We start from the raw sequence: 71513 nt of genomic DNA on the forward strand, positions 1-71513 counted from the left end.
TAGCAGATAATTTGAGTCAAAGTTTTGGAAAAGCATGTTTTGCAAAGTTCTTCCCTTGAATTCAACTGTAAAGATGCCACCGAAGCAAGAGATCCCAGACTTTAGGGTGGGGAAAACACCAGAAGCCTTAGGAAGGTAGAAGGTTTTTGTATTTCATTGTGGGGAAGAAAAATGGTACCTAAAGTAGAAGGGGGCCAGTTGTCACCATAGGAAATAGGTGAAGGAGGAGCTTTGTTTCCCCACCACCTCCCCTACACGTAATTACAATGTAAGGATGCAGCAATTAGAAATTACAGTGCTAGCTGGGGTGTGGTGGCTCACGCCTATAATCCCAGCACTTTGAGAGGCCAAGGCAGGAGGATTGCTTGAGTCCAGGAGTTAAAGACCAGCCTGGGCAACATAGTGAGACTCTGTCTCCACAAAATAATAAGCAAAATTAGCTGGGTGTGGTAGCACACACCAGAAGTCTCAGCTACTCCGGAGGCTGAGGTGGGAGGATTGCTTAAACCCAGAGTTCAAGGCTATAATGAGCCATGATGGCACCACTGCACTCCAGCCTGGGTGACAGAGTGAGACCCTGTCTCAAAAAAGAAAATAAAAGAAATAATGGTACCCTGAGCTCAGGTACTTGAAGTTTCCCTGACAGTGGGAGTCATCTGAAGTTAGTAGGAAGAAGGTTCCATAGGTAGTAGTTGAACTCCATTGACAACACCAGACTTCCTGTTACCCTAAAAAAACAAGTGGAGCAGGCACGGGCTATGGCCTGGGATTTTTGTCCTTCCCAACTAAATATTATCTACTAAGCGGCTGATAGCCCCCAGGAACATGAGCTCACTGAGAAAAAAAATAGACAATTGAGGCATGCAAACTAACAGTTAAAAAATAGATACGGTGGATATAACACATATAGTGGTTGAAATAAAATATTCAATGGGCCAGGCGCGGTGGCACACGCCTGTAATCCCAGCACTTTGGGAGGCCGAGGTGGGCGGATCATGAGGTCAGGAGATCCAGACTGTCTTGGCTAACACGGAGAAACCCCATCTCTACTAAAAATACAAAAAATTAGCCGGACGTGGTGGCGGGTGCCTGTACTCCCAGCTTCTCGGGAGGCTGAGGCAGGAGAATGGCGTGAACCCGGGAGGTGGAGCTTGCAGTGAGCCGAGATCACGCCACCACACTCCAGCCTGGGCGACAGAGTGAGACTCCGTCTCAAAAAAAAAAAAAAAAAAAAAATTCAATGAATGTGAGAAATTGCAGAATGAACACAAAGAATGAACTAGCAACATCCTTTCCCAGTAGAGAACAAAACAAGTTTCATTCAATTCTAAGTGGAAAGAAATAGTACATTTTAACCAAAGATTCTCTACTCCGTCAAATTTTTCATCAAGTATTAAAGGCAACAGACAGATGTTCTCAAGCAGGTAAGACAACAAAAAATACAGCATCAGTGAATACTTCTCAAACAACAAACAATAACCAATCTTTCTATGATCGCCAGCCAACTATAATGTATCAAAAATGAAGTTCTCAGATTTCTTGGCTCCTGCGAGTCACATAAACATAAAACTGAAAGTAGAGAACTCCAGGAATTGTAGTTAAGACTACAAATATTATCAATCGTGATAGAGTAAAATAAAATGTACACTGCTTCATTTTTTTAAGTTGGAAGGATGAAAGCAAGTATGTATGCTTATTTACCTATTTTTTAAGATTAAGGAGTGAATAAATGCTGTCAACAGGGAAAATGTGTAGTTTAAAAAATGAGTCCAGACACAACCATTGTACTTTTTTTCTTTTTCTTTTGAGACGGAGTCTCACTCTGTCGCCCAGGCTGGAGTGCAGTGGTGTGATCTCAGTTCACTGCAACCTCTGCTTCCCAGGTTTAAGTGATTCTCCTACCTCAGCCTCCCAAGTAGCTGGGACTATAGATGCGCACCACCATGCCCAGCTAAGTTTTGTATTTTTAGTAGAGACACAGTTTCACCGTGTTGGCCAAGATGGTCTCAATCTCTTGACTTCGTAATCCGCCCGCCTCGGCCTCCCAAAGTGCTGGGATTACAAGTGTGAGCCACCGTGCCTAGCCTGTACTCTCTTCTTAACTTTAGAGGTACCATTTAGGAAACCATACTCCCATGGCATTGGAGCGGCTCCGATGCCCGCCCGGAAGGGAGGGCTCTGGTCCCGGCCTCGCAGCAGCAGGATAGCCTGGAGGAGTGGAGCAGGGGGCAGCCGCGGAAAGGAAAATGTGTTTGGAGGTAAGGAAAGCATAAAGAGACATTTATAACTTCGATCATTTTTAAGTTGTCGTTACTTATAGTCAATGTTTCTAAGAAACATACACTGATAGACAGCAATCACCCACACCACAGAACATTGCTCTTTAATGCTGCCATTTGGGAAAGGAAAAGAGGGGAGGAGAGGAATGTATACTTTTTTGCTTATATGTGCAAACAATGTTTGGCAGTTTGGGGTCAGAGTCATATTCTGTATTTCTTACACATTCGATCCTTTTCAGGGCGTGTATAAATTTTTCATCACTGAAGAAAAAAACTAGCTTAATAAAAAGAAAATGACAGGTGAAAGGTAAAAACTGTTCATACATTTTGCTATGAAGAGAAGCAAAAAAAAAAAAAAAAAAAAGAATATGTTTGGATGCTGATGGGAACCATACTATAGAGGAGAGGTGCAGGTTGAGTTCCTTGGAAAGTGTACAGGAAGCATATAAACCAACGCATATAGCACCCGCACTTGTAGAAGGGGGGAGGAGGAAGCAGGCGTGGGCACGGGGAGAAGATCAGCTATGATGGAGCCCAACATCCTTTGCCCGACTCACAAGAAGCTCTAGATATTGAGCCCAAGAGTTAGAGACCAGCCTGGGCAACAGAATGAGACCCTATCTCTACAAAAAATAAAAAACAAAATTAGGCGTGGTGGTGTGCCTGTAGTCCCACGTACTCAGGAGGCTGAAATGAAAAGATTGCTAGAGTCCAGGAAGTTGAGGCCCTCCAAACAGCCCTTTGGAGATGTCCGAAGTTGGATTGAGAAGAGCAAGCCTTTAGCTTCTACATCAGTCACTGGCTAGGGGTCACCCGGGAAGCAGAATACGTACCCTTCAGCCTAGCTGCTCTCTGCAATGGTGGAGAGGCGGGCTGCAGGAGGCCATGTTGACAGCATGCCAGTGGCTAGGGCAGCAAGTCCTTCACTGATGCAGTGCTGGTGGCCCATCAGTGTCCACCACAGGGAGATGGCTCAGGGACAAGGAGATAGCAAAGGCTGAGAAGCAAAGCACTACTGAGGTTCACTGTCTGTTGGAATTAGCCTGCAACTTCCTCCGCTATGACAAGTGTGGAGTGCCAACTGGTGTGGAGGCTTGGTGGTGGAAGGGATAGATCATCCCCTGTCAGCATCTACATGCTCAAAGACACTTTGAGAAATGTCATCTCTTGCAGGACAGAAGGCTAAGAAATGTTTGTCTCAGAGACTGGGAAAGCGGGCCTCCTGGGGACACTTAGGAGAGTGGCAGAGCACCTTTATGTGCTTATAGGAGTGGGAAAATTAAAGCAGGACCAGTCATCTCTATCACGTTTCCCTCCATCAACTCCGTGGCTCAGGCCAGGAAAGTTGAAGGCAGAATTGTCCTGGAGGATTTCCAATGCTAGAAGCATCATGGAGGAAGAGAGGGGCTGGAGGTATTTGTAGGAGAAGAGGACAAATGGAGGACCACAGGTGGCTGGGGGTACTGAGGCTCAGAAGTATTCTACAGCTTGACTAGACTCGGAAAAGCAAGGCAGCTCTGGCGTATCTTATGCCGGTAAATAGAAGAGCATGTGACTTACAAAGGGGCTGGAGGAGAAGAGGACACCCAGGAACGGCATAGTGCCTTGGCTCTGGTGAGTGGGAGCTGTCCTTGATGTCCGAGGCCTGAAGCAGGAGGAGAACAATGGTAACAGAACCAGGTGATTGGCAGGCTGTGCGGAGAGGGCTTCCCGACAGGGGCCTGGACTTCCAGGTGAGGGAAGCAGCCAGCCCTTCAGGAGACAGCCTGCGGAATAGGGGCCTCTCCCTCAGTCTCCCCATCCTTCCATTCCCTGCCCCATTCTCTAGGAGACAAGGGAGGCTCCGGCCCAGACAAGGATGCCGCGTGGAAGAAGAATTTGAAATCAGCCCACACCTCTACTCCTCATGACACAAGTCATCAAACCAACCTGAGTGTCAAAATCTTATTGATAGGCCAAGAGCAGTCATCCTTCGCCTGTAGTTTGCAGAGGGCTCCTCATACATGGCAGCGCTTCCTGTGACAATGTCAGAGGGTCCAACGGGGACTGGAGAGTGCACCATTCCCAAGGCGCAGTGGGAGCTCGCTCTGGGAAGCATTTATTCCCTCTCCGCAGAGCCTTCCAGCCACTCTTGCAAGGAATTTCTCATCCCTGTCGTCGGCTTGGCCAGCGGCATCCGCGGGGCTGCGCCAGTGCCGGTCTCTGGCCAGGGGTTCCCGAGACATCCAGGAGCTCTGACGACGGCAGCCTCCCCACTAACCCCCAACAAAGGTACAGCGGGAGTCTAGGCCCAGATAAAGTTCCCTTCCCAGTCCACTGGGGAGACAACTGACCGCGGCTGCCCCTTGCTCCGCTCCCGGCTGTCCCGCAGCTGCGAGACCGGGGGCCAGAGCGCTCCCTTCCGGGCGGGCATCGGAGCCGCTGCGGCGCCGACCGCGCTTCACGCCCGGGCCGCCGAAAAAGGCGGAGCGAGCTGGCAGCTGCTAACCCCCGAGGCGCCGCCTCGCTGGCTAGGGGCGCGGGAGGAGGGTCCGGATTCCGGTGGCAGGAACGGGGGCTCTGGACCACCGGTTCAGGCGGCCCCAGGAAATGCCTGCTTTGCGGTCCCGCAGAGGGTGTGGGGGAGCTCGGCCCCGGAGGGCGGCTGTTGGGGAGGCGGAGCTGGCCGCAGGGCCGGAGCAGCTGCGGAGCCTCCCATCACGAGCCTAGAATCTGAGAAACTTCAGGCGGAAAATACTGCGGGGATCTTTTGGCTCAAGTCTCCCATTCTACAGATGTGAAATTTTAGAGTGACCCTATTGGGGTCGCACAGAGGGTTGTTGGCAGCAGTAGCTGGGGAAAGAGGGAGAGGAGAGAGCCCCTGTGGCGGCCCTGCCCTGTCCTAAAGGAGAGGGGCTGCCTCCCAGATGCCCTCAGAGGCCCTAGCTGCGCACCCCATTAGGTAATACCAAACAAATCCACCAAAATAAAACACAAACCATATAGGCGTGCTGAAATAGAATTCTCTCCTTTCTCCATTTCCAAATGCAAACATTTTGAATGAGTTTATCAGAGGTAAACCCTTTCCCTCGGTTTTAGTGGTGGCAGTTTGATGATGCCCAGGGTCCAAGCGTGGGGACCCCCGCACTGCTGAGCTAAAGGTTAAGGGCAGAAGCTCAAACTGGGTTCACGGTTAATTTGGCTACCAGTTCTGTCCAGGTTTGAGCCTTGGGTTCTGCATCTGCGGAATGGGAATATGGTTGGGAGAGGTAGCGCTTGCCAAGGGTGAACCAAGAGCGACGGCTGAGCGTGGGAATTTCACGGCGCAGCCTGCGACTCTCTAGAGCAATGGGAGGATCAGCTGGGTGGGCCAAAGGGCCAAAGCGTGAGTTCGCCGCCCAGGTCGTCCTCTGGCGCCGCTTCCCAGCCCGCCCGGGCGCTGTCCAGGCCCCAGACGACCCTCCAACGTTGTGCCGGGAAGGCCCCGCGGCACGGTGAGCACCGCGAACTCCCTTATCGTTCTCAATAGTGACAATTGAATGGACGCCAGGTGGGCCGGGCCCTAGACTCAGCTGTGGGAGCTCAGCTCCGCTCTGCAGTCAGAACAATTTCCGACGCCCACATCTTTACCTCTACTCCCTCCTTCCCTCAATCCACCCCCGGAAAAAAGAAATGTCAAATGTATTCAGCTGCCTCGATTTGTAATTGCTCACTTATTAGACTGTACTAATCCTCAGAACAGGGACCTTTTTTATTGGGATTATCAAAATCCTTAAAACACTGGAAGACTCACACCCAGGCAGGCCTGAAGTTAGCCACATGGGAGCTACAATTCGCCTAACACACACCTATACAACATGAATTTTCCACCTAAATAACATAAAATTTGAAGACACTCCCTACGGAGACACTATTTTCTCCTCACATTTCCAAGTAGAGTCGGGTTAGTGCTCAGAAATATATTTGTTCTCATGTTTTAGAAGTTTAAAATAAATGGATTAGATTAAAAAATTAAGAGCGAATAAGTCATTTCGAAGAACAAACACAACCTCCCAGTGAGAGAGGGAAAGAAAAGCTAGAAAGAAGTTATTGCTGAGAATATAAAAGCGGGAGGGAAATCCTCTGCCTCATTTATTTCTCCCTCAACAGTTTTGTAAGAAAACGTCTTGGGCTCAAAGTAGTTGCAAAGAAGTGTCCCGTAGCACAGCCAGGGCACACGGGTCCGGTGCTGGCGGCTGTGCTATCTGAATCCTCTCTGACCATCACCGCTGCTCAGGCACATTTTCAAACCAGAGGTGCTAACGTCAATCTGGATTTCTCAGTCTGCTTCCGAAGGTGGGGGACCGGGACCCAGGGTGGGGCTGCGTAAACTCGGGGACACTTGGGAACATTTACTCAGGAAGTGAGAGGAGCCGGCTGCTGGCGGCTGGTCCTGGACAGCGTGGTCGAGGGACCAGGACTCAGGTCGGTTCCGCTGCGCCAGCCTTCGCCGACAGTGATGTAAGTACAGTGCGGGCGGCGGTTCCCGGTGAGTCACTTCGTGAGTGACACTCAGTCCCGGGGGTCGCGCTGGGGTCAGAATCGGAAGGAAGGTTCTGTCCCCGGAACCGCTTGCAACCGGGAGTTGGAGGTCCTCTGGCCCCGCAGAGGCTGGGTTGCAGGCATCGAAAACTTCCTGAACACGACCAGTACGAACTTTATCTCGAGCTTCCGAACTCCAAACGCCTGGGCAAGAATTCAGCACAGCGTAGCACCGCTCACCCGCACTTCCCCCAGCTAGCGGTTGTTGTTTCTTGGAAGACGCGCTTATCCGCCACGTCCTGGGTGAGTGGGTCATTTTGCCAAAGAAAATGTGGTTGGGGGTGCCTTCGAGTAGACTTTCACTATTAAATAAGTGCACCTCAGTGATGGATTTGTTCCAAATTGATGTTTGACTTTTAAAAAAGCGGTGGCGAGTGACAACACGAAATAATCAGTGTCACAGGTTAGCAAATCAAACTGTCTCCTAAATTAAGGCAAATGTTGGCTTTATATCTATTCAGGGAAAAGGGGGAGATGGAAAATTTTCTCAAACCTAAAGTCTCCAACAAACTCATATCCAGATAAAACTGCCTACACGTGACTCCCACACACACGTTTCGACCAGGAAACTTTCATTTACCAGACTCTCTCTTCCTGTTAATTTCTCCTGTCTCTTTTCCCCTCCCCAACCTACTTTCGGCAGTTTGGAAGGCTGGAGATTTTTGTTAAGGACACTTTACACTGATCTCAGTTAACCGGCAGGCCAAGCTAACCAGGCAAAGAAGGAAAGACACACACACACACACACACACACACACACGACAGCGATTTCCAAACACTCTTTCTGCTTTAACTTCCTAATCCCGTGCCTGTTCAGGAAGGGCCTCCGAATAAGTCTCCGGCGTGGGTTGGGGAGGGGGGGTTCGAGTGCCTAGTGCATCTCCGGCCCTGCTCTCCCTCCTCCAACCGCCTCCCTACTCTGCAACACGTAAGCATCACGAAACCTCCTGCGAAACATCTGGATGGGGACTCGTGTCCCAACATCTGGGCAACTACCGCCAAGGCTGACTTCTAGGGAACGAGTGCGGAAATGCATGCGGGTGCGGGAACGCACCACTCAGTAGGGTAGGACCTCTCCCAGCGCTCGGTCACTGCAGTATTCTTCCCACCATCTGCTCCTGTCACCAGCCCCTAACTCCGCCCCTCTGGGCCCGCCCCTTGTTCCGCAGCCAATGGCAATCCCCGACCGCCCTACACCGCCCAGAAGCCTTTCCACACCCCCACGTCTTGGGAGAGGGTTGGCTGCTGAGAGCTCGGCGAAGTGCCTGTATTTGCATGGCGTTCGGGATTTTTGGTAGGTAGAGCAGCCCGTCACTCTGGAAGGCCGGGACCGCCCACTCCACCTCGGTCCCCAGCTCTCTTCCTGCGCAGTTCGCCTCCGCAGCCTCTGCGGGGAAGTGCCGGGGCTGCTCCAGGCTCAGTTCTTAGGACTGCAAGGAGGCAGCCCCGGCGTGCGGCGGGGCGCACCGTCTAGAGTGGCCAGGGCGCGGGAGTGCAACGTCCTCCAGGCCCCGAGCGCGTCGTCGCGCCCCAGGAGCAGACCCTCGGCCAGCAGTTACCGCCGTCCCGACTTTCCGTTGCAGTTGCAGCTCCTGCCGGGCAATATGTCAAGAGCCGCCGCCGCTACAGCTGCCGCCGCCACCTGGGGAAGAGCAGCAGCAGCAGCGGCGGCCGCGGGCACGCGGGGGCAATAAACCCAGCCACACAGGCGTCCAGCGGGCCGGGAAACCCTCTCTGCGCTCACTGCCTGGCGGGACCCACGCCATGTGCTGAGCCATGCCCCTGGTCGCGCCCGCGGGCAGCGCATGGGGCAGCGCCTGAGTGGCGGCAGATCTTGCCTCGATGTCCCCGGCCGGCTCCTACCGCAGCCGCCGCCGCCCCCGCCGCCGGTGAGGAGGAAGCTCGCGCTGCTCTTAGCCATGCTCTGCGTCTGGCTCTATATGTTCCTGTACTCTTGCGCCGGCTCCTGCGCCGCCGCGCCGGGGCTGCTGCTGCTGGGCTCCGGGTCTCGCGCCGCACACGCCCCGCCAGCCCTGGCCACAGCTCCGGACGGGACGCCCCCCAGGCTGCCGTTCCGGGCGCAGCCAGCCACCCCACTGGCTTCAGGCAAGGAGATGGCCGAGGGCGCTGCGAGCCCTGAGGAGCAGAGCCCCGAGGTGCCGGACTCCCCAAGCCCCATCTCCAGCTTCTTCAGTGGGTCTGGGAGCAAGCAGCTGCCGCAGGCCATCATCATCGGCGTGAAGAAGGGCGGCACGCGGGCGCTGCTGGAGTTTCTGCGCGTGCACCCCGACGTGCGCGCCGTGGGCGCGGAGCCCCATTTCTTCGATCGCAGCTACGACAAGGGCCTCGCTTGGTACCGGTGAGTTTCCCTGCCAGGGGCAGGGTCTCCATCGTCGATTCAGACCCTGAGCGAAGGGAGACATGGCGTATGATAGGGAAGTGGCAGTGTTACCGCTTCGGACCACCCGGGGCGGGGCAGGGAAACCACCGCAGATTGCGCCGCGCATCCTGTCGGGGTGAGGTGAGGGTTGCGCTCCGCTCGGTTCTCGTCAAAACACCAGAAAGTTCTCGCGGAGCACTGGCGGCTCAGTGGTCTATGGTGCCCTTGAATTAATCAGGCGACCTCGCCGCAAAGAAGAAGGGCAGCGTCTGAGACCGCGCTCAGCAAAGCGAGCCACCCTCCAACCATGGCGGTATCCGACTCGAATAGTATTTTATGACCCGTCTTAAATTTTTCCTCCCGGAGCCCGAGACGCTGGGAATGTTCTGCGCCCCTTTGGTTGGTCTCCGCCCTCAAAGAACTTCTAGAGCAGCTTCTGCTTCCCAGATGGGGAGAGGGGGTGGGGGCCGTGGCGTCCCGCCGAGGCTGCAGAGTCTCTTAACTTTTTGTTACAGTCCGCCTGGTTACCGGAACCCCAAGGGGGTCAGACCCGCCTCGCTCGCGAGCTGCCTGGGCTCGGGAGGGTGAGCTGGGCGGGTGGCCCGGCACCTCCGCCTGGCGGGCGGGCGGGCGGCGCGCAGAGCGTGGAGTTGTGCTGGTCCCTGTCGGGCAAAGGCGCGCACTGCAACCGGCTGGAGCGGCGCGCGGCTTTGAAGGCGTCCGGGCCCCCGGGCACCGCCGCCCGTTTCCGCCTCCCTGGCCTCGGTGCTGGGATAGCGAAAGCAAGGACGCGTGTCTCCGCGGGGCTTTTACACGTCCGGGGCAAAGAATATTCGGGGGCCCATTGATTGAGAAATGAGGGTTGCTTTGAGGTCGCGGTTTCCGGAAATTCTGTTCTCGACTCGGGTTGCGGGTCAGGTTCCAAAGGGACAGCGGCCCCCGGGTCATAATCACTACCTCTGCCCACTGCTTTCCGCAGCTGCTGGTCTTTGGGGTGAGCTGTTGGGATTCCCGAGCTTCAGGTAAGGTGCGAGTGGGCAGGAGGTCTAGATTTCGACCTCCGGTAACTGTCTTCAACCAGGGGCTCAGGTACCGACCCCCACCTTTTTGTTGGGGTCTCCACCCGCAACCCCAGCCAACACGACGTTCAGGCACCCCTCCAGGCCCAATTAGCTTCACAGAGGCTCGAGACTTGGGAAAACAAAAGAGGAGAAGAGAACTGAACCCCTCTCCCTGTGCCCACCCCACTCTCGGGACCTGGGTGGGATGGAGAATAAAAGAGGGCTGACTCCGCGGATTAAAACCGCTCCCTTCCCAGCCTCGTCCTACCCCTTCCCCTTTGTCCTTAATGTTTTTTATTATTGTCAGGAGTTGCCCAAGTCTCGAGGTTTAGCCAGCTGTGACAGTCACCCTTCCCACCGTTCCCAGGCTGTGACCCATTCTCGGGATACTGGTGGACAAGAATGGGGGGCTCTGGAGTCCGACGCCTGGATTCACGTCCCGGTTAGTCGCGTGAACCTCGATGCTCTCATCTGTGCAGTGGGAATAATGCAAGTTCTGGGCAGGGATGGGAAGAGTGAATGCGCTGGTACGGTAAGGTGCCTCGCAGGCACGTGAGGACCTCTCTAATTGTTAGCTATTGTCATCGATTGTATTGTTATTACTTCTACCACCACCACTCCCCCTCCTCCTGGGATGGTGATTCCTGGGCCCGGCGGCAGGCTATAACTAGCGCCCTTCCAGGTGGAACCCGCCAGAGCCCCGAGGCAGCCTAGGATTTTCTGAGATCAGACCCACTTGGGGCCGGGTTGGGAGAAACTGGCAGGAAAAGGACTGAACCCTTAATGTCAGGCGGTTTTGAAGCACCTGGGGCAAGCTATGGAAATCCCCACAGGAGGGCTCACGCAGTCTCGTAGGCGGCTGCCCTCCACCTGCCACGTTCTTTTTGATTGACGGAAAAACGCTGAATGAAGAACGAAGTCGCATGGAAACCCTCGCCGCGCGCCAGCAGCGGAGAGCGCAGCCCGGGAGGTTCGGGTGGGTACTTGCGCCCGGGGGGCTGCTCTGCGAGCGGCCACGCACGGCGGCTGGACCTAGGGGGTGCAAGGGCTTGGCTGGGCCGCCGGAGGCGGGAGGTTCTTCGTCCTCCCGAGCCATCTCTCAGAACTGACAAGCACGACTCCCGGGTCCAGGAGGCACAGGGCCCGGGGCGGTGACCCGGCGGACCGGGCGGCCGGAGGAGCCCACTGTAAATGCCGCAACTGGCCCCAAACACTGCGTTCCTGGACTGCACCAGCACCGTCTGGCGCGGCCGCAGGGTTGGTGGATATTTTCTGAGGGGGAAAAAATATTTCAAATGCTATCTGTTTACTTTAAAAATTTTAATTACCTAAGAATAATGAATGGATGTCTGGGCAAAGATATGGACGTCACAATTATTTTGAAGGCGGCCTTTTTAACTTTAAACAGACCACGCCGCCAGGAGGAGACTCCTGACCCAGAGCGCTTTACCTGAAATCTGGTGCGCAGAGTGCACCCTTCGCCCGCGTTGGAGTTCTCTCCTGTCTGCCAAGCTTTGCTCCTTGCCAGAGGTGTGCGCCATTGTACCTCCGCTCTGTCCCTGCAGTCAGGCAGCCAATTGGAGAAGAGTATAAATAGTAATTAACCAGAGAGAGTTGTAATTCAGAAACCTGGTTAAAACAAGTCCTCAAAAACTAGAGAATATGAGAGTGGGGAGACATTTTGAAGGCATTAAGAACAAAAAACGATGGGCACGAATGGTTGAGTCTGAGGATCAGCATCGTAATCTGTTAGAGAACGAGGTCGTGGCTGTGTCTGGGAGTCGTTAACGGGTTTAATCGGTTGATACACAGCCTGCTAGTGGCCTAACCAGTAGCCCAGGGCCTGGCAGATTTGCATGACATCTCGGAATTTGATTGCTCTTCCTTCCACTTGGCAAAAGGAGACACCATCAGCAGGATCAGGAGGGGTCACGGAGAGATGGAACCCACCGAGGTGGTGCCCAGAGCTGACCGTGCCACTGGCCAGAGAGTGGGAGCCTTTCTACCTCCTTGACGCCGCAAAAATCAAACGTGCTAGTACGGACTGTCCATCCACACTGGAACTGCAGTTGGTTTTAGTCTGCGATGATGACTCTTCTCGGTTGACTTTTCCAATTCGTTATGCAACCCTCTTGAATCAGGCCTCCCAAACTTAGCAGGCACCACAGAGAGGTTCATCAAGCAGGCTGGTGAAACTGGGTGTTATCTCCTGTTCCATGGGTACCCCATAGTGTTTGGGAAACATGGGGCTGTGTTTCAGGACAATTTCACATATGCCAAGGTGGAGAAAGCACCTGCCCTGTACATTTACACTTGGGATGTTAATTTAAACTTTGAATGGTCAAAAAAATAAATCTGTAACTTTGAAAATTTCACTTTGTGATTTTACTGAAGTGTTGGTAAATATTCTGAAATTTTAATGACCTCCGTTTGGGAATTAAGTTAGCGAAATATTGCGTAATTATCGTTTGTTATACAAAAATATGCCTTAGACTGTACAGCGGTAGAAACCCCCTCTACCACCTCTGCCTCCCTTTCCCAGTCTGGGTCATACAAAATAAGCTGACACTTTAATGCTCTGGCCAACATTAAACAAAGTATATTGTGTGTGTGTGTGTGTGTGTGTGTGTGTGTGTGTGTGTGGCATAATAATGGTGGTAGCTAACACTTACCGAATGTTTTCCCTACGTGCCAGGCACTGTTTCAAGTTTTACAGGATTAGCAAATTTAATCCTCATTACAGTTCTGTGAAGTAGGTACTTTTACAGATGAGGAAACACAGGCACAGAGAGGTTAAGCAATGTGCCCAAGATCTCACAGCTGGGAAGAACCAAAGCTAATGTACCAACTCAGGCAGTTCTGCTTCAGAGATCATTCTGGATCATTCTGGATCACGCTTCCTCGCTTAAGTGATCGAAGCGGGATATTTATCATATAGCATGGGTCCAAAACTGAGTTTGCCTTAGAAGAGTTTGACAGCTTTCTGACATGCCTTTATTGGTCTCAGTGCAGACTGCAGATTTTGTTATTCACTTGAAAACAATATCAGCCCCCAAACAGGCTAGTTACTACATCTAACATTGGTTAATAACTAGAGTGAGGATAATCACACCACTGTGTCAGTTTCATTTTTCTGCAAAGGACAGTTAGAATCAAGGGAGTCACTAAAATGACAAAAAATCCCTCAAGCATCCGGACAGAGAAAACATAGTGAGTGTCCCTCTTGAGATTTATCTTCTGTCATTTGCCCTTTTTAAGGCTGGGAGGTTGTGGGGTTAAATGACATGTTCCAGAACTTCGCGAAATTAATTTATTCTTAAAAAAGAGTGCCCTCAAATCAAGTCCATAATTAACTTGTACTGATTAATCAGCAGACAATTACAGCTAACACTTTCAGCAGATTTTTTTAGAATGAAAATAGAAAACTCTGTAACTTCAGAAATCTCTCTCCTGAAGGCTAATAGCTGAAAATAGCAATATTCCCTACATTTTCAATGTAACAAATGCTGAGAAAACAAAACTGCCCCCTATTTTTCTAGTCTACTTCAGAAAACCTGGTAGCAAAGAATGTTTCTGTCTTCACTGAGGGAAATTTAAGATAAGATCTGATTGGGGATAATCCATTTTGAAGTAATTGCACTCTCTCAGTCCCAGAGTTTAAACCAAGTATGGAACTCACTTCCAAGATGCTGGGTGAAGATTAAAAAAAAAAAAAAAAATCTACATTTGTATGCAACAATTTGAAATACAAACCATCATGTTACAAAGCTGTCAAGATTTATTAGCAAGACAGTGGAGCATGTGTTGAACTCTGTTTTTAATTAGGCACCTAAATTAGACCATAAAATGGTTGATTAATCTTCTACAAGTTGAAGGGAAAATATAACATAAATTAACCTAATCATAAGTGTTTTCCCAGATGCTCTGAGTTAATAAAATAGTCAAAATTTAATAGCAACCCATTTGTTTTAGATAAATATGATGCTAAAATATATGAATTAGATTACACTTATTATCTTCCAAATGATATGTTATTATTGAACAGGTCTCTAAAAATTAGGTTGCAGTACATGTCTTCAAAAATATTTATCAAAATAGAATACTACAAGTAGGAATTACATGTTGGCTAAACTAGATTATGTTTTTTAATGGAATCTGATAATTGAAAATTTATAATTTAGCACAGACTAGTATTTGTGAAAGATAGTTTTCCAGCTAAAGTTGTATTGCTTGAAACTTTAAAATGACCTGTCACAGCTTCTGAGTTTCTAGTTTGATGTTTTAGTCTGAAAAAAAAAAATTTTTTAATATTTTGAAAAGTCAATGTCACATAACCTCATCCCACGTATGTATGCTAATTTATCTTTTGGTTTATAATATGTTGTAGGAATAAGGTTTTCTGGTTATACGAAATGACTCCTTGAATCACTAAAATTATTTATAATTAAAAGCACACCAGGAATTTTTAAAAAGACAAACTCACCAGTCAGCTAGTTTTATGAATCAGGGAGGCGGCATTTATTTAAAGCTTCAGAACTGAAATACGTGACTTAGGCTGCTTGCCGACTGGTTTCTATGTCAGTAGTTTTTTGAATACTTGATGTTCTCACTCTATGAACATGGAAATTAAGTTGATTGACAGAAACACAAAATGCCTACTCTAAAGGCAGGGCATAATGAGCATTTCTTTTGCTGTGAATAGAGTTAGTTTCCAAATAGGGCGCTACCTCTCTCATTTAACAGTCGATGATTTCAGACAGTAAGAGAAATTTCAATCCTAGGCTGTTGGGACAGTCAGGAATTCCAGCAAAATGAGTCCCCCAAGTATGTGGCATATTTTAAAGGGTAATGAAAACAATATGCTGCCTACCTCGAATGAAAACATTTACCATGACCGAAAAGAAATGAGATACTGATATCTTTGAAAACTAATTGTAAGTAGAGCGTGAAACTTTTTATATATTTAAAACATTACCTTGTTGGAACTCTCGGGTTTCTCTCAAACTATGCCAAAATAAAACTAACATCAAATAAAACTGATGTTCGTGCATGCTGATTTTTATTTCTGGTTTTTTCTTGTCAAGAGATTTGGGGAAAAGTTTAGGATGTGAGAAGCAATTACCATCTTAATAAAATGATAATAAATAATTTTTATGGCAACCAAGAGGCTATGTGTTAAAATACTGCTAATGCTAATAAGACCCACCATTAATTTTATTTGTACATAGATAAAAGTGGTATAAATTTCCTTTATGAGTTTTTAAATACAAATTTCACACAATTCCTGTAACCTGAAAAATATCAAAAATATATTTTTACTGGCTCATTCAGAAAATGTACTTCACTGTGTCGTGGATGAAACATGTTTAAATAGCAAAGTTGTACTGCACAGGTTTTGCCTCCCAAAGATTGCTGTTTGTAAAAATTATGAGTGCGTATCTTTAGATTTAGAGCTGGTTGAAGAGTACTGTCCGAGCGGAGTTTATATTTTCCGGACAGCAAAAAAAAGTACACCCACCATACAGTGTTGGAATAAGATATTTTTGTTCTAAATATGGCAAATGTGAAAAAATAAGACTCTGGTTTAACATCAAGTTGATTGTGTTTCGGCCCAGACTCTCTCGCCAAGGGGTCACTGTTTTAAACACCATTGCCTAGAATGTGAACGATTCCATGTGTGTCCGTGAAGCACCTTACACGTAGGATTCAGAATCCCTGTTTTCTCCCAAGTTTTTTGCCCCACACTACTTAACACTGTCACCCTTGCTTAGAAACCCATAAAATGCTGAAAGATGGTTCTGGGCAACGTGAGGTTTGAGAAGCAAATGGAGAGTGAAAGAAACATTGGGAAGAGCAGTGAGAATCCCACTCGTGATTTAATGAATGGAGCTGGGGGGAGAGCCGTCCCCCTTTTTCAGGTCTGGGGACGGAAGTGTCCAGCAGGGCCCCAGCGGCCCACGACGTTGCCACGTGTCCGCTCCTTTCGGGAGCAAGGGGGGCGTTGGCTTGGACATTGCGTTGTGGAAGGGTGGCCGGGGGCGCTGCCACGGGCAGGGAAAATGGCTCCGAGTCGCCCGGCCTCGGGCATCAATCGGCGAGGCCCTGGTGTCGCGCGGGATCGCCGCCTCTGGCCCAGGGGCCGCTGAGCCGGAGACAGATGGCGGAGCTTCCCAGTGCGGGGGCAGGGCTGGCAGCCGAGACTGGGGCCGCCTCCCCCGCCCCTCTGCCGGCCGGGTCGTCTGCCGTGGCCACGTGACCAGCCCCGCCGTGCGGCCTCACCTGTTGGGCTGAGCCTGGCTGAGCTGCCTGCACCCGAGGTGGGCGGTGCCGGCGGGACCCGTCTTCGCGCTGATTGGGTGGAGGGGCTGCGGAGAGACCAATGGGGTTCCGCCTGAGAGGAGAACCCCGCCCAGAGAGGCGGGCTGAGCGGGTGCGCCCCGCCCCCGCCGGTGCTGGCCTGGCTGTTCCGCTGCTCAGCTTCTACTCCGCGCTGCTGATTTGGTCCTGAGCTGCCTTCGCTTTCCAAGTCGAGCCTATCAGCTGATCTATTGTACTCTATTCCTTTGGTTCGTCTCTCTTTGTCCTGTCTGCACCCTCCTGCACAAATTCTCCTGTTTTCTGGAGCGGAGATGTGTGTTCCCCGAATGTTCGGCTCCCGAGTCCTGCAGGGAGACCGCCTCGCCTTAGGCAGCCCTCGCTGGCAGGACGTGGGCCCTAGTGGATTCTTTACAGCCAGAGAGGACACTTCGGCTTTTTCCGACCTTATTTTGGATCTGGGAAGCGGGAGGGGTCGCTGGCAAGAAAGTGAATTTAGTTGAGTCAGTTTGCAAAGAGCACGCTTTTCGTTTCTCCCTTTCCCCGCCCCCTTTTCTCTTTGGGGGAAAGAAATGGATAATCCTTTTTCCACCCACTTCTATAATGGGTGCGATTCCGCAGATTCGGGAGATAACATAGAATACCTTGATTTCCATAATTTGGCCCATTAAGTGACTGGATGAAGAGAAAGTGAGAAGGACTGGGATGGAGAGGAGAGGAGAGGAGGAAAAGGCCAGTAAGTCTCAAGCCCCCTCCGATTCCTGAATCTCACCTGGACTCAGACCGAGTGGTCCGTCCTCTCCCCAGCACCTTCCCCGCTGCTCACTCATGTAAGGCTAGTCCTAACCCTAAGCCGTGTGCACAGGGCCCTGCAGCCGCTCCTACCCGGAGGAGGGGAAGGAAGGCTCTCCTGGACAGTCTCAGAGGGGAGAGGGGATCTCTCCTCGTGGGCACTGATAAGCCCACCCATTTCTAGTGCTGCCCAAGGTGGACTCAGCCCACAAACGCCCCAGCCCCAGCCTTTGCGGATAGGCTTCCTCCGTGGTGCCAAGAACTCTTGTGGATTTGAAAAAGGCAACCTTTTTCCTCGCGTTTCTAAAGGCCTATGAAAAGGGCACGTCGGGAAGTGCACATAAGACGTTGAACATTGTTGCATGAGATGTTGAAGAAATACAAAATTTCGTGATTACTTCCATTAAAAAAGTACAGTTTCCCTGGGGAGAGACACACACACACAGAGCACACAATTAGAGACCAGTAATTCTCTTCCAGATAGCTCCTGGTGCCGTTTCCTAGCTGAGCAGCCTCTCCCTGCCCGTCCTGGCCTTGTGCACAGGAAACTCTCCTGGCTGGGTCCAGCCCTTCCTCTTGATGTGCTGTCGGGCTGGTCCCTGGTGCCCTCTTCTCTGATTGTTCCCGTCTGCCTCCGGGCACTTAGCATATGCTAGTGCTGCCAGTTGACACAGATACACAAAGCAGTAAACATCCTGTTCCCACGGAAGATCCCCAAGTGTGTGGGTGGATGAGTGTGGGAAGTAATGGGGTAAAGAGAGAAAGGCAGTGATCATTACCTTATCATTGATTTAAAATACTTATTAATGGAGGAAGTCAAAGGTGACCATTTAAAATCCTTTTCTACAGTCAATGAATAATACATTCGTATAAATCGTGTTTACTTACTTTTTCACTCATCTAACAAGGATTTATTGAGCACTTTTAAAAAAAAAAAATATATATATATATATATATTTTTTTTTTTAAGACGGGGTCTTGTTCTGTCACCTAGGCTGGAGTGCAGTGGCACAACCTCTACCTCACCGGCTCAGGCGATTCTCCCACCTCAGTCTCTGGTGTAGCAGGGACTACAGGTGCACACCACCATGCCTGGCTAATTAAAAAAAAAAAAAAAAAATGTGTAGAGATGAAATCTCACTATGCTAGCCCAGGCTGGTCTCAAACTCCTAGACTCAAGCAGTTCGCCCTCCTCAACCTCTCAAAGTGCTGGAATTACAGGTGTGAGCCACCACGCCAGACCCAGACCATATTTTTAGAGCCGTTTTAGGTTCACAGCAAAATTTAATAAAGTACGCAGATTTCCCAAATACCCATCACTCCTACACACACACAGCCTCCCACTATCAACATCCTCTACCAGACTGGTACATTTGTTACAACTGATGAACCCGCATTTGACACATCATCCATCACTCAGGGTCCGTAGTTTACGTTAAGGCTCACTGTTGGTGTTGTACATTGCATAGGTTTGGACAAATGCGTAATGACCTGTATCCCACATTATAGTAGCATTCAGGGTAGTTTTACTGCCTCAAAAATCCCATCGGAGCACTTGCTCTTATCTAGTGCAAAGCAGCACTTAAAGCACTGAGGAAGTACAGGAGCCATGAACTTGTCCCTGAGAAGCCTGTTTTAGTCAGTGGACTGACATCTACGGGCTCAAGGAGATCTGCAGGCAATTTAAGCCTGATTTTTTATTTTTATTTTTGAAATCATTAGTCCTACTAAATTACTGGTAAATCTGAAAACCATTTGAGGAGGAAGCAGAAGCATGAGATAAGGTAGTACGAATTTTCAAATGTGATTTTTGCATTTTACTTTTCCAGTAGCTTTCCGAAGAGGGCTAAGGAGGTAAGAAGGGGCCAGAAAGTCAGCGACTGTGTGATTTAAAAAAAAGGAAAAAAAATATGTCTTAGCCTCAGTATGCAAAAACTTGCTGTGTGCAGGCGAGTGGGCCAGGCGCTTACTTAATCTTAACAGTGATGCTTCCTGTGTGATTTCCGTTATTTTCCAAGGGAGGAAACGGAAACTCACAGAGATTGCCTAAGGTCATACAGCTGTATCTGTAGGTGGCTCTACCTCTTGGACCTAAGGAAGAAGGGAATGACTCCCTGAGGGCCTTTCAAACTCCACAACTTGGAGGCTGTCTACCTGGCTGCAATTCAATGCCATGTTCCTTCTGGACCAGTTTAAGCCATCTCTTCTGTTGTTTCTTTCCTCCCAAAGATGTAGACTTTTCCACTTAAAAGCATTTGCAAGGTTCTGTTTTTTCATCCATTTTTCTGTCCCTATTCTCTTTTACTCCCCACACTGGTTCCTAGCCTGTCTCTGTTGCTATGATGCCCGTGTTGATGGTGGCAGTCTTCAACCACGCCATCCGTGTGTCAACCCAGCACTTTCCTGCCATCCCTGTAGCCCTTGCCCCAACATCTGTGCATTTGACTCCCCTTCTCTGACTGAGGCCTGCTCCCATCCCCTCCTCTACCAACTCATCCCTTCTCTCCCACCTGCCCTTTGCGCTGCCCCCCACAACCACGCCACTCAGATTCTCAGCTCTTGGGATCACACTGACATCCCCCCTCCAACATTTTACACTCTGGGGCCCATTGCTTCTGAGCTATATTGTCCAGCACCGTGAACGCCCCACCCGTGGAGACACTGGGTTTTGTACAGTCCCCAGCAGGTGTGCATGAAAATGTCTTTTTTTTTTTTTTTTTTCCAACACAGAGTCTTGCTCTTTCAACCAGGCTGGATTGCAGTGGCATGATCTCGGCTCACTGCAACCTCCGCCTCTTGGGTTCACGCAATTCTCCTGCCTCAGCTTCCTGAGTAGCTGGGATTTCAGGCGCCCACCACCACACCCAGCTAATTTTTTTTTTTTTTTTTTTCAGTAGAGATGGGGTTTCACCATGTTTGGCCAGCCTGGTCTCGAACTCGTGACCTTGTGATCCGCCCGCCTTGGCCTCTCAAAGTGCTGGGATAACAGGCGTGAGCCACTGCCCCTGGCCAAAAATGTCTTATATAAAGCTGATCCGGCCCATCCCAACTTCATGCGCTCCACGGAGAACTTGGCCCTTACTTACTCTGCAGCTGCTAGCTCTGCTAGTCACCACCCTTACCTGTGCCAAGACGGCTTGTGTGCATTGTTTCTCTGCAGGACATCCTCTTCCTTGAAGCACCAGTTAATTTAGCTCTCCCTACACAAAAGGAGAAACCTCAGAGAGATGGCAGCCCGCATATGAACACCACTCTCTTAACCACTTCTCGACATGGCTTTATTTTATACCTTCCCCAAGACTTCCCCCATTCATTTCTTTTCTTTTTTTTTTTTTTTTTTTTCTGAGATGGAGTTTCACTCTTGTTGCCCAGGCTGGAATGCAATGATGTGATCTCAGCTCACTGCAACCTCCATCTCCCAGGTTCAAGTGATTCTCCTGCCTCGGCCTCCCAAGTAGCTGGGATTACAGGCATACGCCACCACACCTGACTAACTTTGTATTTTTAGTAGAGGTGGGGTTTCACCATGTTGCCCAGGCTGGTCTCGAACTCCTGACCTCAGGTGATCCACCCGCCTTGGCCTCACAAAGTGCTGCAATTATAGGCATGAGCCACCGTGCCTGGCCCCCTCCATTATTTCTAAGGAAGTGCTGTGTTATCTCTTTTCAGTATTATTTGAAAGAAATCTCAGACATTACATTGTTTATAAATCTGTGGGGTTTGGGTTTCTTTTTTTGTTTTGTTTTGTTTTTTTAATACGGAGTTTTGCTCTTGTGGCCCAGGCTAGAGAGCAATGGCGCACTCTCGGCTCACTGCAACCTCTGCCTCCCGAGTTCAAGCGATTCTCCTGCCTCAGCCTCCCAAGTAGCTGGGATTACAGGCATGAGCCACCAGGCCCGGCTAATTTTGTATTATTAGTAGAGACGGGGTTTCTCCATGTTGGTCAGGCTGGTCTTGAACTCCCGACCTCAGGTGATGCACCCGCCTCGGCCTCCCAAAGTGCTGGGATTACAGGCGTGCGCCACCCTGCCAGGCCTGGGTTTCTTATTTAAATTTTTATTTACATACTTATCGAAAAGTATACAAATCAGAAGTGCACGACCTGATGACTTTTCACAAGGCAAACATACAAGTATGTTGTTGGTAACAAGCGCCAAGAAGTGGCAGTTCAAGAACCCCCAAAGCTACCTCTATATGCCCTTCTGGTCACTGTCCCCATCCCAAGAACAACCACTATCTCACCTTCTACCACCACCGGTTAGTTTTGCCTGTTGTTGAACCTAATATCAATGAAGCCTAACAGTGAATGTTCATGGGTTTTTGTGGGTTTTTTTGAGACAGGAGTCTTGCTCTGCCACCCAGGCTGGAGTGCAGTGGTGCGATCTCGGCTCACTGCAAGCTCCGCCTCCTGGGTTCACACCATTCTCCTGCCTCAGCCTCCAGAGTAGCTGGGGCTACAGGCGCCCGCCACCACCCCCAGCTAAGTTTTTGTATTTTTATAGAGATGAGGTTTCACCGTGTTAGCCAGGATGGTCTTGATCTTCTGACCTCGTGATCCGCCCTCCTCGGCCTCCCAAAGTGCTGGGATTACAGGCGTGAGCCACCGCGCCCGGCCATTCATGGAGTTTTAAAACATGCACATGTATTGCCTATGTTGACAGGCTGGGAGATTTCACATACAAATCCAGATTTCCTGCTGCTTTTGTAAAGGATGGGACAGTACCATGCCTGCCTTTCTCATGGCAACAAATGGCTGGACCTGGTGAGCCCCTGGGCTTTTAGATGGGGGATTCTTCTCTCCTTCCCACATTCCGCCCTCCCTGCCCCTTCCTGTCTCACACTTGGGCAGCTTCTCTCATTTGTTACCAGAGTGGGGAGCTGCAAACGGTTTTCCCACTTTTTTCAGGTATGTACATTTCAGGATTAAATGTCCTCAATCCAGTTCATCACGGGCATTCTTGTGAGAGTTGGGCAGGAGCTTTTATCTATTTGGCTTTTTCATTTTACACCTTCATAGGGATCACAGGAGAGGATGTGTGGAGGTCTGCTTAGCTGGCTGCCCATTAAAATCAGAATCACCGTGATGATGAAATCATTTTCAGTGACATGCTTCTCCTATTTTTTACTTTTTTAGTTCCCTAACTGACTTTTCTTTTATCGGGTTTCCCAGTTGGTGAGTCTTAAGGTCAGCCTTTTGCTGTGGATACATTGTGATGTGACCTAGTCAGGTCACTCAGTTATTCTGGTGTCAGCAGAATACCCGATGTGTACCATAGAAATTGGAACCAGCAGCGTTTCCTAAACCAGTTCTCAGCCAACTCTGCTGTAGGACCACGTTTTCCCCCAATCCACTGTGGCTCAATTTGTTGTCCTATGACATGCGACAAGCACACAGAGCATGCCATGTGCCTCCTGCCATACAATTAGCAACGCGCACACTGGCCAGTGAGTTCATTGATCATATGGCCTTGGATGCTGTCGCAATGTCAAATTACTTATAATAGGTTTAAATGCTTCCTCTCAGGTTTTGCATGTATCTCCTCCAGGACAATTTGTGGGTAGTCTTGCAGGTCACACTTTGAGATGCACTGTTCCACGCTTCTTTGAGTGAAGAGAAAGTTCTTCTGGGTGCCGTGGCTCATGCCTGTAATCCCAGCACTTTGGGAGGCCGAGGTAGGTGGATCACCTGAGGTCAGGAGTTCGAGACCAGCCTGACCAACATGGTGAAATCCCGTCTCTGCTAAAAATACAAAAAATTAGCCAGATGTGGTAGTGGGTGCCTGCAATCCGTAATCCCAGCTACTCGGGAGGCTGGGGCAGGAGAATCACTTGAACCTGGGAGGTGGAGGTGGCAGTGAGCTGAGATCGTACCATTGCATTCCAGCCTGGGCAACAAGAGCAAGATTCCATAACAAAACAAAACAAAAAAAGATTGATTAATAGTTAGAGTGTAGAAAAAAAAAAAGAGTTCCATGTTAGCATATTAAAGGCCCTGATAAATACTGCAGCTAAAAACAAAAAAAAATTATTTATAAATTAAAGTAAATAAATGTTTGTTTCACCTAGCACTTCCCCCACGAGTACAGAACCCTTCTTTCATTCATACCTACCAGCATCCTGAGACATTGTGTCCATCCAGGTGCCAATTTGGGCCATACTGGCCAAACAGGTCTCTGAAGTTTCTTGCAGTTCTAAGAGTCCGACCCTAATCCAGTGCTCCCGCTCTCTCTCCATCCACCTTTACCCCTTGCAGCAGGCTTCCTATTCCTATAGCTTGAGTTCTTCCTCTCCTGCACATCTCCCATTGTGATGTCATCTCAAACCTAATATGTTTGCACCCTCCCCGGGCCCCAGATGATTGCTACAAAAAGAATAAAGAGCGAGAAGTGGAGTTGCAGTGAATCAAGGACCCTGGATAAAAAGTGGCTGAGGCTGAGGCCGAGGCCAGGGGAACAGACTTGCTGATTAGGATTTCAAGTCAGGTCTTGCAGAAAGCTCCTTTGGTAGGCCTCCACTTGCTGTTAGTCCGTAAGCAGGCTAATTGCAGGTTCAGCTTTCCCCCAAGCAGCTTATGTCTGTTTTCAAAGGTAAGTGTTCTGTGTCGGTGGTGTTTATGGAGCAAGATGTTTGATGGTGTTGGAAAAGGTGAAGCCTTTTTTCAGCCTGCCTGGCACTGTGTAGCTCCTCTTGGGGTCTGGGTATGTTTTATGCTGGCTCCGAGACGATTGCTCACCCTGGGTGTAATGTTGAGGTCTTCGCTAAGTAACGTGAGTGCCACATGTAAACATTGGCGGCCTTGAGCTGCAATCGAAGCCAATAACTTTCTTTAAAAATGCCTTTTCCCCTTTTTGTGTGGCCAAGGGGAACACTGAAAAGCGTTCTGCAGTTCACACAGCACCAGAAACAAAGGAAACTTTCAGATTAGGTGTCACTGGGGAAGGAGGCGAGTGGAGCCTTTTAACAGAGAGAGATGGGGATTGATTTACCTGTTTGTATAAAACTAAAGTTACAGGAGTATCTGGATTTCTCCTGCAAGCACTCTAAGCTTGCCATAGTTATCTTATTATCTCCTGATACACTTACCATAGATTGTTCGTATTCAGGGAAATTGTAACACCTGCATGGATAGCCTGCTCATGTCTACCTGAGCCCTTGCTCTGGAGGAGGCGTTTGGCAAGGACATTTCACATGGTTTGTGGGTGAACAGTTTCACACCAGAGTGGGATCCTCTATTGCATGTACTCGACTAGCTTTTCATTCTTATCACACTTCCCTTCCTATAAAGTTACGTATCTTTTAAAGGGAAATTTAATACCCACCTTCTCTTTCTGTGCAGCCTTGTGAAAATCAGGCAATAACAAGGGCAGCCTTATTGCCAGTGTATGACCAGAGCATCTAGATGGCACTACTGGTGGAATATCATCTTGTCTACCATTCATTCATTCATTCATTCATTCATTCGTTCATTCATTCGTTCATTCCTTCGTTCATGATTTTATCTACCAGACAGTTTTGGAACTCCTAGAATGGGTCAAGTGATAGGCAGACATTTGGGAAAACAAGGTTTTAAGCCGTTGTTCAAATCCTCAAGGAACTCACCATCTTGGTCAAGGGGCCATGGCGAGAGGTGTATAGAACAAAGTAAGAAATGCTGTAGAAGCAGAGAGAGGAGAGAAAGAGGCCCAAAGGAAAAGCCACCATCCAGCTGGGCTCTGAAGCATGGATAGGAGCTTGCTGGCTGGTTGTCCTGGAAACTGATCAGAATATTCAGGACTGGGAAGCTCTGTGTGAAAAAGGCCCAGAGAAGCACACAAGAGTACTGCAGCCTGGGCAGAACAGTGAGGGTGCCTGGGACTGGGGGAGAGAGGAGTCTGGAGGCTGGCTCAGAGGTGGAGAGGCCGGAATGGCACATTAAAGAGAGGACTTTTATCCTACAGACAGGGAGTTTTTCGGGCCAGCAGAGCTCCTATACCAGAGATATTCACAAGCTTTCTATGAGTTGTGAATTCAAATTCTTTTCATGTATTTGCAAGGAAAATTTAAAAATTTGTGATTTCAAGACAGAGAAAGCAAAAAAAACACATAGATGGTTTTCTAAGATGAACCACATTTAGCTGTGCTGAGCGATTCAAGTAAGGCTCCCAAAGGAACAAGCAGCAGTTTGTGGTGTTTGCAAATATGGCTGGGACGTGCTTCCTCATCCCCACTCGTTGCCCCTGCAGAATCCACACACCCCTCTCCCTGCCGCCTCCCTGGGTAGCTTGGGTAACTGTCCTCGGCACCTTCATTCTGTGGTTTGAAGTATTGAGGGAAAGAGAGCCATTCTCCAACTCCCCGCCAGGCTCCCCAGGCCAGCTTCTCCAGCCCGACGGTGTGGAGAGGCAGGTAGTCTGCAGACTGGGCCCTGCCACCTCTCCTCTCCCTTCACCAGTGCTGCTGAGAGAGGATCCCTGTCATTCTTCAGGAGGGGCATGTCAGCAGGCACAGTGGGAGAGGAGATGAGGGAATGCCACGTTTGGCCACGACTCTCTGGCTCAACCAGACAGGGTCGGAGCGAACCTTCGCCCTCAGTCTCAGAATTGCGAGCAGTCTAAAGCAGCCACGCTTGGCTCCTGCTTGCCAGCACTCCCAGTGTGATGTAGTCCTGGGCCCATCACTCACTGTGGTTAAGTTTAGCAATCTTCCTTGTTAGCGTATAAAAGTGATTGCAGTTATTGATAAGGTCTAGCTCAGAATTGGGTTGCCCCGATCAGATCCTATTTCTGTTTAGAGGAGACGGAGAAGAGAGGCTGAGAGATAGACTCAAGAGGACACAGCCAGGAGGCAGCTGGTTAGGGAGCTGCCACTGTGGCTGGGTGGCCCCCTGCCCTGGCTGTGTCTCCTTCCCATCTGTCTCCTCCAAGGGAATGTTCAGTCTTTCACTGTTATTTTTAGGGTGGTGTTTTCTTCCAGTCCCAGCTGGAAACAGAAGTACAGAACAGACCCATGACTGTTTTGGGTTCTGTGAAAAGAGCATTTGCCAGGCAGCAGATGTACTGGCTTCCTCAAGACTGAAGCTTTCGCTGGTTTCGAGGACTTTGATGGAAGCCACCTCATTTTACCCAGATGGTGTCTTTTTGGGGATGTGGGTTTGGGGGATGGGAAGTGCAAAAGCACATCAGCGAGGGCTGTGAGTTTTTTGTGGTTGATCAGCCTCCAGATGTGGCAGATGGATCATAGGTGCCAGAAGCTCGGGTGCGGAGAGGGGCACTAGCAGACAGCAGCGGTCTGGGCTGCAGGTAAAGATGCCTCCTGAGTGATTGCAAGCCCAAGTGTAGTGGTGGGCTTAGATTCTGTCTCACACATGCCCTCCATAGACAGTTTTCTAGCAGCTTGTCGGTTACATTCTGATTTGGATTTGGTGCTGTTTTGTCTCCATTCTAAAATCCTTTGGCTTCTCTTTACTCAGAGTGTATTGAGAGAACAGGTACCATGTACCCTCCTCCCAGAGGAGACCATCATTAGGGCAGTCCCTGAGGATTGATTATATCCATTTGGAAACCAACAGTGGGCACAGGGAAGAGGGGGAGGAATCAGGTTAATTCTAGTTAGCTCTTTTTTTCTCTGTATCTGAATGTCCACTGATTTTCGTTTTGTTCCTTAGAATTTAAGTACTGACTTTATTAATTTATTGAGCATCTACTCTGGGTCAGGCTCTGGGATTCAAAGATTTGGTCATTTCACAAATATCATCGGGTGCCTATTTTATGAGCACTGTTCCTGCCCTCCTGTAGCTTACATTCGAGTAGGGAGATGGGCGGTATAGAAATAAACAAGTAGACTAATAAAAATATAATGTCACCAAGAGTGAGAGGGTAGACAGTTTTGTGGGAGAGGGTGATGGGAGAAAAGGGACAGTATAGGCTGGAGGTCAGGAGGTACTTTTTTTAATTTCAGTAGTTTTTGGGGAACAGGTGGTTTTTGGTTACATGGATAAGTTCTTTAGTGGTGATTTCTGAGATTTTGGTGCACCAGTCACCCAAGCACTGTACACTGTACCCAATGTTTAGTCTTCGATTCCTCACCACCCTCCCGCCGAGTCCCCAAAGTCCATTATATCATTCTTATGCTTTTCCATAGCAAGACCTTTTTAAAAAGGTGAAAAGGTAAAAAGATGAGGACAGAGAGGGTCAGAGAAGCAGATCTTAGTGTGGGATGCCAGCGTGTATGGGGCTTTATGAATGGAAGGGACAGGACCTGTCCTACATTTTAGAAAAACCCTGACTGCTTTGCAGAGACAGACTGTAGAGCGTGAGAATAAAGGGAGAGGGTGAGAAGGCTAAATACAGTATGGCATGATACTTGCAAAAAGAGAAGTAGTTCAAAAACAAACCCTACAGAGGGAGCATTTCAATCTGTCTAGGCAGGGAGGAGCTGCACTGGGAAGGCTTCAGGGAGGAGGTGACATGGGAGTGAAATTTTGATGGATGAATAAGAGTTCATGTACAGATTGGGTGGGAAAGAAGATCTTGGCAGAAGGAATGCCTGTGAAAAGGCAAGGAGGTTCCTATGAAAAAATATGGTTGGTGCAGGGACAGACCAGGAGAAGAGAGTAACACCACGAGGGGGATCGAGGATGTTTGTAAGTAAGCCTTAATCTCGTGACATCAAAGGGTAACTAGTACAGGTTATCCTGCGCTTTTTTTTTTTTTTTCTTTTTCCAGTATGTCAGCTCAGAAGTGGGAATTGTAAGATGCTGTTGAGTAGCGTTGAACACAAATGGCTTTTGCTGGTGATCAAAAAAGATGCCACTCAGAAAAAAGGGCCAGCGCCAGAGATCCTCTCAGGATGTGTTCCAGGTTCCACGTCCTCGAATCTGGTTGCTTTCTGCCTGTCTGGAAGGAGTCTTTCATTAGGCTGAAGCCATGTAATTAGAAATTCCATTTCTCAGCTCCACGGACCTACAATGCGAACAGCCCCGTTGGCCGCTCGGTTCCAGCATTCAGTGCCAGGCTGCCAGTGCCAAAATGCCCAACCTGGTAATTAAGAGGTGGCTCTGCAGGCACACACCTGTTCTGAGTGTGCAATTAGTGCCTGCCGCCCTTCTTACTGAGCTCAGCCCTCTGCACAGACCATTTGCAGGGACGGTGGGGTGTGTGTGTACAACCTTGATTTACTGTGCATTTTCTGAACACCAAAGTAAGGCAGTCTCACTCCTTTTGTTGTTCAAAAAGAGAAATTGTAAAGGAAGGCCAGCTGGGAGTGCCTGAGGATGGAGTTTGGACAAGCATTTGGTGGTGGATCTTTTCCCCGGGATTGCTCACTCATCAGACACTTTTCTGTCTACATTCCAGGTTTATAGCTAGGCTAATTTAATTTCCAGCTGAGAGGCTACTCCCCATATGATGGTAATCTCAAATAGTTAATGAGCTAGAAGAGGAGGCAGCCTATTGGATTGATTCTGGCTCCTCGGCTCAGTAGTTTAGCCGTCCTAATTTATTAGCCTGTTCGTCTCCTGGTTCGAGAGGCTTGTTCAGCCTGGCACAGCTTCATGTATCTTCCTTCTTCTAAAGATGGATTGAACTTGACTTCTGGCCTCTGAACCTTTAGAATCAGCTCTCTTTTCCATTTACACACTTGGTTTATTCAAAGGGAAGAAGGAGGGGAGAGGGGATAGCCTTGGGTCGGTTCATGAGCCCACGATACCCGTAAAGCACGTTGTGAAATTCCAGTTCTTTCCTTCTTTCCAGCTGGGTTTGTATCACCAGCAGAACCTTTTAGGTGAGCTGCCTTGAGCAACTCTGGCCTGTAATATTAGTTCCAGAATGTGGGTAAGTGATGTTTTTCTTCCATAGAACACTGATGAGGTTGAAAAAAATACTGGCTGAAGTACGTAAAACAGAATAAGAATTGGGACAGAGGAATGAGGGCTGTGGTTTGAAGAGGCTAATCTGGTTATTTTCAGTTTTGTGATCATTCTTTTCAGTGGGATTGAGTGACAAATGAACTCCTAAAATAAAGGCATTGGTGCAGAAGTGCAAAGAACCAGTAAAAGATTTAGCTTCCACTTTCTAAATTAATTTTTCTCTCATATATATATGTGTATATATATATATATACACACATCACCATCGTTATCATCATCATCTCTTTTATATATGTATGTATAAAGTGCTGTTTATTTCATTATCATTTACAGGCCCTATAACTCCAAAAAATTAATTTAAACCCAAACCTTTTTTTAAATTGTCGGATAGGAAAATAAGATGAAAATCTCTTTAGAAAGGGGGTGGGTAATTAGAGATGAGTCAGAGGTGGGGCGGTTACTATATTTGAGCATTTTGATCTAGAAGGTTCTTAGAAATGTAGAGAAGTAGGATGAGCATGAGACTCAGCGTTTCACATTCTGGCTTTTGAGTCCCTGCTTTGCTATATTGCCCAGTATTTGATCTGGGGCCACTCAGTCTCCCCTCCCTCAGCCTCACCGTCCCGTTCTCTAAAAGGAAGGAAACAGCCCTTCATTGTTATTACACTGAGCCAATGAGATCCTGAATATCTAGTCCTTTGTGGCGGGTAAAGTGCTATGCAAATCTTAGAGCTGACGTCATGATGACCAAGGGAAAGAGAATCATCTTCTGATAAAAGGGAAGACTATTTATTCTTTCCAGGAGGCAAACTTATTTTTCTGTAGCATGAACTTTGAGTATTGGACTGGACAGTTTCTTTGCGATTTCACAAAACTGTGCGGACTCATCATTTCAATGCTTAATAAAATATAAAGGCAGATCTCATGTGTGTGTAGTTCAGGGAGAGTGTTTGGGTGGGCCTAAGTGTTATGCTAACCTCCCAGATGGATGAAATCTAGAAAGTCTGGAAGAGTCCATGTCCTCTCTCTCCCATTCACTGACGCCTAACACAGATCATGTCAACCAGGCTTTTGACCAGCAGAACAACCAACCAGCCAGTGGCTGGTGGGTAGCTGTTGGGCTGTGCCAAGGCTCTTAATCTGGGCCCACAGTGGTGCTGGAATCTGTGAATCTCCTGAAGTTGAGAACCGAGAATTGTCTGTATGTCTTTTTTTTTTTTTAAGACAGAGTCGCACCCTGTCACCCAAGCTGGAGTGCAATGGCGCGATCTCGGCTCACTGCAACCTCTGCCTCCCGGGTTCAAGTGATTCTCCTGCCTCAGCCTCCTGAGTAGTTTGGATTACAGGCGTGTGCCACTATGCCCGGCTAATTTTTTGTATCTTTAGTAGAGACGGGGTTTCACCATGTTGGCCAGTCTGGTCTTGAACTCGTAACCTGGTGATCCACCCGCCTCGGCTTCCCAAAGTGCTGGGGATTATAGGCGCGAGCCACTGTGCCCGGCCGTGTGTATGTCTTATACCTGCATTTTGCCGCACAGAGGGTGCATTCCTTTACTCAGATTCTCTGCAGCTCCTAAAAGCTCCAGATCTCTGCTCCTTGGTACTGCACTGGGGAATTTGTATACCTTTTTGCAGTCAGCAAGGGTAGCATTCTGTTGTAATATTTAATAAGACCTATTTCTGTTCTGAACAAGTGAAGAATCGTCTATCTTCAGAGGAAGGAGGAGCCCAGGAAAGGGGATCCTTCCTTGGATAGACACATTTGTCTGATAAAGAAAGCTATCTCAATTTCAGATTCATTGAGATAACTTCGTATTGGATGTAAGGAGGCTGATGACTGCACCAGCTTTAGCTCTGTAGTTGGTTGATTCCGTTCCTCAGTTTGTTGCCTGATATAGTCCTGACTGTCTCCAAGTGACAAGTGAATCGATGTGCGTTTAGCAAACCCAGGAAAACATTGTCTTTGGAGAGGTTTGAGCTTGATTAATCTCCAAAACGTGCTAATGGGGCAACAGAGACCCCAGCTCTTGTTCTCTCCTTTGGGTGGTGTTTGCTTGTGGGCTTAATGCCCTGTGTTCCCAGCCCAGGGAATTGGAAATTGATTCATTTGGGAAAGTAACAGCTTAAAGGTCTTTACTTGATTTTGTCAGAGAATAGAGAACACCACTGAGCTTTTCAGAGACAGGCAATAAATTATTCTTGGTGCACCCCCAACCCCTGCCCCCAACCCCAACCTAGGCTGATTCATCTGCCCAGAATGAGCCTTTCTGGACCCAGGAGACCTTTTCTAGCCTATAATCTGGGGTTATTCTTACCTTCTCTCAGTTTTGATCTGTTTTTACACATGGACACAGGACCTAAATCTTCATTTGTTTATAACATTTCTTGGATGAACACCTAAATTCTTCCTCACCCTCTACCCCTAAAACTACCTGGGTTGCTGCTACTTCTGTGGGTGTACGCAAAGTACTTTAGTGTCATGCCCTTGATCAACTTTGCTTAAAAATCGAGGGTGCTCCTTGTCCCCACTTCTTTCTCCATCTCTAACCTGTTACTGGCTTTTCTTTTTATCTTCCTTTAAAACGTTTGTTTGTTTATTTATTTTTAGAGATGAGGGTCTTGCCATGTTGCCCAGGCTGGTCTTGAACTCCTGGCCCCAAGCAATCCTCCAGTCTCAGCTTCCTGAGTAGCAAAATGTTTAGAATTAGCTGCCCCTTCTTTTACATCCTCACTATCCCCTCCCCATTCAGATCTACATAATTTCATTTATTTTTATCTATCATTTGTTTTTTAAAAATATATTTTAGAGACAGAGTCTTGCTCTGTTGCCCAGGCTAGAGTGCAATGGTGTGATCATAGCTCACTGCAGCCTCGACCTCCTGGACTCAAGTGATCCTCCCGCTTCAGCCTCCTGAGTAGCTGGGACTACAGGCACACCATAACGCCTGGCTAATTTTTAAAAATTTTTGTACAGATAGGGTCTCCACTGTGTTACCCAGGTTGGTCTTAAACTCTTGGGCTCAAGCAATCCTCCCATCTTGGCCTCCTAAGGTGCCGGAATCATAGGTGTGAGCCACCATTAAAGTGATTCTTAAAAATGATATATAAAGCACAAAAAGCACATAAAACATGACAGTTAAAGAAGAAAACCAAAAGTGGGCATGTAAGATGGACCCAGGAGTTGTCCTAAGAAACGTACCCCAAATGACTATGGACCTGATCCACAGCTTTCTCACAGCTTTTAAAAAGGGTAAACCTTAATTACACAAATCACAAAAACAAGCTGTTTGCTCAAAGAGAACCATGACTGTTCTTAGTATTAAGCCGAGGGGTTGGCATAAAGAGGTTGCCATGGGGCAATGGCTACTGGCACAGATAGAGCCCCTGCAAGAAGCACATGGTTAATCCAGCCTTTTTGTTAAAGGATAATTTTCTTAGAAAAAGCTAAAATCATGCTCTCATCCAGGTATACAATGACTATGTTAAAAGCCTTATTTCACTCATTACTAATGAAGGAACCAGACAAATGTTACCATTGGTTCAAAGGAGAAGTCAAAAGAATACAAATTTACTTGGACTTAAATTGACGAATAGATGAGAAACTGACCTCTTCCACAGAGTAGGAGGTAGAGAAGAAAGTCCATAGAACTCCCACCAGAAAGAATTTATTTGCATATCTCTGGTCAAGAATCAAGAATTATATTGGATTCCTGGATTGCTGTCTATATAATTTAGAAAGTTGCAGAGTCTCTCAAAAGCAATAAAAGGCTAGAGTCAGCTAGTCAGCGAGCATGCTCTAAACAATGCAAGTTTTCCACTGGAGACACCTAGTGATCTTTTTTTTGCTTATTCCATATTTCTTCACATTTTAAAAATACTAGTCTTCAGCAGGCTCGTGGAGTTTATAATCAGCTCAAAGCCTAAGCCTGTTTAAGATATGCTGCTGGTGAGCTCTGGCTCCCTGACGCCTAACGCAAGATTTTCATGCCGCCAACCTCCTACATTTTCTGTGGCTTCTCATTGCCTCAGAGGTCAAATCCAAATTCTGTCTAGCATTTGTTCCTGCATTTGTTGACTCTTCCTTTATCTAGCAACCATTTATTTTTGCCACAGTGCAAATAAACCAGTCCTCACACCCTTGGAGGACTGCTGTAGCAGATGGATAGAGGTTATGATGATTCTGTGTGTGTGCGTGCATGTATGTGTGCGTGCATTTTCAGGAAGGAATGTAATAGTTATGAAAAAGGAACAAGGAGGGAAGTCCATGGGGGCCAAGAAACCTCATGACCCACTGGAGAAACCACAGGTGCTTTGCTGATAGCTGGAGTGAAGCAGAGTTGGAAGGAGGGTTGGAAAGACAGTGAGGGAGGAACTTAGAATTCCCTTGGAGTGAATGAATGCACATGTGCCCTGCCAGGGAGTTTGCAGATCATTCTCAACACAGCGAGAAGCTATGAACATTTCCAGATTTGGCTTTCGGAAAGATGTCTGTGGAAGCAAAGGATGGAGGGATGGGCAGAGTGGATGAGGGTATTCCCAGCCTATTTTCCAACCCATTTTTCTAACCTTATTTGCCATCAATTCTTAAAAACAAATAGAAAAACAAAAAACGAAAACTTCAGTCCTGGCTAAATGGCCCAATGGCTGTCTCATTGAGTAGGCTTTGTTCATGTTTCTAAATAGGAACATCGTTTGTTCCTGATTTCTTCACTTCTACCTTCCCTTGGGGCAGGCTCAAAGAAGCTTCAGGACCCGGGCCATGGCTCACGCCTGTAATCCAAGCACTATGGGAGGCCAAGGCGAGTGGATCACTTGAGGTCAGGAGTTTGAAACCAGCCTGACCAACATGATGAAACCCCGTCTCGACTAAAAATACAAAAAACTAGCTGGACGTGGTGGTGCGCACCTGTAATCCCAGCTACTCAGGAGACTGAGGCAGGAGAATTGCTTGAACCCAGGAGGTGGTGTTTGCAGTGCACGGAGATCACGCCACTGCACTCCAGCCTGGGCAACAAGAGCGAAACTGTGTCTTAAAAAAGAAGAAGAAGAAGCTTCAGTTGCCCCGAGCACAACCTCTGGGTGCCAATTTTTCACGTTTCTCATTTTTGAGTCAAGTATATAATATCTCTTGGTAAACCTGTGTGTGGAATTTCTCTCGACATAAACGGTAAGCCCCTGGAGGGCAAGAATCATCCCGATCAACAACACTTACTGGCCATATCACTGACTCCTTCATCATCATGACAAATATTAAACTTAAATTTGAGTTTTCTTTCCTCTTGCTGCTACCTAGGAGACATTTGCCATCCCCTGAGGGATGCTTGGGAATGCAAACTAACTGTAATAATAATTAAAGCAAAATAATAAGTAATAATTAACACGAATCTGCCAATTAGTGCAATTTTTCTCATTGTTATTAACTGTAACCATTTATTAGTCTGAACAGACGTTAATTGCTGGCCACCAGCAGTAAAGCATTCCAAGTTCAATGGGGAGATGGGCTCAGAGTTTGCTGTGATCCACAGGTAAAATAAAGAACTCTGATCTTACCACATTTGTTGTGTGTTTTTGCTTAGCATTTAAGTTCAAGACTTTTATGGGTATAGCCACTTAATGTCATTGTGTCACTTAATGTAATGGGTGTGATGATACATATATGTATCATCTTTGGGCATCAGGATACTGAGACCATTTACCCTTCTGAAACCTGGCCCCACCTGTTTATTATTCCAAGTTGCCCCTGATTCACCACTGAGTCTCTAGATACATTTGCATCATGACCTCCAGTCATTAGCTTTAAGCCTTGCTAGTTGATTCCTTTCTTTCATTCATGTATTTTTTCGTTCAACAAATATTTTCAAGTGCTTGCAATGCCTGGCGTTTTGCTGTTTTTCCTGTTGTTTTTTTTTTTTTTTAGATAGAGTCTTTAAAACTCACAGTCTAAACAAATACAAGACAAAACATGGAAGGCAATAAGTTTCAATTAGAGATTTTGTTTTTAGAAATGGTCATTAGGCTTAAAAATAGTCACAGGGTCAGTTTTTCACCAGGCCAGTGCAGGGTAAAAGGCTAATCTCACTTGTAATTCTTAGCAGCTCTCTCACTGATGGTTTAGTTACTTAATCTCCTTGGTGTTTACTGTGTCGTTCCTTAGCAGTGGGGAATGGGAGACAAACGGGAATGCTTTGTCTAAAGCACAGAAAAGTTGCTGGAAGTTTTAAGACTCACCAGTTAGGCAACATCATCTACCAAAACGCTCTCATAGAATGTAACAGATAATCATGGAACCTGAGCAAATAATGTGGAACCTTTGTCCATAGCTTCAGCCTCTAACGCTTTCCTTCTCTCATATCTTTGGAGGTGAAATGCACAAGGCAGGTTGGACTCTGTATACTGATCTGTTGCAAATGTTTTGGGCTTTTAGAATAAATGGTTGACCATGACAGTGAAAAGATGAGAATGTAGGGAGGTTGGGCTTACTTTTCTCCTGTTGAAAGTTGGTTCTGGGTAACATCTAAACTTCACAAGATGAGAATTCCAAAAAGGCTGGGGAAGGGGGTGTGGACTTTAATTGATGGGTGTCCAATTAGAGTTTCCATTGGCATTGCCATGTCTCTTGTTTTCTTGAGACATCTCTTGGTCAACCTCAAGCACATGGACAAGCCAGTTAGGAAGAAGTACTGATGACAAGAAGGAGTGTGAAAGGAGAAACAGTACCCTTTACTTTGTCTGTAGCATCTCAAGTTTTATACTCACTGGGATCTTCTCTCTGGTTAGAAATTGCCTCTTTTGCACCTGGCAAGGTGGCACACACCTGTGTAATCCCAACACTTTGAGAGGCTGTGCTAGGTGGATCACTTGAGCCCAGAAGTTTAAGACCAGCCTGAGAAATATGGCAAAACCCTGTCTCTACAAAATAAAATAATACAAAACAAGAGTGAGCGAGCACTTCATTTCTTTTCTAAAATGTTGTTGAGCTATTTAAAGCCTATGATAACAGAGGTTTATTTGCACTCGCTTCCCTTCATTTTAGTTGAACTCAAGCTTATGTCTTCAGATTTTTTTTTTTTTTTTTTTTTTTTTTTTTTTTTTTGAGACGGAGTCTCGCTGTGTCTCCCAGGCTGGAGTGCAGTGGCCGGATCTCGGCTCACTGCAAGCTCCGCCTCCCGGGTTCACGCCATTCTCCCGCCTCAGCCTCCCAAGTAGCTGAGACTACAGGCGCCCGCCACCACGCCCGGCTAGTTTTTTGTATTTTTAGTAGAGACGGGGTTTCACCATGTTAGCCAGGATAGTCTCGATCTCCTGACCTCGTGATCCACCCGCCTCGGCCTCCCAAAGTGCTGGGATTACAGGCTTGAGCCACCGCGCCCGGCCCATGTCTTCAGATTTTTATTGACTTAGTTAACCTTGTACTGTTTTTAGTGGATTGCCATGAAGTAGAGTTCTGTTGGTTGAGCACAAGGGAAGCAGAGAGCTGGATGGAGCCATTACCTCACGACTTAAGTCAAGCGCTGATTGAAATTTCTCTTGTCCCAAACTCCTACTGGTCCTGCACTCAGGAGGTAGGGAAGGTCGCTGATGATACTGAGTCTTCCCACAGTGGTTGTTTCTTTTTAGTAGCCTCAGATGGACCCCTGCCCCTAAACTGGGGCTGTTTCTCTCCTTCTCAACCTAATTGTTTGCCATGAGAAGAGAAAGAAAGAAAGAAAGAGAGAGAGAGAGGGAGAGAGAGGAAAGACGGAAGGAAGGAAGGAGGGAGAAGAGGAAGAAAGATAGAAAGAGAGAGAGAAAGTGGAAGGAAGGGAGGAAAGAAGGAAGGGAGGGAAAGAAAGAAAGAAAAAGAAAGAGAAAGAAAGAAAGGAGAGAGAGAGGAAGGAAGGAAAGAAAGGAGAGAGAAAGGAAAGGAAAGAAGAAAAAAAGAAAGAAAGAAAAAAGAAAGAAAGAAAGAAGGAAGGAAGGAAAGAAGGAGGGAGAAGAAAAGAAAAGAAAGAGCTTGTATTAAAAGCTGCCTCATTTTCCATTCCTCCTTGGCTGATCATCCAGTTCATTCAGTGATGTTAACCCCAGAAGGAGACTCAGTTTTCCTTTCTCTCCAACATCCTACAGGGAGACTAAGAAAGAGGGCACCAAAAATGGAATGCTTCATACCACAAGGGGAAAATTACAGGAAATGCAAACTCTTTTAAATATTTGTTGTTACATGAGCCTTTAAATTTAAAAACCAATTTTATGTCTCTTCTTCCTTAACAGCATTTCTCTCATCCAGAGCCAAATGCCAAGGGAGATATAAAGAGGGGATGCGAGTGGGATGCATCCCACCTTACCCTTAGGTAGGGTTTTGCTGCTTTCAGAGTGTATCCACCTACAAACTACACTGGATTCTTGGAAGAATTTTTTCGTAAAAGCGGCAGGACAAATGTTTTACAGATGAGAGAAGGCGGCCCTTGCCTGAGGCCACACAGCCTGACCTTGAACTCCACTTTTCTTTTGATTCACCAGACTGAGTGCCTCATTTTAGGGTACATTTGACATTGAACACCATCTGATGACACCTCCTGGGGGTGGCCTGTACTGATGCCCTTGGGGTGCGTTTTGTACATATTCAAACATCAAATATTTATAGAGGTTCTACTTAACGTTTGCCAGCTTGTGCCACCCTACTGCTGGCTGTAGGAGGAAGTGGTATGTGGGGAGTGGTGGGAGAAAAGGTAGTTGTAATAACTTTAGAGCTGAGGAACACCCTTTTAAAGCAATCCATTAATTTTTATACATGGAGAACTGAGTCCAAGCTTTTGAGGGTCTTGTCCGAGTACCTCTTGTCCGTGTCCGGGCAGGAGCAGGAACCTGGGGTTTCATATGCCCAGTGCCCACTCTGCTTTGAGCAGTCCCTCCCCCTATCCTGTTTCTCTCCTGGTTTCCCAGTGTGTGTGTGTTGCTTGCGGGTGGAGGTTTAGTGATTTTCATCAATTCTGTGTTGACTGGTGTTGCAGAGTGTTTTGGAAGCTCTCTGGCTGAAGGCCTGTTTACAAACATTTACACTGTGCTACCAAGGGTACAGGGAAAGCTGCTTTTCTTGGGAATGAAGCTGGGAGCAGGGAGGGGACGATAGAGGCATGTGGGGGGGAAAAAAAAAAGCGAATTGCAAGCTGCCTGCTGGAGGAATGACCCTTTGTTGCCAAGAAAGTAACCCACATAGGGCTGGAGCCCCCACCAGCCCAGAAAAAAAGAAGGGTGTTACAGATAGGGAAGCTAGGACTCATCAGAGACAAAACGTTGGCCCAGCGTGTGCAGAGAAGAATCCGTCCAAGCAGGAAACAACAGAACCACTTCAACTGCCGTTGGATTTCGGTGCCCTCCTCCCCTTCTTTCTGGGTACTCAGCTCTGCCCCGCCCCTGCCCATGGGCAGCACTAATTTTACTTTCTAAAAAGTCTGCTTCCCAGAAAACTCTTGTTCTTTCTTTATAATGATTTTATTTCTAAGTTGGATTTTGTTTTTGCTTTTTTCTCCCCCGCGCGCTCCTAGGAAATAGGACACAGGATCACTGATTTCACAGGATTTGTCCCGGCATACAGTGAGGTCCTGTAAACAGGAGCAGTACCCCAGAGAGCTCACCCACAAAAGACTATTAGCTTTTAATTGAAACCCTCCCTCCACCCCCACCCCCAGCCCCTTCCAGGAACAAGAACTTTTGGCCATTGTGAAGCGGGGCCTATAACCGAGGATTCTGCCCCAATGAAAGGGATCTTGGGTTGACCCAGAGAAGCGAGATGCTCTTTTGAGCCCCACCCCCTTATGGTATTCAAGGGCTTTTCACTTTCTGAGCAGTATTGAAATTCTAGGACAATGGAGGCCAAATCCTTGTGGTGGGGGTTGGGGGCTAGGCATGGAGAAAGGAGAGAGGGGCTGGAAGAGGAGGAGGGCTGGGGAGTCCATCCTTTGTTATTTTTCTTCTTTCCTACCCATTACCTTTAAAACATTTAGAAAAAGGAAAGAGAAAAGGCCTAGTAAACTTTTAATGAATAATGACATCACTTCCGGAAGCCCTACGGATCCTGCTGCGAAATCGGAAATTGAGAGCCAGTAACTATTTACAATTTCAGTTCAAATTATTTTAAACCCTCCCAAAGGAGTTCTTTGATATGCAAACATCTCCTCCAAATGGAGATAATTATTTATGGAGATGTGGGCCTTTGAAGGGAGTTCTCAGAAAAGGTGGCTTTGAGGCTTCCTAGGAAAGGAAGGAGGTTCCAGATAAGGAGTGGCAGGGCTGATACACATCTTCCGCCCGGCCGCCTCCCGCCCAACCCCACTCCCTGGGATGAAAGCTGCTTTCAAGAAGAAACTTCCCGGAGTTACAACTTGCAGTTCAAGTTACAGCTCTCGTCTGTCATTGTCCCCATGACTGTGTTACGTTTTCTGGGAAAACCCTTTTCGCATCCCTGGCTGGGTGTCTTATCTTTCAGTAGAAGAAGAAAGGGGAGAGGAGGGACTGCAACCTTTGTCTTTTTGACCCCTGAGGTTCCCTGTGATGTATAAGGTCATGTGGAAAGATCCCGGGCAGTTTTGGGGAGGAGAATATTTAAGATTAGTACATTGGCTTTCGGAGAAGACAGTAGTTTGGGCCGTGCTTGTTGCTATAGAAAATGCTGTGATTAGGACTCTAATGACCTTGCGGCCTACTCTTTCTTTTTTCCTTGCATTTTCTTTTGAAAACACTTTAACGCATTGGTCTGGAGTACCAGATGCCCTCCCCGCATAACCTGCGAGCGTCTTCCACCTCTAGGACTTGCCTGGCAGCTAGGAAGTTTGCTTCTTGGAAGCGTCCTCTACCCTCCCCCATTCCCAGCTAACCTAAAAGTCTACAACCGCTCCCACCGCCCTTTCAAGCTGGTCACCTGAGTAGGTGTCACCGATCTCCCTGGAATGGGAAGATTGAGCAACTGGTCCAGTCAACGCTGAGCCTGAAATAAGCCCTCAGCTTCCATCCCACCGGTTTGGAATGTGGGTGCCTCATTTCCCTTATTATCACATTTCCTTCCCCAGGGAACAGAGCAGGAGCTAAGGATCCAGCTCCAAGCAGCAGAAGCCAAAGGAGGGGCTTGGGTAACCCCATTCAGCACGGTGAGGGTACAGAGCAGAGTCCCTTATAACCGAGGGGCATCCTTTCATAAAAGAGGACCTTTTATTTATTTATTTTTTTAATGCCTTAGGCTAAGACGTGCTGACTTTGACAAATCTCAGTTTTACTGAGTAGGAAGAAGAGTTTTTCTTTTTCGTGAGTGCGTGGCGGTGGTTGCTAGGGGTTTCAAGACCAGCAAAGCTGCGCATGCTCCCTGCACCCTAGGAAGCGCCCGCAGTTCCAAAAATACAGGTGATGAGAGTAATACCGATGATATTGGCCTTGGTTAAGGGGTGAGACCCTGTTCGTCCCCAGAGGAGAAAATGATTGTTCTAGTAGGAAAGAAACGAGAGAGATGGGATCTGTCAAAGAAAACCAGAGCCATAGTCGTCAAAGTGATATAAAAACAGATTTTATTCAACAACTATTGCAACAAAGGAAAAGAGACCTCAGAACTGGCCTCAGTTCCTAATACAGCATGGACAAGTGGGGATTTATAGGCAAGGTGCTGTGGGTGAGGGGGTGGGGTAGGGTGTGGGAGGAGTAGGGGATGTCTTTGGGCAGGGGGTGAGAGGTTGTCAGTGGTTAGAAAATTACTAAGAGGAGTCATCGGGGTCCAGGGATTCTGGCTAAACCCACCTAACCAGATTCTTACTGAAGACAGGCCAGGGTGGCCCAACATCACCTGAGGGATGGTAGAGGCTGAGAACTTTTTTTTTTTTTTTTTTTTTTGAGACAGAGTTTCGCTCTTGTTGCCCAGGCTGGAGTGCAGTGGTGCGATCTTGGCTGACCGCACCCTCTCCCAGGGGGTTCAAGTGATTCTCCTGCCTCAGCCCCCTGAGTAGCTGGGATTACAGGTATGCGCTACCATGCCCAGCTAATTTTTGTATTTTCAGTAGAGGGGTTTCTCCATGTTGGTCAGGCTGGTCTTGAACTCCTGACCTCAAGGTGATCCACCCTCCTCGGCCTCCCAAAGTGTTGGGATTACAGACGTGAGCCACCACCGCGCCCGGCCAAGGCTGAGAACCTTTGATCAGCTTTAGAGGATGGGGTATTCTAGCTAAACCAACTCAGTAGAATTAATTGCTAAAATTGGACATTGCAGAGACAAAGAGAAAGACAAAAGTTGAGGCCTCGTTGAAAAGTTTGGGGGAGCCTGAGTCGTTTGATTGGGAGAAGAATCTTTGCCAGATTCCAGTGTTTTTTCATGTTTGTTTGTTTGTTTGTTTTTTTAATTGACTTAATTTTAAGAGGAGTTATAGGTTCACAGCAAAATTGAAGGGAAGGTACAGATATTTATTTATTTATTGAGATAGAGTCTCACTGTGTGGCTTAGGCTTTAGTGCAGTGGATATTCAGAGGCGCAATTATAGCCAGTACAGCCTCAAAGTCCTGGGCTCAAGTAATCCTCCTTCCTCAGGGCCTCTGAGTAGCTGAGATTACAGGCGTGCCAGCATGCCAGGTTCATCAGGGATTTCTTATATACTCCTACTCACCCCCAACATGCATAAACTCACCCATTATCAATATTTCCTACCAAAGTGATACAATAGATGAACCTACATTGGCATCTCATTATCACCCAAAGTTCATAGTTTACACTGGGGTTCACTGGTGGTGTTGCATAGTCTATGGGTTTGGACATACGTATAATGACATGGAACCTACATGTTATTTTCCTGCAGGATAGTTTCACTGCCCTAAAATATTCTCTGAATCATCTCTTTTTGCCCTTCACCCAACCCCCAGGATCCCAGTGTTTTCTTTTTGAGTTTAGCTGCTGATGCTGGTCGGTTTATCAGGCACTGAAAAACCTGTGCTCTCTATTTCCTTTGCTCTTTTTAAGGAGGCATCCTTATTTCCTAGACAGATTTGTGGCTGTGTAGATGCTAGGAACAAGTTTTGCTTTGGAGTGGGGAGGGGGAAAACATAGCCTTCCTAGAAATCTTGATTCTTGTGTTTGTAAAGATTTCTCTTTGTCACATTTTTGAGTTGTGACTTATCAGAGGCTGGACCTGGGCTTCCTGGAAGGTAAAGCGGATGTGACGTCACAATTTCCTGTCCCGTGCTCTTGGGATTGGTGTGAGAACAGTTTATCAGAATGGGCAGACCCTCTGCAGATTCCACTGCTGAACTAATTTTATAAATGAGGAAGCTGAGGCCCAGAAAGGCCCAGAAAAGCTGAAGCTCTTGGGATTGGTGTGAGAACAGTTTATCAGAATGGGCAGAACCTCTGGAGACTCCACTGCTGAGCTAATTTTACAGATGAGGAAGCTGAAGCCCAGGAAAGTAACCACTGGGACATGCCGATTAGGAGCAGGTATCTTCACAAAAATAGCTTGTCTTTAAAGAAAAAAAAACAGTAAATATATCAGTTATATGAAGATTTGGCCAGATGCAGTGGCTCATGCCTGTAATCCCAACATTTTGGGAGGCCAAGGTGGGTGGATCACTTGAGGTCAGGAGTTTGACACCAGCCTGTCCAACATGATGAAACCCCATCTCTACTAAAAATACAAAAATTAGCTGGGCATGGTGGCAGACACCTGTAATCTCAGCTACTCTGGAAGTTGAGGCAGGAGAATCGCTTGAACCCAGGAGGCGTAGGTTGCAGAAAGCCGAGATTGCACCACTGCACTCCAGCCGGGGCAACAGAGCAAGACTCCATCTCAAAAAAAAAAAAAAAAAAACAAAGAAAAGAAAAAGGAAAAAAATTTTCTATGTCTCTACTGACCATTTTTTCATTTCAATCAATATTTTCCCCAAAGCAGTGTCAAAACAAGGATTTGGGCAACCTTTGGCCCTTTCAAAGGGAACTTGTAAAATCTTCATTGGAAGAGGCTGAATAAGTGGATTTTGGGAAATGCTAGAATTGTTCTCCCTCTTGGTGATAGTGGTGGTTACATAATTCTATGCATTTGTCAAAATTATTGGAACTGGACACCAAGAATGATTTTCATTCTATATAAGTTAAAAAGTATGTTTAAAAAAAGAAAAAGAATCTTTGTTGGAATTCAGAAAACATGGGGTATTTCTGCGACTAAACAAGGAAGTCATTTTCCTAACGGGCCAGGAGAAGTGGGTGGGGTGAAGGTTTCCTTTGCTCTTCCCAGTTTTCCTCAATTGGTTTGGAAAACTGGGCCTACCCCCACTCAATGTGGGCTGCAGCTTGCTCTCCTCTCTGAAGCACATTAACTTCCATCATCTGTTTTACATAAATTTCCAGGCATCTGTTTGCCTGTTGTGAGTTAGGTTACGCCCATTTCAATAATCTTCTTTTTTTATTGTTGTGTAATTTACCAGTTCAAACAGTAACTTCAATTGCTGGGCTATAGGAGGAGGGATATCACCCGAGGAAAGGAAGAAGCAGAAGAAGAAATTAGGGCAACATTTGGTACTGGGTAACATCAGAATTACAGGGCTTTTTAGAACCACTCTGGTTCATTTTAATTTCCTACGCCTTTAGCCTTCAAGGTTGGTTTTTAATAGTCCATTTCTAGCTGCAGTATTTAAGAGCCCCAGCAAAAGCTGGGATGCTTTAGTGGTAAAGTCTCGTGTTTCTCCAAAGCCCTGGGACCGCCGTTCCCCAGTGGGAAACTGATTTGACAGGAAGTCGGCTCATCTTCTCGGCTGACCTCTCTATTCTGGAGAGGAAAGGCAAGGAGCAGAGGCTATCTCCCACTGCGGATGGATATTCTAAATCCTCAAACGTGATTCTGAGCATCCTGCCTCAAGATTGGGAAAAAGGAAAACGAGAATTTATGCCATGAATTCATCTTACTTTCATGGAATTTTTTTCTTTTAAAGGAGAACTTAGTGCCTTCCTTTCCTTTTCCTTCCTTCTGTCCTTTCTTTCTTTCCTTTTTTATATAAAGAAAGGAATTTATTTCTTACAGTTCTGGAGGCTGACAAGACCAAGATTTCAGGGACACATCTGGTGAGGGCTTTCTTGCTGGTGGGGACTCTGTTGAGTCCTGAGGCTGCTTGAGGCGTCCCACGGCGAGAGGCAGAGTGCACTTACACACTCTAAAAGAGCACGGAGTTTAATTTGCAGCCACAAACTCTTATTATACAAGCATAAATTAGACAATTTAATACTAGTATTATTCTTTACCTGTCTTTCTTCTGCTTAGTGTAATATTATTTAACTTTTGATGATGAAAGAATTAGATACCTCTGCTAGCTTTTCTTTATCACACCAGTAGACGTGGACTTATCTTTCTTCTAGTTTCCTTTCATTTGTTTTGTTTTACTGGTAGCCTGATTCCTATTGGGTAACCAACTCTCAGAGGGGTGTGAGTGTGTGTTTAGGGGCAACAAGTATCTTAGGCTGATTGGATTTTTTTTTTTTTTTTTAGATGGAGTCTCGCTCCATCACCCAGGCTGGAGTGCAGTAGCACGATTTCAGCTCACTGCAACCTCCGTCTCCTAGGTTCAAGTGATTCTCCTGCCTCAACCTCCTGAGTAGCTGGGAATACAGGAGCCCACCACCATGCCTGGCTAATTTTTTTTTTTTTTTTTTTTTTGTATTTTTAGTAGAAATGGGGTTTGTCATGTTGGCCAGGCTAGTCTCGAACCCCTGGCCTCAGGTGATCTGCCCGCCTCAGCCTCCCACAGTGCTGGGATTACAGGCGTGAGCCATCGCACTTGGCCTGCCTGATTGGAATGCTTTTCTTTTCTCTGCAGTTTGTAGACCATCAGGACACAAGCCCTCACTGGCCCTGGGAGGTGGTCTACAGGCATCTGAGCGTGTGACCCTCACTCCTCTAGCCTTGACTCAAATAGCTAGTCTTGGATTAGCTGAACAAGTTTCAATTCTGCTGACAATGTTGTTTTCTCACTTTTTTCCCCCACAGTGGTGGACCTCTATACCCACATAGTACCTCCACTTAGGCGCACATGAATATCAGCAGAATAAATGACTAGATAATGACAAGTTCCAGGCCCACAGATACCACAGCATAATGGTTTCCAGTCCTGGTTGCACATTAGAATCATCTAAAATAATCCCATGTTGAAGCCCCACCCATCCAGGGCCTGATTCAATGGGTGTGGGGAGGGACCAGACATTTAATGCTGGTTGAAAGCACCCTGCATGATTTAAAATGCAACTAAGGGCCGGGCACCGTGGCTCAAGCCTGTAATCCCAGCACTTTGGGAGGCTGAGACGGGCGGATCGCGAGGTCAGGAGATCGAGACCATCCTGGCTAACATGAAGCAAGAGAATGGCGTGAACCCGGGAGGCGGAGCTTGCAGTGAGCTGAGATCTGGCCACTGCACTCCAGCCTGGGTGACAGAGCAAGACTCCGTCTCAAAAAATAAAAATAAAAATAAAAAATAAAATAAAATAAAATAAAATGCAACTAGGATGAAACTGAGTGCCACAGAGGTGGCATATACCGTTTTTTTTTTTTTTTTTTTGAGACAGAGTCTTGTTCTGTCACCAGGCTGGAGTGCAGTGGTGCAATCTCACCTCACTGCAACCTCCACCTCTCGGGTTCAAATGATTTCCCCTGCCTCAGCCTCCTGAGTAACTGGGACTACAGGTGCACGCCACCATGCCCGGCTAATTTTTTTATTTTAGTAGAGATGGGGTTTCACCATGTTGGCCAGGATGGTCTCGATCTCCTGACCTTGTGATCCGACCACCTTGGCCTCCCAAAGTGCTGGGATTACAGGCGTGAGACACCGCGCCCGGCCTATATACCTTTCTTTGTTTTTGTTTGTTTTTTGAGACGCGGTTTTGCTCTTGTTGCCCAGGCTGGAGTGCAATGGCACCATCTCGGCTCACTGCAACCTCCACCTCTCAGGTTCAAGTGATTCTCCTGCCTCAGCCTCCCAAGTAGCTGGGATTACAGGTGGGAGCCGCTACGCCCGGCTAATTTTTGTATTTTTACTAGAGACGAGGTTTCACCATGTTGGCCAGTCTGGTCTCAAACTCCTGACCTCAGGTGATCTAGCTGCCTCGGCCTCCCATAGTGCTGGGATTACAGGCGTGAGCCACCACACCCAGCCTGGCTTAATACCTTTCTTGAAATATCCTTAAACAAATTGAAAGCCTGAAATACTCCAAATCCTCCTGGTTCTCAGAATCATGCACTATGGCCCAGTTTTTTGAGGCCACTGGTGGTCCTGGAAGTTCACTGTGCTTGTCATCCCCAAACCTTAATGGGGTGACAAGCCTGCTTTGCCCTTAGGTTTAATTGAAGAAGTAGGATCTTTCTTGGGTTCTGTCACCCTGTGTTCATGTGGGCACACATATCTGGATAGTATCTCCTAGGCTCGTCCCAAGGAATACTGTTGTGGGCTGTGAGCATTGTGTCTTCCTTAGCTTTGGACTGGAGATGCTGTCTAGCCCCATCGGCCTCACAAACGTCTATTAGTGATATGTGCCAGATTTATGTGCTTTTCAAAAAGCTATCCGTTCCTGCCCACGTGGTAAAGAGGGGAAGAAGAGGTAAGGCAGCGTTGCTGGAGAGGAGGTGCTGTTGCAATGATTGGTCATTTTCCAGGCCCCATAGAAGGCAGTTAACAATGGGAACATGTAAACCAAAGAACCTTATTGTTTCGAAATTGGAGGCCTGTTTGAACAGTTATGATCGGCAGTGATCTGATTAGCACTGAAATACCGATTAGGCTACTAATCTATGAATGAAAGAAAAAAATACAGAAATCTATTTAAAGAGAGGACAGGTGTGTAGCTCTACATGTTCTAAATCATATTAAGAAGAAGCAAAGGTGTGTTAAAGAGAGAGGATCATCATGAATGGAAGGAGGCCCATCAGGAGAGCTGACTACACATCCCAACTCTCTGACCTGCAGCTGGTGACCCATCTCCAAGCGAGTCACCCTCTCTCCTTTAGACTCAGTGTCTTCATTTGAATTGGAGATTACAGTAACTACCACAAAGGCGCTAAAGTAGGTGATAAAGCAGGTGAAAGTTCGCGCTATATAATTATGAGCTCTGACTATCCCTTTGAGAAACTGGCTTTCATAATGAGTGACTCAATTAACCTGCATCATATGCTCACTGTGGGGGCCAGCCTGGGGCTGGACAGGCTGCTGAGGTTGCTGGGATGGGCACGCAGATTCCATGTGAGGGGGTCTCACCCTCGGCCACATCCTTATCCTTTCTTCTCTGTGCCACTGTTGAGACCAGAGAGGTTTCTGAGAGTGAGGGCAGGAAAGCGTGCCTAGAGGAGGGGCGGAGGAAGAGGAAGGTGTGCCCAGTTAGTGAATGGAAAGAACTTGACTCCAGGACTGCGTGGTGGTGGGGCGAGGGTGGCGGAAGAAGAGCAGCCAAAGGGGCAAAGAGGGACTTGCCTGGATGGGTCTGTGCCAGGAGCCGTTCACACACTTCTCAGGCCTGCCATGCTTCTCACTTGGTGTGACAAAGGTTCTTTGCTTGACCAAACTTCAGTCTGCCTCCTGAACCTTCTCCCAGGACCTCCTGTGCACTTCCTTGTAAAACCCAGTCTTAGCAAAGGCCCCTGATAAGTCATTTTAGCATGAACTCCTCACCCTTGATATCTTATCAGGTTCCTCAGCCTCCACCAGCCCCCAGGTGATGTCTGGTCACTTTGGCCTATCTTCAGAGAGAGTCCCATTAGATCGGTTTAGCCAGAATTTCCCTTATCCCTCATGGCACCTCGTAGTAATTTTCTACCCACTGACTCCACCCTGATCCTTGGTTATAAACCCCGCTTGCCCATGCTGTGTTCTGAGTTGAGGCCAGTCTGTCTCCCCGTCACTGCAAGACTCCATTGCAGTGGGTCTCTATACCTATCACGATGGTCCTGAATAAAGTCTTTGCTACTGTGATTTAACAAGCGTGATTGACTAATTTTTTCTTTTTTTTTTCGGAGTGCCGTGGCGCAATCTCAGCTCACTGCAACCTCCGCCTCCCAGGCTCAAGAGATTCTCCTGTCTCAGCCTCCCGAGTAGCCAGGATTACAGGCATGTGTGCCACCATGCTCAGCTCATTTTGTATTTTTAGGAGAGATGGGGTTTCACCATGTTGGCCAGGCTGGTCTCGAACTCCTGACCTCAAGTGGACCTCGGCCTCCTAAAGTGCTGGGATTCCAGGCGTGAGCCACCGAGCCCGGCTGAGTAATTTTTTTCTGTAACAGATGGATCCACAGGGGCATGCTGGGAGATGCCAGGGTCTGAGCCCAGCGCCTACTACAGATGTGTCCCAGGAAGCCTTTGGAGAGGGCTCAGGAGGCATTTGCCAAAATGATAAATTCTGTTGTGGATCTCACTTCTCAGCCACTGCTTGTCTGCACCCAGGTATGCTGAGGGGAGCGCAGCCCCAGAGCCTCCACTGGACAAGGGCTTAGAAGTCTCTGTCACAGCAGTAGTTCCCCTGGCTCGGTTATTTTCACAATAATCAAAATAAATTCTGAGACTCCTTGAGTGCTTTCTGACACATGTAGACAAACACCAGACTGTCCTGGGGAGAGGGGCTCTTATATGGTTGAGGGGACCAGCAGGCGGTCGAGCACAGTAAATCTGCCCACAGCTCAGGGAATCTTTATTTATGGTTGATCTCTCATTTCCTTTTTACTAGCTTTATTATGTGGTTTCTTATACACAATTGCCAATTTAGCATTCTCTTCAGCTACTGACAAACCCTTCTTTAGGGCCAGTGAGGAAATTCCAGCTGCAGAGTTCAGGGAAGGTTGTGGACCCCAGGCAGGCTGAAAGCAGAATCCAGCATTCCTGCACTTAGCCTCTTCCAGGAGCCAAACCTCCCTCATTGCCCCACTGTGGGGTAGAACTGAATGAGTGACAAGTCCCCTGCGCAAAAACCTTGCTTCCTTACATCCTTTCCAAGATCCTGCCAACAGAAGATAATTGATAACATTTTTCTAACAGCCTACTAGGTACCAGGCTGGGTACCAAAGCTAACTTTGCAGTTCTTTCAAAAGCCCTGGGGGGCAAACATCATCTTTTTTTTTTTTTTTTTTTTTTTTTTTTTTTTTAAATTCAGATGAGAAAACTGCAGCATGAACAGATTAAGTGATGTATCCCCCAGGGTCACACACCTTAGTAAATGGAGGTGCTGAGAGTCAAACTTGGTGGCCTGACTTCCAAGCCCATGCTAGGTCAGACTGACACCGAGTATGCCCCTAAACCCCCTTCTCTGCAACGGCCCTGAAGAACCCTGGGGTTTGGTATATTCCTTCAATCGTGGTGATAATGCTTTGATCCTGAATATTAACCTCTTGTAAACTGTCTAGTTGCAGATGGTTTAACACAGAGGAAAAAGAAGTTGGGCTTTATCTGACTTGACCTGCTTTTTGGTCAAATGCAAAATAAGTTGCGAGCCGAGACTCTCTCTAATCCTCAACCACATTAGGCTGATGACACTGCTACATTAATTTAAGTGGTTAATGGGCAAAGTGGGTCAATCCAGCTTTAGCTTAAACCAAGGCTGACTGCAGTGCTGCTGCGCAATCTTCCTTAAGGGAAAAGCACCCTTCTTCAAACTCCCTGTTGGCAGTCCGGAAGAAGGAGTGCCTGCCCTCTAGAGAATTGCCTTTTCTGTCTCCTGTGATAAAGTTTCTGTTGTTTCCCTATCAGTGCTAGACAGGGCAATTGTGGTCTCTGTGGATTAAGATGGCTTGAAGCTTAGAATGCCTTACTGAGAGGTAAATATTTGGTCAAAAATAATGTGGAAATTGTCTTTTTTTTCCCCCTTTAATTCCTGTGCCTAGGCAGGAATCAATCAGAAATCTCTATTCCATAGTAGATAGCTAATAGATGATATAGCCGCTAACGTGATATCTAGAATAATCGCAGGCACACAATAAATGATCCGACTTGTAAATAATAACTTGCCTGGTTGTAGATCTGTGGCCAAAGCTTAGTATCCACTTAGATTACACACCTCCTTTTGATGCATACACGCTAGCACTTACACACATATGCTGAATTTTGGTTCTATCACATGCCATAAACTGTGTATTGAGCAACTTAATAACGATAATAATAATGACAGTAGTAGTGGCTGATATTTGTCAAGTATATTCCATATGTCAGGTGTGTTCTAATCATATTATAATGATTAATTGTTTAATCCTCATTAAACTTCCATGAATACGTATTGGTAGCTCCATTTTTGTGGACGAGAAAAAGAAGCTCAGAAAAGTTAAATAACTTATTCAAAGTGACATAACTTATAAGTGGTAGAGTCAGGATTTAAACCTAGGCAGTCTGACTTTAGAGCCCAAATTCCTTAACTAATTTAAGGAGCTAATTTAAGCTAAACTGAGTCAGCTTTATGACTTTCATTTAATTTTTTTCCTTTTTTTAAAAAATTATTTGTAATAAATAATTGTGCATATTTTGGGGGTACAAGATGATATTTTGATCTACGTTTACATTCCAGAAAGGTTTAATCAATGGCCAAGAGCAGTGGCTCACACCTTTAATCCCAGCACTTTGGGAGGCCGAGGCAGGTAGATCACAAGGTCAGGAGATCGAGACCATCCTGGCCAACATGGTGAAACCCCGTCTCTACTAAAAATACAATAATTAGCTGGGCGTGGTTGTGGGCACCTGTAGTCCCAGCTACTCAGGAGATTGAGGCAGGAGAATTGCTTGAACCTGAGAGACAGAGGTTGCAGTGAGCCGAGACCATGCCACTGCACTCTAGCCTGGGTGACAGAGCGAGACTCCGTCTCAAAAAAAAAAAAGAAAGATTCAATCAAGCAAATCAACATATCCATCACCTCACCAACTTATCATTTTTTGTGTGTGGTAAACTTGAAAATCTGTTTTTGTAGAAGTTTTGAAATACACAATACATTATTATTAACTGTGGTCACTGTGCAGTGAAATAGATCACTACAACTTATTTCTCCAGTCTAACTGAAACTTAGAACCCCTTGATCAACATCTTGTCTTTCATCATCTTCCCTTTAATCCCCCAACCAGCCGCTGGTAACCACATTTTTACTCTCTTTCTGTGAGACCAACTTTTTTAGATTCTACATATAAATGAGATAACACAGTATTGTCTTTCTGTGCTGATTTATTTCACTTAACATAATGTCTTACAGTTGCATTCATGTTATTGCAAATGACAGAATTTCCTTCTTTTTAAAGGTTGTATAATATTTCATTGTGCATATATACTACACTTAAAAAATCTATTCTCCGTTGATAGATACTTAAGTGGCTTCCATATCTTGTCAATTTTGAATAATGCTATTATAAAACGAACAGGGAAATGCAGATATTTCTTTGACATACCAATTTCAATTCCTTTGTGTATATATATATCCAGAAATGGGATTGCTGGATCCAAGCTCATTTAATTTGTTTCTTTTTTTTTTTTTTTTTCTGAGAGGGAGTCTCACTCTGTCACCCAGGCTGGAGTGCAGTGGCGCCATTTCAGTTCACTGCAAGCTCCGCCTCCCAGGTTCACGCCGTTCTCCTGCCTTAGCCTCCCGAGTAGCTGGGACTACAGGCGCCCGCCACCACCCCTGGCTAATTTTTTTGCTTTTTTAGTAGAGATGGGGTTTCATCGTGTGAGGCAAGATGGTCTCGATCTCTTGACCTCGTGATTCGCCCATCTCGGCCTCCCAAAGTGTTGGGATTGCAGGCGTGAGCCTCCGTGCCCAGCCTTTTTTTCTTTTTTCTTTTTTTGAGACGGAGTTTCGCTCTTGTTGCCCAGGCGGGAGTGCAATAGCACCATCTCGACGCACTGCAACCTCCGCTTCCCTGGTTCCAGCAATTCTCCTGCTCAGCCTCCCAAGTAGCTGGGATTACAGACATGCACCACCACGCCCGGATAATTTATTTTTAGTTTTTAGTAGAAACGGGGTTTTGCCATTTTGTCCAGGCTGGTCTCGGTCTCCTGACCTCAGGTGATCTGCCGGCCTCCCCCTCCCAAAGTGCTGGGATTAATGGCGTAAGCCACTGTGCCCAGCGCGTTTTTGTTGTTGTTGTTGTTGTTGTTGTTGTTGTTTTATAATTTCAACTTTTGTTTTAGATTCAGGGGATACATATGCAGGTATTTGTTAAGTGGGTATATTGCGTGATGCTGATATTTGGGGTACCATTGATCCCGTCACCCAGGCCGGGAGCATAGTACCCCCTCTAAAGTATTTTTGGAGGTTTCTAGAATTGTGTCTTGGGAATTTTCTCGTGGCATGTTTGTATCAGTTTACTTACCTGATGTCACCGAATGTTTTGACTGCTGTGTGCTTTGTTGCTTTGCGGGGTAAAGGCTTTGTCAGCAGTCACTGTGACAAAGCTGGAACAACTGGGCTGGACCCAAGGGATGTTTCCTTCCGGTGTCCACGGCACATTTGCCTGGGTTTGGCAAGTGTGGGAAGGCGGACTAGCGGCAGGACTCATGGACAGTGAAATCTCTGGGAATCCTGGGTGCTATATTTTTAGGAAAGGCACTTACCAGAGGCCAAAGGCTTTTGTATTTTGGCACGAGATGCTTGGGGCAATCTGAAAGCTGCGAAAATAAGGGAAGGTTATACCCACAAGAGGATTTTAGAGAAACAGGTAGCTTGCTCTTTCAACCTTGGTGAAGGGGCCTTCATGTTTCCGGTAGATGGACCTGCCCTCCACACCAGGTGGGATGCTAATGTACCTTTCATCTCTAAAGTTCCACTTGCATTTTTACATGTTTCTACCACTGCTTCCAGAAATAAGAGGGAGCTGGGATTAGAAGTGGTGACCTTAAGACGTGTGGCCAGAGAGGCGTCACCTTCTGACCCCGGTTTGTTTGCTTGCTTTTCTCAGGGACCTGATGCCCAGAACCCTGGACGGGCAGATCACCATGGAGAAGACGCCCAGTTACTTCGTCACGCGGGAGGCGCCCGCGCGCATCTCGGCCATGTCCAAGGACACCAAGCTCATCGTGGTGGTGCGGGACCCGGTGACCAGGGCCATCTCGGACTACACACAGACGCTGTCCAAGCGGCCCGACATCCCCACCTTCGAGAGCTTGACGTTCAAAAACAGGACGACGGGCCTCATCGACACGTCGTGGAGCGCCATCCAGATCGGCATCTACGCCAAGCACCTGGAGCATTGGCTGCGCCACTTCCCCATCCGCCAGATGCTCTTCGTGAGCGGCGAGCGGCTCATCAGCGACCCGGCCGGCGAGCTGGGCCGCGTGCAGGACTTCCTGGGCCTCAAGCGGATCATCACGGACAAGCACTTCTACTTCAACAAGACCAAGGGCTTCCCCTGCCTGAAGAAGGCGGAGGGCAGCAGCCGGCCCCACTGCCTGGGCAAGACCAAGGGCAGGACCCACCCTGAGATCGACCGCGAGGTGGTGCGCAGGCTGCGCGAGTTCTACCGGCCTTTCAACCTCAAGTTCTACCAGATGACCGGGCACGACTTTGGCTGGGATTGAACAGACCAGGGCAGTGTACCTTACCCACGTGGCTTATCTATTGACAGAGATTATATGTATGTAAAATGTACAGAAATCTATTTTATAATAATTTATTTTTAATTCATAAGCAATTAATTCACTAAGCTGCCTAGCCACACTCTTGAGAGAGTTAGCTTCATAATCTGTTAACATTCCAAAGTGTTTAACTCTAAAATTTTGTTCTCTTCCTCACAATTGATGGTGCTTCCATTTCTTTCTTCTCCCCTACCTGTTATATTTAAAACAAAGAAAAAGCACAACTTGAGATTTTTGTTGTTACGGGTATTCAGCCTTCAGTCACCGTCTGAGTTCTCCAGTTGCTGCCTCCTTGTCTTGTCTTGGGTCTCCCATTCCAGCTCCCCTGTCTCTTCCTGCCTGTGTACCTTCTAGGAACGCTGAGCTGCCTCAACAGGGCTGTATTCTGAAGGGCAGACCTCATGTCACAGCCTCCTTGCAGATGTAGGTCCAATGATGTAGCCCGAAAGCCACAGGGCTAGGGTTCTGTCCCCACCTCCATTCAGTACATGGAGGAATCTCTCACTCCCTTTACAAGGACATCCACATCCTTTATTTTATTTTATTTTATTTTATTTTTTTTGGAGATGGAGTCTTATTCTTGTTGCCCAGGCTGGAGTGCAATGGCTCAATGTGGGCCTAACCACAACTTCCGCCTCCTGGTTCAAGCAATTCTCCTGTCTCAACCTCCCAAATAGTTGGGATTACAGGCATGCACCACCACGCCCGGCTAATTTTGTATTTTTAGTAGAGACAGGGTTTCTCCATGTTGGTCAGGCTGGTCTCGAACTCCCGACCTCAGGTGATCCGCCTGCCTTGGCCTCCCAAAGTGCTGGGATGACAGGCGTGAGCCACTGCGCCCGCTATCCACATCCTTTTAGAGTCAGATTGCTAGGGTCCATTGACTTCAGCTTTTGATTTTTAAAGGATGGCCCTGTATCCTCCTCTGCCCCATTCCCTGGTTCATTAACCAGTGTGAAGTGTATGCAGATTGTTGCCCCTTCTTTCCAAGGTCACATGTGTGAGATGCTTGGGTGCTGCTTTAGAAATCAAGATGATCTCCTTTAATTTGCATGAAACTACACCATGCCGCATTCCCCAGGCAGACGGTTCTGCTTTGACACACCAAAGAATCCCGTAGGCTAGCAGAGCCGCCGGCACAAACCAAGGGCGCTGGGTGTCGAGACTCAGAGGGGTCAGCTGTGTCCCTCGGCATCAGTGTCTACCAAGGTGCTGCTAAGGTACAGAGCCAGCCAGTGTTGGGCAGCAGGCTCACAGCCTCAATAGGCAGAAAGGACAAAGGCCTCAAAAGGACAGGCAGCCTGGCCGAGGAAGGGAGTCTGACACCTCAGCTTGATGTGTCTTTGGAATTCCTAGCTCATCTCAGAGTGATCTCTCAGAGTGATAATATGGGTGGTAGCCAGTGGCCAAACAGCAAGAACGGAGAGTGGCCCTTGTAAAAAAAAAAAAAAAAAAAAAAAAAAAAAAGGTTGGGAAAGCTGGCCCCATGTTGCCTGTAAACCCTTGAGCCTGATGCTCATACAGCTGTCCCTTGTTTTAGCCAGGTCTTGACAGAAGGGTTAGCAGCACTGTCACTGATGTGCAGAATGCTCTCCCCATGCTTCTCTGTTGGTTTATAACAGTTGGGTAACCAGATAGCAATATAGTGGCAACTGAGTAGCCATATAGTAATACAGGGGCAGTTGGTTAAACATATAGCAATATCACATAATGACATGTTTAATTTAACCTCAGTTTTTTAAACCTTTTAAACCAGAATGCCTCTACCGTAAAAAAGGATTGTGATTTCAGTTATACTTCCATCAAGGAATATGTGGGAAGATAGACATATTGTCAAAATGGTTGGGATGGGATAGTTACAAAGGACACTTCTGTATGTTGTATGGGATCACTTGCCTGATAGTGTAAGAAACATTGTATGAAAAGAGGAAAAGATAATTCATTTTTGGAAATTGATCAGAGATGTCACTGGTCTTTAAGTGATGTCTTGAAAATCCAGTTTGTATTTGCCCAAAAGTTTTAGCCTACATCTAACTAGCTTACACTTAGCAGCCAAACCATCATTGTGTAGGTTCTGTTTTGGAGGAAGCTCATGGGGGATCTGCGCATGTCAGGTTTCTCCCTGTTCTCCAATGCTATATCCATTTCTTAGCTTTTCCACTGTCTCCAGAAAGTAATGTGGGACCTGCACTTAGGGAAATACCCGAATCATAGTGTGGTTCTGCCTTCTTGATGAGTGGGTGTGAAAAACACCTGCAAAAGGGTGCTAATTGGTCATGCATTTTTTCATTTATTTGAAATCAAACTGAGAACACCTCTTTTCAGTTTACAGCATAACTTGGCTTGAAGTAAAAGGCAGTATCCAAGTCTTTTACCTGGTCTTGCCCTGTCTAATTTCTGACCACTCGGATGGTCTGATGTGGCTGTCGATGTGGAACTACGGAAGAGTTGAGAGAAGAGTATGCAACAAAGCCATAGGAAAACACGCAGGAGCTTTTCCCTCCCCTTCAGGGCCCCGCCCTCTTTCCAAGCTGGACAATGTTTTATTACATTCTTTATTCCCTGCCTTAAAACTGAAACAGGAAATTTTCTGGTAGAAGGAGGGTCATTTAGTCATGAACACTGAAGTGAGTCAAAATTCTATTCTGGGTCAAATCCTTGAATTCCAACAGATGTCCATAATTAGTACGGATGGAATACAGCAAGTTTTTCTATGTAAGACAAATCAAGCATCATGTACATCTCCTCATAAGGGTCTGATGGCTTAAAGTTCCTGACAGATCTGGTGGCAGCATCTGCCGGAGCTTGCACCCCGTCATCTGACGGTCATCTTCCTCCTGCGGAAGTTAGGTAACGTAAGCCTTAGATTTCTCCCTGTTCTAGCAATCTGCAAGACCACCAAGCTTAACTTTTTAGCTACCAGAAGAAAAACACCCTTTTCTGTTTCGGCAATTTGTCCTGGCATGTGTTTTGGGCTTCCTCCAATTTACAGGAAAAGCTCTGATATTCATTGGAATACTTTATTTTTTTTTTCCTCAGTTTTGTTTCTTTTCTCATTTAAAAACAAACAAAAAGTTCAACCAAAAAAAAATTGGGAGGTTTTTCTTGTTTCTATCTAGTTCATGCTTTCTTTGCGGTGTTTGAACAGTAGTCTGTTAACTTAGTAGGTGGTACCTGGAAAGGTATTTTAAGTGTAGTGACTGTTTAATAAATACTTAATTGGATGACGGAGGAGGAGAAATTGTTTTCTTCCCAGGATTCTCTTTGGGGGTCATTTTGAGTGACAGATACATTTTAGACATTTGGAGAAACAGTTTCAGATCCTGCCAGGATATTTTTGTAAAAAAGGATAATGGAAGGTTCCAGTATACTAGAAACAGTACATATCTAAGACGCTGACACAGAAGCTAATGTGACTTTTCTTTTCAGCTTGTCAAGAGGCTGGCCAATAAAACTTAAAAGGTGTGGTTAGATGGTTTTTCACTTTTGTGACATTAATTTATCACTGAGTCTCATTCAACCCAGTAATATAAAATACTGTGCAAATTCTAGCAGTATGTCTTTGATAACTTGGATGTTAGGATAGCCAATATGTACAAAAAATTAAATCAAGTATTTTGTCCTATGTATAACACAAATTAATTTTACACAGAGAAAGATGTTTCTAGGCAAATGAAATTCTGGTAATTCATACTATTTCTTTGTATGAACAAATAAAATATATTTTGCCAACATGTGGGTACCTTTATGTCTTCTTAAGTATTTCAGAAAGACAAGGTAGCAATGTTTTATTTAATAATCCCACGTGCGTGCATGCGCACTTACTTACACACACACACACACACACACACACACACACACACTCATTCTGAGGGCTGGCTGATCTTTCAGATTTTAAAGGGTGCAATCCAATATACAACTAATCCACAAGCATTTAGGGTGGATTTTTTTTTTTTTTTTTTTATAAATGACTCTGAAGACAAGATAGGTGAGAGGGGCTCATGTGCCCCGGTGGAGCTTCCCTGCAGCCCCCAGGAAGTGCTGTCCATGACACAGGATTCCAAGAATACTGAAGCCGCTGCCTGCCCTAGTCTTTCAGTGCCACAGGTTCGTGTGCATGGGCAGCCACATGTCACACGACAGGTGCAATGTGAGCACAGCTCCTATGGCTGGGTGGATTTTGATAATAGGTGCCTTCTCTTCTCACTTTTACAGAGCGTTCTTCTGTTAGGTGGAGATCCTTATCTGCAAGAAGAGACAGAAAGGACTCAGATGAGGCAGCATTTCTGTGTCTTTTTTTTTTTTTTTTTTTTTTTTTGAGACGGAGTCTCACTCTGTCGCCCAGGCTGGAGTGCAGTGGCGCGATCCTGGCTCACTGCAAGTTCCGCCGCCTCCTGGGTTCAAGCCATTCTCCTGCCTCAGCCTCCCTAGAAGCTGGGACTACAGGCGCCCGCCACCACACCCGGCTAATTTTTTTGTATTTTTATAGAGACGGGGTTTCACCGTGTTCGCCAGGACGGTCTTGATCTCCTGACCTCGTGATCCGCCCGCCTCGGCCTCCCAAAGTGCTGGGATTACAGGCTTGAGCCACCGCGCCCGGCAGCATTTCTGTGTCTTTAATCCGTCTCAAACTACCTTCTGCTTACTTTTGACCTGGCACACCATCTGTACAATTAGTATTTGCTACTTTAACCATTTGATTCACACTCTGATTTTACTTAACTTTAAAAGGAAACATATTTTAAGGAAAAAACCATGATGTCTTGCCATCAAGAGATCATCATTTTTAAAAGGCACAATGACAGCAAAGCAACGCTGTTCATTTCTAGCCAGAGAGTATCACTGAAGCCACACTAGCCTTACCTTAGGCTCACTCGCTGCTCCTGGCAAAGATTCTACAGTTCAAGACTGGCACATAAGTGAGATTTGCATCTTGCCATGAAGAATAAATGGGACTTGGTGAAGGAATGACTTACTCAATGTTATTCGTGGTTAGGTCTCTAAAATATGGGTGCCCACCTCCCAACCCCAAATCATCTCTGGCAGTTCTCTTGGTTTTCTGACATTTTTGGAAACACTGTGCCTCCCACTAAGAAAATACCTCGGAGAGGCACGGAGTTGAAAATTAGTCTAGCGTTTTGGGAAAGCAGTGGAAAGAAAACCCTGACTTAACTAGAACAGAGTGTAAGTGCGTCAGTCAGAAAACGAGCCTTACTTAAGATTTGGTTTTCAAAAGCTAGCATTCTGTGGAGACTAGTTTCTTTAAAGCTAGAAATTGGCCACTCAGTGACATAGGTGTGTGAAATAGAAGTGTTGACTTGACTTTGCACCCCATCTCATCAATTTTATGCTTTTTCTACAGAAAGACAACAAAATGGACCTAAAATCTAGTTTTTATTTATTTATTTATTTTGAGATGGAATTTTGCTCTTGTTAAAAGGCACAATGAAAGCAAATCAATGCTGTTAATTTCTAGTTGTGTTGTATTAACATTGCTGTTAATTTCTAGTTCTTATTGCCCAGGCTGGAGTGCAATGGCACGATTTCGTTCACTGCAACCTCTGCCTCCCAGGGTCAAGCGATTCTCCTGCCTCAACCTCCCAAGTAGCTGGGATTACAGGCATGCGCCACCATGCCTGGCTAATTTTTTGTATTTTTAGTAGAGATGGGGCTTCTCCGGGTTGGTCAGGCTGGTCTTGAACTCGTGACCTCAAGTGATCCACCCACCTCAGCCTCCCAAAGTGCTGGGACTACAGGTGTGAGCCACTGTGCCCGGCACAAAATCTGCTTATTAACCTGATGGCACAGTTTAGAGCAGTGGTCATCGAGCTTGGGCAAATATTCAAATGACCTGAAGAAACTTCAAGAGATTCCAAAGCCTGGTTGGACACGGTGGCTCACGCAAGTAATACCAGCACTTTGGGAGGCAAGGTGGGTGGATGGCTTGAGCCCAGGAGCTTAAGACCCGCCTGGGCAACATGACAAAACCCTATCTCTACAAAAAATACAAAAACGAGCCGGGTGTGGTGGCACACTTGTGGTCCCAGCTACCTAAGAGGATGAGGCACCCACTTGAGCCCTGGAAGTCAAGGCTGCAGAGAACTGTGATCGTGCCACTGATCTCCAGCCTGGGTGATAGAGGGAGACCCTGTCTCAAAAAAGAAAAAAAAAATTCTGAAGCCTGAACACAATTCAGACCAATTACATTTAGAAACACTAGGGGCAGAGGCCTTAACATGGGTATATTTAAGAAGCTCCCCAAGAGATTCTAATGTATATACAAGGTTAAAAGCCATTAGTCTGGAGTAGTTCTCAAAGTGTGGTCCCTGAACCACAGAGCATCACATAGAAGCTTGGGAGACATGCAAATTCCTGCCCGCCTCAGACCTACTGAATTAGAAACACAGGGTTTAACAAGCACTCTAGGTAATTCTGACTCGCACCTAGTTAGAGCATAGACTTCCTATCTTTTTTAAATTAGACGGTTTGGACTGTTGATGAAAGCTGTTTTCCTCTGTACCATGCATTTCACCAGTAAGGTCAGTTATGAAGCTGTCTTTCCAGTTAACTCTAGATCTCCCTTAAGGAAACTCCTGCATAGTTGCTGTTGCGGCATTTCAAATAGTTCCAAGACTGCTGGGCCCTCTTTTATCAGTCAGCTCCCAGCTGTCATCCATAATATATTTCTGGAACCTCCTGAAAATGAAACGATAGACTTGTATATCATAAGGCATTTATTTTAAGAGAGCTAAAAAATCTTTTACATCCCTAATTTCCCCTCACCTAGATTCAATGTCCCACAATGTATTCCCAATGTTTTGGACATGATCAACCATTATTTCTCCTTATCCTTCACAACGGAACCCACAGTTGACTACCTAAAGCACACTGGCTGGTCATTCAGGGTCAAAGATTTAGCCTGGCCATGTGGCCATCATGTTCTCAATTATAACAAGCTCATGGCCGGGCGCAGTGGCTCAAGCCTGTAATCCCAGCACTTTGGGAGGCCGAGAGGGGCGGATCACTGGGTCAGGAAATCGAGACCATCCTGGCTAACATGGTGAAACCCCGTCTCTACTAAAAAAATACAAAAAACTAGCCGGGCGAGGTGGCGGGCGCCTATGGCCCCAGCTACTCCGGAGGCTGAGGCAGGAGAATGACGTGAACCCGGGAGGCGGAGCTTGCAGTGAGCTGAGATCTGGCCACTGCACTCCAGCCTGGGCGACAGAGCCAGACTCTGTCTCAAAAAACAAACAAACAAACAAACAAACAAAAAAACAAAAAAACAAGCTCATATAAACCTACAGTTGCTATCATTAGCATCTAGTTTCGTTTTTCTATTCTTACTTACTATTATGTGCTAAAGATGATTAAGTAATCATCTTATTGCACAAAGTCAGTTGTAATTACGTATCTGTGGTCTCACAGACAGCCTTCCCCATTTGAGAGTTTGGGAACTTTTGCTTCCATGCAACAGACTTTTTTAAATGAACTAAAAGTGGCTCAAGGACCTCAGTATACCATGTCTCCTGAGAAAGGTGCATATACGGAATTGAAATTCCGCCCGCTGGACTTGACTTTATACCTACAAGAAGGTGTTAGAGGCTCCTTTACATCTTCTCTGTTGATCCCCAGCACCTCCTGCTCTGGTGGCTCCTTGGATATGTAGAAGCTATTTATAATACCTCACTTGTTAAGAAACCCTGACCTCAAAACATTCAGGCCTTGCATGCTTTCTGTTTCTATATATTCGAAAAGAGAAGAGAGGGACAGGAAGCCTCCTTTGGAAGCAGTAAACAACAGGAAGCCTCCAGAGCTTCTAAGGAAGGGAGGCATCTTAGGAGAGGGATGTCCAGAGTAGTTTACTTTGGATATGATATTCTCTGTGAATTGGAACACGAAGAAGCTGAAGTCAAAGGTCAATTCATTCATCCAGGGTTATTTACCAAGTGTCTACTGCTGGTAGGGACGCAACCCTAAACAAGAAATGCTTCCTGCTTCAAGGAATTTGCATTCCATGGGGGAGTTGAAGGACAAGGGAAGATGCAACCACAATGCAGTGTGACAAGGGCCCTGATGAGTTGAGGTGTTGTGGGGTAAGAAGTGGGGGGTGGGGGCTCATGGTAGAGGGATGGTCAAGGCTATAAATCTGGTAAGATGTAACCATGTGATGGGATGGGGAGGTAGAGGGACATTATCCCATGCAAAGATCTAGATGTGAAAAAAATACTGCCTGTAGGAAATTGCAGGCCATTCAGCAGGAAAGCAGCCTGGAGAGGATGGTGGGAGAAGTGAAGACGGCTCTGGAGGGAATAAACAAGATTGTGGCTGGGTGCGGTGGCTCTCGCCTATAATGCCAGCACTTTGGGAGACTGAGGCAGGCGGATCACAAGGTCAGGAGATTGAGACCAGCCTGGCCAACATGGTGAGACCCCGTCTCTACTAAAAATACAAAAATTACCTGGATGTGATGGTGGGCGCCTGTAATCCTAGCTACTCGGGAGGCTGAGGCAGGAGAATCGTTTGAACCAGGGAGTTGGAAGTTGCAGTGAGCCGAGACCATACCACTGCACTCCAGCCTGGCGACAGAGTGAGACTCCATCTCAAAAAACACAAAAACAAACAAACAAAACCCAGAAAATTGTATTGCAGGCAAATTAAGAGCAATCCAGCTGCTTTTGAGCTCCCAACTCCTTTCTCCAGTTGCCCACCTGACATCTCTATTTGGATGTCTCCATAAGCATCTGAAAGATAAACATTCCTAAATCTCCACTAATCTCTCCTTCTGGGAGTGCTCAAGCTAGAAAACTTGGAGTCATTTTTGACATCTTTTTCTCCCACATTCCTTACATCCAATCCATCACTAAGTGCTGTCAAGACAACTTCCAGAAAATTTCCCAAATCCATCCACTTCTTTGTATCTCCCCTGACACTATCACCCTGTATAAGCTATAGTCCTATATGCTGAGTCACTGTGGCAGCCTTTCCCTGGCTTCCATGATGTCCTCCTCCTACTTCCTCCAACCAAGTTTGCTCACAATAAGGGAGGAGACCACCCCTCATATCACCTTATGCTCTCATATCATCTTATGCCCAATTTCTGCCTCCAATGAAAGAAGAAGTAAAAACTAAAAGGCAGAAATGAAATCCACAGGCAGGCCGGGCGCGGTGGCTCAAGCCTGTAATCCCAGCACTTTGGGAGGCCGAGGCGGGTGGATCACGAGGTCAGGAGATCGAGACCATCCTGGCTAACATGGTGAAACCCCGTCTCTACTAAAAATACAAAAAACTAGCCGGGCGTGGTGGCGGGCGCCTGTAGTCCCAGCTACTCGGAGGCTGAGGCAGGAGAATGGCGTAAACCCGGGAGGTGGAGCTTGCAGTGAGCCGAGATCCGGCCACTGCACTCCAACCTGGGTGACACAGCGAGAATCTGTCTCAAAAAAAAAAAAAAAAAAAAATCCGGCACTGCACCCTGGGCCTGGTAGTTGAAGATCGACCCCTGACCTAATCGGTTCTGTTATCTATAGATTACAGACATTGTATAGAAATGCACTGTGAAAATCCCTATCCTGTTTTGTTCCGATCTAATTACCGGTGCATGCAGCTCCCAGTCACATACCCCATGCTTGCTCAATCAATCACCACCCTCTCACACGCACCCCCTTAGAGTTGTGAATCCTTAAAAGGGACAGGAATTGCTCACTCGGGGAGCTCTGCTCTTGAGACAGGAGTCTTGCCAATGACCCTGGCCGAATAAACTCCTTCCTTCTTTAACTTGGTGTCTGAGGAACTTTGTCCGCCGCTCGTCCTGCTACAACAGCTGGAGGGATCTTTTAAAACTCAAATTGGACTGTGTACTCCTCCTGCTATCAGCCCTTAAATAGCCTCCCATTACGTTTCAGATAAATGTCAACTCCTTAATGTGTCTGGGAAGGCTTGACTCAGGCTCATTATTGTATACTTATGCCTCCTTGGTCCCCCTGCTCCAGCCACATCATTTCCTTCAGCTCCTAGAAGGATCCACATTCCCATTGCTGGATGCATTTCTTCCAACGCCTTGCCTGGTTAACTTATACTCTACTTCCCCAACCCTGCCCATGACTTTCTCAGTGAGGACTTCTTTAACTCCCTATGGTAGACTACTACCCCAGTGAACCCTGTCTCCTGGCATTCACACCCTTGGGTAACCCTTTCCAACACTGATCTAGCCGCTGGGCTTGTGACAGAAGACAACAGAAACACTCTTGAGCCCATTCCTGGACAAGCTGTTAATTGGCCTGCCCACTTCTGCTTCCTCTCTTCCGATGCTCCCTTTTGGAAGCTTGTTTCTATGCTTTGAGAAGTCCAAACCACAGAGAGACCACGTATAGGCATTTTGGTCAATAGCCTCAGTTGAGCTCCCAGCTGGCAGCCAGCATCAACTAAGAAGGGAAGAGACCACCCTCATATCATCTTATGCCCAATTTCTGCCTCCAAAGAAAGAAGAAATAAAAACTAAAAGGCAGAAATGAAATCCACAGGCAGACAGCCCAGCACCGCACCCTGGGCCTGGTAGTTAAAGATCAACCCCTGACCTAATCGGTTATGTTATCTATAGATTACAGACATTGTATAGAAATGCACTGTGAAAATCCCTATCATGTTTTGTTCTGATCTAATTACCAGTGCATGAAGCCCCCAGTCAGGTACCCCATGCTTGCTCAATCAATCAAGACCCTCTCACATGCACCCCCTTAGAGTTGTGAGTCCTTAAAAGAGACAGGAATTGCTCACCCGGGGAGCTTGGCTTTTGAGACAGGAGACTTGCCGATGCCCCCAGCCGAATAAATACCTTCCTTCTTTAACTCAGTGTCTGAGGAGTTTTGTCTGCGGCTCCTTCTGCTACACTGCCACCACATTAATCATCCCTCTTGGGTGTCCTAGCCCTGTTGAGCCCCCAATTGACTGCAGATCTATCATATGGAACAAAAGAACCACCCAGCTGAGCCCAGGCAACCAACAAAATCAAGAGACATCATAACTGATTTTTCTTTTAAGCCACTAAGTTTTGGGGTGATTTAAAATTCAAATAATAGATAATTGGAACAATCCCCAGTCAAATAAACTTCTGCTCTTTTTTTTTTTTTTTTTTTTTTTAGCTCAGAAAATCCAATCCCCTTTCTTCAGAGCAATTGTCACATTTGTAGTTATGTATGTATTTGTGAGTTTGCTTATCGTCTTTCTTCGGCACTAGTCTGCAATTTCCATGACAGAAGAGATCATGACTTCTAATTTGCCAGCAAGGTATTTTCGATAGCACCTAAGAGTTGCTTAATTATCTGTTGCATGAAAGAATAAGGCATTTAGATTATATCCTGAGGGGGAAAGGATAAGAGTTTTAAACAGATGAGTGACAAGATAGTTTTACATGGAAGGAAAAAAAGGGATATTTGGAAAGCTAGCTTTTAATGAGGGCACAATGCGTCTAAGAGAGCTTTTCTCATGGTTTAGAAACAGTAAGATCGTGGGGGTCTGAAAAGAGAAGACTTTGGGCATAGTTTGGGTGAGAGAGGATAAGACAGAGAAAGGTTAAAAGTGTACTAGAAATAATGTGAACTGTGACTTCCTTGGGCAGAAAAAAAGTAAATTAAGGGATTCTCATTTTCTGGAGATGAACTCTGGAGATAGGCATTTAGGGAGGCAGCTTCTGGTAGCCCCAGGCATTCCTTGGCTTTTGGCAGCAAAACTCCAGCCTCTGCCTCTGTGGTCACATGGCTGCCTTCCCTCTGTGTCTGTGTCTTTACATGGCATTCTCCTCCCAGGGGCCGTGTCCAAATCCCCCTCTTCTTATAAGGACACCAGTCATATTGGGCACCTAATGACCTCATTTTAACTTGATTACCTCTGCAAAGATCCTATTTCCAAATAAGCTCACATGAAGGGGTGGCCTGCCCCTCCACAGCTGTGGGCGTTTCTCGTTAGGTGGAACGAGAGACTTGAGAAAAGAAATGAGACACAGAGACAAAGTATAGAGAAAGAAAAAGTGGGCCCAGGGGACCAGCGCTCAGCATACAGAGGACCCACGCCGGCACTGGTCTCTGAGTTCCCTCAGTATTTATTGATCATTATCTTTACCATCTTAGAAAAAGGGAAGTGGCAGGGTAATAAGATCATCCTAGGGAGAAGGTCAGCAGTAAAACGTGAATAAAGATCTCTGGGACATGAATAAGTTTAAGGAAAAGTGCTGTGCCTTGATATGCATATGCAAACATCTTCATAAACCTTTTTAGTGCATAAAGAGCTGTATTGTGCTAGCAAGTCCCACCTTTCACCCTAAGGCCGTTTTCTCCTTTCTCAGTAAACAGAACATACAATCGGGTTTTACACCGAGATGTTCCATTGCCCAGGGACGGGCAGGAGACAGATGCTTTTCTCTATCTCAACTGCCAAGAGGCCTTCTTTCCTCTTATACTAGTCCTCCTCAGCACAGACCCTTCACGCGTGTCAGGCTGGGGGACAATCAGGTCTTTCCCTTCCCACGAGGCCATATTTCAGACTATCACGTGGGGAGAAACCTTGGACAATACCTAGCTTTCCTAGGCAGAGGCCCCTGCGACCTTTGGCAGTGTATGTGTCCCTGGGTACTTGAGATTAAGAGAATGGTGATGACTTTTCACAAGCATACTGCCTTCAGGCACTTGTTTAACAAAGCACACCCTGAACAGCCCAAAATCCATTAAACTTTGAGTCACCACAGCACATGTCTCTTGCAAGGACAAGGTTGGGGGTAGGGTCACAGATTAACAGCATCTCAAATACAGAACAAAATGGAGTCTCTTATGTCTACTTCTTTCTATATAGACAAGATAACAGTCTGATCTTTCTTTTCCCCACACTCACATCCACAGGTACTAGGGGTTAGCATTTCATTGTATCTTTCTGAGGGTTACAGTTCAACCCCTAACAGCCTGACACCTAAGTTAGGTTGTTACTGGGAGGTGTTCTCATTCCGCTCTGGCATGCAACTCCAAAGTCTTTCTTAATCGCTACAGGCTTTGTGAACCTTGACAGTGGACTATTGGAGACGTTGGCTCTGCTCTTGGGAAATGAAGAGAAGATCTGGGAATTGTGTGAGAGAGGGAAGGGATCCATCACAATGGAACACCAGGAAATGCGAGCCTCAGAAGTAAAAGATAAGCAGGGGCTTCCTGTGGTTCCGCTTTGGTTATTTTATTTGGTTATGAAAGAAAAGCATGACCTCTGAAGGCTGTGGAATTTAGGAAAAACCCAAGTTACTATCAGATTAGCACTTTTAAAAGATGATGTTGGCCTCTGGGGAAAATAGATTGGAAGAATTAGGAATAGAGATAAAGGGGTCCCTTGGAGGCACAGCTGCAGGGACCCGGATGGGCAATGATGGCGGCCAGGACTATGGTAATGTGTTGAAGATGGAGGGAAGTCAATGAGTCTGGGAACCATATAGAGCAAACTGAAGGAATTTAGGAGGTAAGGATGCAGGAAGGAGGACAAACAGGCTTTTAGGTTCAACACTTGGGTAAATATTAATGCTAAAGCTTTGATGGGAAACTAACAAGGGGGAACACATTGTTGCAGTAACAATGTGTTACTCCAACATTACTCACTTAAGAATGAGGGCTGGCCTGGCACGGTGACTCATGCCTGTAATCCCAGCACTTTGGGAGGCCAAGGCAGGAGGATCACGAGGTCAGGAGTTTAAGATCAGCCTGGCTAACATAGTAAAACCCCGTGTCTAACAAAACACACAAAAACCAAAAAAATTAGCTGGGTGTGGTGGCACATGCCTGTAGTCCCAGCTACTCAGAGGCTGATGCAGGAGAATCACTTGCACCCAGGAAGCAGAGGTTGCAGTGAGCCGAGACCACATCATTGCACTACAGCCCGGGTGACAGAGCGAGACTCTATCTCAAAAAAAAAAAAAAAAAAAATTAAAAAAAATAAAGAATGAGGGCCTAGACAGGGTGGTGGCTGGAAAGGGTTCCGACACGCTTGCTAACCCCTGCTTTTCCAGTTGGTTTGCTTTCCTAATGTTCTAACATGGCCATGGTTCGATTGTGTGAGGTCCTTAAGTGTCTGGGAACCCAGAAAATCAGGTTGAACCTTTAGAAGTCAGAGAAAATCTTGGCTGAACTGAGGACTCTGGGGAAAAAAATCGTATTATTTTACTAAGCTTAAAAAATAATCATTTATTTTGTTATAAAATTTTACTCTGATATTGTATCAATTTAGCTTTTTTTCCTTAATGATCCATGGACCAGAAAATGTATAAACATTGATAATGTGCTAAATAGTTGCAGAACATTCTCACTTTAAGTGTTTATTCTTCAGTGCTTCTTGGGCTCCTACAGATCCTGGCATTTGTACAACATCAAAGGAACATATTACACGGGGCGTTGTATTCGGCAGAGTTCTCCAGAAAAGTAGAATCTATATATATATGTATATACATACACACACACACACATGTTTATTTTATTTTATTTTATTTTTTTTTTTGAGACGGAGTCTCGCTCTGTCGCCCAGGCTGGAGTGCAGTGGCCGGATCTCAGCTCACTGCAAGCTCCGCCTCCCGGGTTTACGCCATTCTCCTGCCTCAGCCTCCCGAGTAGCTGGGACTACAGGCGCCCGCCGCCTCGCCCGGCTAGTTTTTTGTATTTTTTAGTAGAGACGGGGTTTCACCGTGTTCGCCAGGATGGTCTCGATCTCCTGACCTCGTGATCCGCCCGTCTCGGCCTCCCAAAGTGCTGGGATTACAGGCTTGAGCCACCGCGCCCGGCCCACACATGTTTATTATAGGGATTGTCTGACATGATTATGGTGGCCATGAAGTCACCATCTATGCCTGCAAACTGGAGAACCAGGAGAGCTGCTGGTATAATTAAGTCCGAGTCTGAGGCCAGAGAATCCCTATCTCCAATGTTTAAGGGCATGAGAAGCTGGATGTCCCAGTTCAAGAAGAGAGAGAAAATTCACCCTTCCTCCACCTTTTGATTCTATTAGGCTGCCAGTGGACTGGTTGATGCCCATTCATACTGGTGAGGGCAGATCCTCTTCACTCAGCCTACTGATTGAGCAGATAATCTCTTCCAGAAAGGTGGTCACAGACACACCAGAAATAATGTTGTCCCAGCTACCTGGGCATCCTTTAGCTTGGTCAAATTGACACATAAAATTAATCACCGCGAGCGTCAAGTGATTTGAATTGGTGATTGGTGACACGGTATAGTGCAGTTCAACTTTAACCCTCTTTATCATGGTGATGTTAAGGCATCGAGTTGGTACTTATTAAATCTGTCAAGCTCTTTCAATAAGATGGAGTATCTTTTGTATCTGTGTGTATGTATGAGTAATCAGCTCTATTTGAGGCCTGCAAGTGCCATTTTAAAGATCCGAGTGTGGCTGACCGTATGAGTCTTTGTCTTCTGCCCAAATGACCCTTTACTTATGTCATGTTAGGGTCTGAAAATTGGTTCTGTGGGAAAATAGGAGAAAGGGAATCCAGTAAGAATGGGATCTATGCACAGTCTAAGAATAGGGGACTCTCATTACTTCAGTTCCCCCAACTTGAGATTCTTATACCTTCTACATACAGGCTCGGTCCATTCCACTCCAGATTTGAAGCTCTGCACCATCATTTGCTAGTTCCGTTGCCTTGGGAAAATTAGTGAAACTCTCTGAACCCAAGATTCCTTAACAATAGCTTGGAGTCCATAATACAGGCCTAACAAGTATACAAAGATTAAAAGAGATTTCATCTGCAAAACATTTCCCATACCATCTGGCACATAGTTAATATTTGATAAACATTGCTTTCCTTCATTCACTCCTCTTGAGTTAATTTTGATCAGGGTGGAATGAATATTAAAAGCATAGGGTTCATTTTTCGTAGTACCTAAAAACAGTCCCATTTTTATAAACCTGGTGTTTGATGGTGCAGGGTGAGTCCTTCAAACCCCAGTAGTCTCAAAGCTGTGGAAGTTTCTTCTGCCCTTGTGCCATTGGCTCAGACCATCTGAATGAGATTCTGCCTCAGTTTACCTGCTTTAGGATTTCCTGTTTCCTCTGGAATTAGAGACTTCCTGGACTTCAATCTGTTTGGGTCCCTAAGGCCCTGGGCAGCTCTTATACCCACTCTGATCTCTGTTCCTCTGCAGACATGGGTTTGAGCCCAGCTCTGAACAGCCATTTGGTACTTGGTGATCCTCATCCTGCTGCCGGTCAGCTTTGTGCATTCTGAGCCATCTGTTCTCCATGCAGAGCCCCTCTTGGGGATTAAACCGCCATGACTGTTGGTGAGGCGCTGCCCCACAGCGGCACCAGGAGGCCAGCTCTTGGCCAGGAGGGTTTCCCCAGCCTATGCACCCTCAGCATCTCTCACTTCTACACTCCTCTCCCACCACTGAGAGGATGGTGGGGATGTTGTGGGCAGGAAGGTCACACAGTCCCCCAGGTGTGAAGACACGATGCACACTGGGACTCAATCTGTGCCTATGAAAGAGGAAGCATAGTTGTTCAATCCGAGGTCACAGAGGAAGAACTGGGAGCCAGTGACTAATATGAGGCAGTCTGATCTCTCCCAAGCAAGGGACTCTGCTTTACCCTGCAAAAGGAAACACTTCCAGTTAGCTCCTCCCTCGCTGCCTCCCTTACATGCAACTTTGTTTCCTTCACCAGCCTCTGGCTGAAGCCCCCCACCCTTCCTCCCTTTTCTCCACGTCCCTCTCTCCTTTTGCAGCCCAGGTCAAATTCTGTTTCCTTTTCCAACTCATTTTTGGACACTGAAGTCCACATGTTGTCATCTCCTTGTTTTGAACATGGATTGCCTATTTTCCCTAGCATACACGCTTTAGCATTTTGCAATTGTTACTTAGAGATCTCCAGAGAAACAGAGCCTATAGGATGTACATAGAAAGAGATTTATTATGAGGGATTGGCTCAGGTGAATCGTGTGAATATGCAGGCTGAGAAGCGCCACGGTCTATCCTCTGTGAGCTGGAGACCTGGCAAAGCCAGTGGTGTGGTTCCAGTCCAAACCTGAAGACCTAAGAGCCAGGGGAGCCAGTAGTGTAGGTCTGAGTCTGAGTCCAAAAGCCCGAGAACTAGGAGGATTGACATCTGAGGGCCGGAGAAGATGGATGCCCCAGCTCAAACACAGAGCAAATTCGCCCTTCCTCTGCCTTTTTGTTCTATTTCATCCTCAGTGGATTGGATGATGCCCACCCATATTGGTGAGGGTGAATCTTTTTTTTTTTTTTTTTTTTTTTGAGACGGAGTTTTGCTCTTGTTGCCTAAGCTGGAGTGCTCACCACAACCTCTGCCTCCCAAGTTCAGCGTTAAAGCAGGGTTCTCCTGCCTCAGCCTCTGGAGTAGCTGGGATTGCAGGCATGCGCCACCATGTCCAGCTAATTTTGTATTTTTAGTAGAGATGGGGTTTCTCCATGTTGGTCAGGCTGGTCTCGAACTCCCAACCTCAGGTGATCCACCTGTCTCGGCCTCCCAAAGTGCTGGGATTACAAGCGTGAGCCACTGAATCTGGCCATGGTGAGGGTGAATCTTCTTTACACAACTGGTGGATTCAAATGCCAATCTCTTCCAGAAACACCCTCACAGACACACCCAGAAATAATGTTCACCAGCTATCTGGGCATCCCTTAGCCTGGTCAGGTTGACACATAATATCAACCATTACAGTGATGCA

The 71513-nt window shown here is 46.7% G+C and overlaps 1 protein-coding gene across 1 annotated transcript; it reads left to right on the forward strand.

Moving 5' to 3' along the window:
* The first annotated feature begins 5994 nt into the window (after positions 1-5994).
* Positions 5995-57531, forward strand: LOC114673061 (heparan sulfate glucosamine 3-O-sulfotransferase 3B1). The gene is made up of 2 exons (XM_028836030.2): positions 5995-9198; positions 53122-57531. The coding sequence occupies exons 1-2, from the start codon at positions 8645-8647 to the stop codon at positions 53738-53740; spliced, it is 1173 nt and encodes a 390-aa protein (XP_028691863.2). The 5' UTR covers positions 5995-8644; the 3' UTR covers positions 53741-57531.
* Positions 57532-71513: the final 13982 nt, after the last annotated feature.

The sequence above is a fragment of the Macaca mulatta genome, chromosome 16 (genome assembly GCF_049350105.2).
Source record: "Macaca mulatta isolate MMU2019108-1 chromosome 16, T2T-MMU8v2.0, whole genome shotgun sequence".
Classification (NCBI taxonomy): domain Eukaryota; kingdom Metazoa; phylum Chordata; class Mammalia; order Primates; family Cercopithecidae; genus Macaca; species Macaca mulatta.

Excerpts from the sequence above, each read along its gene's own strand:
- LOC114673061 (XM_028836030.2), top strand. The coding sequence starts at position 8,645 with ATGGGGCAGCGCCTGAGTGGCGGCAGATCTTGCCTCGATGTCCCCGGC. Across the intron at positions 9,199-53,121 it reads AAGGGCCTCGCTTGGTACCG|GGACCTGATGCCCAGAACCC; the intron begins GTGAGTTTCCCT and ends TGCTTTTCTCAG.